Source organism: Conger conger, chromosome 9, assembly GCF_963514075.1.
Source record: "Conger conger chromosome 9, fConCon1.1, whole genome shotgun sequence".
Taxonomy (NCBI): domain Eukaryota; kingdom Metazoa; phylum Chordata; class Actinopteri; order Anguilliformes; family Congridae; genus Conger; species Conger conger.
This window is the reverse complement of record NC_083768.1, coordinates 47,023,084-47,095,172: the sequence shown is the minus strand read 5'-3', so window position 1 is coordinate 47,095,172 and position 72,089 is coordinate 47,023,084. Positions and strand designations below refer to the sequence as shown.

Sequence of the window (72,089 nt, the reverse complement as noted above, 5' to 3'; positions counted from 1 at the left end):
TTTAAGCCCAAGCCTGAGTTTGTGTACGAAAAGCTGACCACCTGTATTGGCTGTCGGACATAGTGCCGGAATTCTACATCCTGGCAGAGAACAATGTCTTCTGAGACTAGACAAAAAGATAAGGTTCAGTTTAACATCCTGATAAAGCTTTCTGGTGACACACAACTTGAAGTACAAAGTAAAGAGATAAATACTTAGCTAGAACGGTATCACCCAGAACATGAAGATTTTGGGGTTGCAATGTTATCACTGCTTTTGTTTTGGCATTCTTCCCAGCATATGTGGTTCTATAGGAAGTGAAGTGGTGGTCTGACCCCTGTCAGATGAACTCATGAACCCTGCCTCTACAAGGACATTCCTGTCAATTGCTTAATTGGGAGCTAAGTACATGATTAAAGGGCTGGGAGTGTAAGATGTGGATGGATCATGTTCAAGACATGGTGTAATGCCTTTGTTATTGAAAACCTTAATCAGGGATGACAGCGATAACTGGTTATCAGCTGTGCGCGAAGGGGGAGGTCTGACGGAGCCAGTGACCAGAGACCAGACATTTCATGGTGCAGGCGCGCAGTTAAATTCCTGCATGGAAAACATTGGACTGATTTCTACAACGCCCCAGTGAAGGTCACTGGGCGAAAATGACAAGCTAAACTACTGCTTAACTCTAACTTTGCCACAGGCATGGCTCTCTGTTTTGTTTTTGCACTAAATTAGTGCCTCATTTCCATCTCCTCCTAACTAAAATAAACATGTAAAAACTTTGGAACATGGCCCCAAGAGCATTATTTCCTCCTGCTCCCTGTAACAAAGTGTGAAACTCCTTAATACGGCAAGGCATTTCATCACTTGTGAAGAAATAAAGAAAGAAATAATGATACACTTTTGAACATGTTTGCAAATCACTTCATCTTACTTCCCTGTGAGAGTCTGGAAACCATTCCTGCCAGCTTTCAGATAACAATATCAGCAACTTCAATGGAAAGCCACAGGAGCACAGGTTCTTAACATACACAATGAGCCCAGTCACACAGATGCATGAGAATCCCATTCAACTGTGTACATACTATATTTTCAGTTGTAGGTACAGTCAGCTCCAGAATTATTTGCACCCTTTTAACCCTTGATGAAAATGAAGAAAAGGCCACATATAATAAACAACACATAACATAGACAGGAGATTATTATGCTTGAACATATGGGGAAAACGATATACTTTTATCCATATTTAATCATGATTTTCCATGTTCGTTTGGATTAGAGGAACATGCTGGTAACTGACCTGTGGAAAAGGTTCAATATGCATACACAGCTGTTAAGAGATTAAAATAGAGGGTGTGATATGGATCCTTGCCAAGAAGGGACAACACTATCTTTTCCAACACCTTTCAGCTGAAGTGAAGCACTCGCAATTAATAGATGCTTTCTTCCACAATAGAATTAATCTATGAAAGTGAGTGGGGTGTTTGTCTTATCTCCCCTTGAGACACTGTTGTACAAAGCATGCATTTAAACTGACCCAAGGGAGTCCGGCTGTTTTGTATGTATTTTAGCGGTACCCAATATTCAATGTGGAGGTCCACCCTCGTTTGATGTGCTGAGAACCATGCATGGTTTCAAGTCAATGCACCATCAGCAATGAATGTGTGATCACTTTGTGTAGTTTTTGGGCCAGTATCTGGATGAGGCTATTGGCAGTGTAGAAATCCTCACATGAGGCACTTCTACAGAGGAAAACTTTGCTCAGGACAGAGCAGAAGATGGTTTACTGAAATTAATTCACAAATTTCCTTAGGGAGGGGAAAAGAAGCAATGCTCCTAAACACATTATTTTCTAATAAACACAAGCTTTATCAATTTCACTATGATTTATTTATTCTTTCAGAAAAAAATGTGGATTGCTTAAAAATAAACATTGAAACATGAAAATAAATGCATTGAAGTAAAAGTATATAGTTGTCATATATGTTTGTACATACCATATAGATCTGTGTTCCAGGCTTTTTTTCTTCATTTTTACCAAATAACAATTCTGGAGCCCACTGTATAGCATAATAGTAATAATAATAATACAGAATTGTATTGTTACTATGGATAATCTTTTGAGTTTCAAAGGCTCTCATAATGTATTTGAGGCCAATGGAAAAAAAAAAAACAGCTATGTGACTAGGTACAGATGCTGCTCTTTCAGGACAGGGTGGTGCATGCATTCATGGTGTGACCGTTTATCTGGGGCCAGAGGGCAAAATGGAGCTGATATGACCGCGGGAGAGGGTGTTAGCTCCATCGGCACTTGGCCGCCACACTTACCCAGGCCTTATATAGCCTCCTAAACTGCCACCCTTGGCACTGCCGCTCTAATTAAAGGCAATACGTGCTATCCTTCTGGCCCACTGTTTCCCAGTGGACATACTTGAATGTGTTTCAGTGGCTGCGCTTCAATGTGACTTTGTCTCTTGTCTCTTTAGCCCTCGCTCATATGAAGTTAGCCACCCCAACCCGCCTCATCAGTGCTCTGAGCCTCCCCTCTCCCTGCATCACTTATCCTCATTCTTCTCTTTCCTGGAAGTGAAACAAGCCGGTGGCCTGATCCATGACTTTGAGCTCTTTACCCAAACTTGCAGCAGTGGGCTGGTAAGGAGGGAACCAGTTCAGAGTGCCAAATAGGTGAAAGAGCAGGGGGGTGCTGGGGATTAGTTGACAGAGTTTCAGAGCGCCCAGTGGCATAAATTACAGCCCCAGTTCTGCTGACCACCAACAGCAAGTGTGCACTGACTCCTAAGAAAATCTGTTTAATTCACATTGTCCAATTTGTACAGTAATTCAATAGGGATTAAACACATTCTCTCCGTTTAACACGCACATTGTATTTGTTTCTACTGGTGAATATGTAAACTGACCAACTGGGACAACACTGTCTGCGTTCAGCGGTCTGTGTCCCATGCTTCCAAGAATAATAAGTAGGTAGAAAATGACTGTTCAGTGCATACAGTGCAGTCTGTACTGTAAGGATTTGGAAAGTGGGAAATTTCAGTTCACTCCATACATTAGATTTGCATACGGAATAATAAAATAATATTCTGAGAATGTATTTAGATTTAGTTTATTTAGTTTATTTTGGTGAACATCACTTAAGATGCCTTCAATTGTGGAGTCATAGGTGATTTCACTGTCAAACTAGAGTCAGTCCTCATGAAACTAAGAAATTTTCCAGAGTAGGACCTGGCATATACCATGCGTAAATGTAACATTTCACAAAGTGGAAGTTGAGAAGATGTCGTTTTGGTGTCGTTATTTCAACAACCACATTACAACCTCATTCCGACATCCATCATTTCATGTTGAAATGTGGTTGAAATGTAGTTGTTGAGAACCAAAAAATAATAAATGGTATGAACATGAATAGCATGAACTGGGGGGAAAGATCTATCTAATGATTAAAATTTGTTGGATACGATTTGAGCAAATCTTTCATGTGTATCTTAAAATCCTGACCATCAGCTCATACACTAACTTAATTCACAGAACATACATAACACCTAGAATGTCGCATCATGAAGCTCCCACTTGCATATGTTTTGGGATTGCCCCACTGCAACTCAGTTTTCAAACCAAGTGGCTGCAACTTTATCCAACTTTGTTAACAGAGACATTCCATGTTGTCCAAGATTACTTTTTTTTTTTACCCTGTGCCAGGGGTGTGACCCCAAACTACTGTTTAATTTTAATTTCTGAACGATCATGTTTCTTCTCTTGCAGTATGAGAATATTATTTGCACTATTTCTGGATTTGAAGCGTGTTTTCCCTTATTGTTTATGCTTGAAGCGTGATCATCCTTGTGGGCCACCGTAGATGTAGTCACAAGCAAAGATCAAGACCATAATAGGCATTTTAATTTTGCCTGTCAAAGTTCTATCAATCAAACAGGAAAAAAAAAAATACTATGTACTTTTCTCCTATGACAATAGAGCCTGCTTTTATTATGGAATTTGAAGCGTGGAGGGCTTTTATAATGAAACTGGAAAATGAATTGATATGCAACAATAGCAAATGTTTAAATAGCATCAAAAAAGAGAAAAGTAAACGGTAAACAGATTTACCAATGAACACATGCCTCTGCCTCGCCATGTCATATCAGACAAATTTTCTAAAACCGATTTCCATACTGGTGGTTTTGGCAAGATCCTATAATTTTCTTTTTTAAAATGGCATTCTGGTTGCTTATTTTGACTTTTTCCAAAGGTGTTTCAAATTGCCACAGGCCTGTGTTTCCATTCTGTGAATAGTCTAAATGTTTTTATTTGTGTTCAACGAGTGTTTGTCCTTCTCCGCCATGGTCAATGACATTTTTATGGAATAAAAGTTTAGGCCTGCATTAAAATGCTTCCAGTAGTAGGCTAAGCTGTGGTGCTTCACGAGCTAGCATGGTGTATAGTCGATTTGATATAAGTTTGCTTAGTACATGCTGGATGTGCACACAGCTAAAACATCTCTTAAAAGCTTAAACATTGAAAGTAGATTAGAATTCAGGATTTAATTTTGTTACTTTTATATGGTCTATGATTAATTCCACAGCGAAAAAACATTCATTAGATGTAACTTTCAAAAGGGTATTTCACTTCGGTAGAACATGAATACATTTCATTTGTCCACCTATTGTAATCCCATCTACATGGGTATTACCTCCTGTTTCCTCATTCATTTTGAAGACCTCTCCAAACTGAATACATTTGAAGCTAAACCAGACTGGATGTTGAAATTATCCCGTAGCATTATTGGTTCAGGTCATTTCATTTGAGAAACACTTAGTCACCATTTTAATGGTCTGTATGTTAATAAAATAGCTAGCCTTTCAAATGATTGGCATGTTTTGGCAAGTGCCAGTACAAGTGCTAGTCATGGTACGGTCCATACGCAATCCAGCTACTTGAACAAGCATTCCAATGACAGGAGACTAGTGAACAGCAAGTCATCAAGGCTATTTTAGATCCTACTGTCAGTGTCAGGTTTACTGTGATAGTACTAGACCCTCCCCCCTGTTATTACAGTAATCACAGAAAAATCACTTGGTAGAAAGACACCCTCTCCAATTAAAAGGCCTTTTGAATTATGGCTTTCAGTTATTCTTGCTAAATTGGAATGGCAGATAAAATAACCTTGATGGCACTGTGTCTGCTATTGTAGGCAGCAACAGAGTCCTGAGACGACTGTCATTCATCCACTCAGGTGTTCTGCTTGGGCCATTCAGTTCTACATCAATCTAGAAGGATAAAGAAGAGACAAACAAAGTAGCAATGACAGACATACGAGGCAGCATCGTCTTTCTGGGCTCCACTCCATGTGTTGAGAGCTTTCTTGGCAACACTTTGACATACTGTATGAAGGTATTTAGAGCAGATGGTTAATTTAATACGACTGAGGAAAAACCTTAGTGTTCTGGCAAGTTTGCCCATGGATTTTGGTAAGGCTATGCTGTTTTACTACAACCTTTGTGCACTCTGTTTATTCTCAATCTAGAATAGTCTACTTGCATATATGTTTCATCTGTCACAGTAACATCATTAGGGAGATATTAATTTCGACTTTGAGGTTGCTTAAAGTATTTTATGTGACAACTGAGTCTGCCAAAAATGTCCTCTGGTCCGTTTCATGTGTCATTATGGTTTCCCGTTCAAATGGAGCCATACAAATACAGGCCTTGATCCCAGCTGCCTGCGACCAAGCCCAGAACGTTAATCAATATCCCATCCAAACCATTCGAAAGCGGACCGTTAAGCAAACTAGCTCCGGCCATTCTTCAACCGGTTGACAATTTTTGCTGAGGAAGAAAATACACACGGTCACATTTCTGAGATTCCAACGCAATCCACAAATGTTTCCTTTTCATGAAAGGCAACCTTGCCTTTTCTTATGTGGTGCGGACCATGTGTCTTTTTATTATTGTTTTATTTAGAAAGACTTCACCTGTGACCTCTGTGCCGCAAGTCATTTTGTTAAAAAAAAGAAAGAAAAGTTTCTCTTCTTCAACCAACAGTTTTCTTTTCCTTAAGAAAAGAAAGTGAGGAGCTAAGTTCCCAGACTTTACGACACAGTCTGCTATTAGTCATTTTTATCCCCCTTTGCCCTTCTGAGCAGAAGAGACTGCCTCAGTTCCTCACAATTCTAATCAGCTACATGTGCTGTACCACACCCATACGTTCGATAAGCAACACAATTGCAAAATTTGATGGGTATAGTTTTATCAGGGAAGGTATCATATCATTGGAAAATGCAGCAAGTTATTCATGTTGGTTTCAGAGAGGGCTAGCAGCATTAATTGTTATGCCAATGCAAATAGGATGTAATTGGATCTACGGTACAAGACAACAAATGTATTATTAAAATGCTATGCTAAGATCATTAAAATCCATGGCACACAGTGTTACAAAAGTAATGCACAAAAAACTTAACCCAAATTTAACTACATATTTTATTTTCCCTTGTGTTTTCTACTTGTTTTAACAGTTGTGGTGGATGTGGATATCACAGAACTTGTTCAGTGTTGGGTTTGAGGAAAAGCCAAATGCAAATGGAAAATAACAATGAAATACAGTCATGTACCAACATGAAAAGCTGATTTTTGAAGCCGAATGACGCACTCCCTTTAATCTCCGCAGAATCTTATTTCTAAACGTAGGATCATTTTCTGTTTTTGTTATGCAGAAGAGACTTGTGACTATCAAAGGTGTCAAAGTGATGAATAATAAAAGCGGTATTGTGTTTGAAAAATCACAGACATTTTGATCAAAAAAATCAAAGAACAGAAATTGTACCACTGTCCAAATACTTCTGGACCTCACTTTATGCTATATATTCACTGTTATAACTATTGGAATATAACCACTGTTTTGGAGGAAATGCAGTACCTACTTTTGCAGGCACACATCAGTAGCTTGTAGTCATTCAGTTCAGTTCTAGTACTAAAACTATTTATTCATACAGTGAATAAATACCAATTTTTGTTTCTATAATATAGCTAAGTATCACGTTGTGTTATTTTTATTTCCTAATGTATTATTGCTGTACATAGTCATTTATTGCTTGTTTAATAGGTTGCAGTGTCATCCAAAAAAGAAGAACCTTCCAGTTCTCTGAGCATATTTCCGGCAGGAACTATTTCTATTATATAGCAATGGCAAAATCCTATTGACATGGCTGTATGGTAAGGTGTGACTACAAAAAAAGTTGCGTGATAAATAAGTAGAACTATCTGAGTAGTTTGATAGAAACAGAAGGCTTTTTTTAAGTGCTGAAACTATATCCTGTGCTTTATAACCTTATAGCCTCCTAAGACCAGGCAATTCATTTTTTCCCCCATTGAGTCTGGTCTTAATCTCAAGAACCATATTATACTATGCTCCTCACACCTACATTCAATACATATAAAATAAATAATGTTTTACAAGTATTTTCACAACATGCTGTCTGAGACACTTGTCAAAACATTTAAATATTTAACCTTTTTTCTGATGGGTCTCAGGAGGCTAAGGCAACATCAGTGACTGCAGGGTGATATTGTATAACTCTGAAATCATTATTGACTTCTCAGGTGGTGACCTGTACTATGAGCCCTCAAATTCAAAACTAAAAACATCTGGTGATTCCCCTAAACAGTCCATTTATAATGTCTGTTCACATGCACTATACTCACCTTTGCTTACCATTCTTAGATTAGAGGTCCTGCGTGTACTATTTTCGTTCCAATCACAATTGCAATCCCAGAACATTTAACTAGCTATTAATTTTTCTTAATTATTATTATTATTGCATTATGGCAGGGCAATCCGAGGACCACGCCTACTGGTTAAGTAGACACACACCAGTCCAGGCTGTGAAATGTGTGCTCTTTCCCGCAGTAGGCGTCTGAGCCCAAGGAACCACGGACGAAAGAGCTGAGGGGCGAGAGAGATGAGGGTGAAGACAACTGAGGTGACAAATGACAGTTTGGTTTTGTTTACCTTTTGTAATTTTAGTTTGCTGTTGTGACCCTGCTCCTGTAAGGTTGACGGACGAAGACCTTTTTGTTTGTTTATAAGTTCACTCTCTCTCGCTCCCCCTTCCCTTGCCCTGAGTGATAAATAAAATGATGGTGAAAACCGACATTAGCTCTACCTCCCAATGGCATTTTGGACATATCTTACCTGGACAGGTCCAGGGTGTGTGCCCTGCGATGGACTGACACACCATTCACTCACACACTCATACTCATATGCACGGGCAATTTAGACTCTCCAATCAGCCTAACGTGCATGTCTTTGGACTGTGGGAGGAAACCGGAGTACCCTGAGGAAACCCACGCAAACACGGGGAGAACATGCAAACTCCACACAGAGAGGCCCCGGCCGACCGGGATTCAAACCCAGGACCTCCTTGCTGTGAGGCGACAGTGCTACCCACTGTCATGTCTGATGAGCTGAGACTGTAATTTACAAATTTAAAAAAAGAAACTTGTTTGGTCCCACTTGACAGCTATCTGACTACAGAACAGCAAGCAGAGGTGTCGCGATTACAAGATTTAGCTGACATTGGACATGGTAGTTAGAAGTTGCCCGTATCAATTACCTGTATAAATTGCCTGAGCACAAGAAAAAAGTAGTTCAGGAAGAATTGGGCAAGATGCTGGAGATCAGAGTAATAGAGGAGTCACACAGTGATTTAGTTAATAATACCATTAATATAATTTCTTACATGTGCACACTATGAGACTTGGCACAATAGAAACATAACCTTGCCAAAATATCTCTCAAAACACTCACATTCTGGTAGTCTCTCCAACGGATTTCTCTCCAAAAACAGACATAATTTAAATATGACATTTTGAATGCGTGTCCAAGCCATGAAACATGGAGACTGTAAATATTTGTTGTTCCCCAAGCAGTTGGGTGGTTGTTTTAATAATATATAATTCTTCAACTCTTTTCAAGTGCAAAACACTACTGAAAATGAATATGATGTCATTGATTTCCTCTGATCATTTAATGAAGACCTGCAGGTCCTTCTGTGTCCTCACTTTTGTGGGTTTGTGCGTGTGTGTGTCAATTATCCTGGGGACCCATGTGTATGTTCCAACTTCACTAGCTCTCCCACAATTTTAACATGTGAAATGGGCTCCTAATTGGTGAAATTGTGGACACCTGGGGCCTCATTTTTAAACGCACAGAAAGATGTCTACACTGTTTTCCCAGGCGGATTTAGGAGTTATGAAAACAAACTTGGCTTAAAAACATTTATGCAAACTATGACCTATGCATACGTACATTTTGGTCACACTGGGAATTGGACACTCCAATGAGTGGTGCAATACAGATAAATGTCATATTAAAGTACACAGCCTTCTAATAATCATATCCCTTGTCTGATTGTAGTTTCTTTTTGGTGTTAGTCCAAAAGTTCACATTTAAGCATCCACATTGTCCGAAAAAACAATATCACTGACGACACCACCCATATGTTACATTCTGTGTTTCATCTTACTCTATCAGGGAGTCTCATGCTGTTTTATCTCAGAATCCATTTCAATACTGAATGCACTGAATCCCACGGTTTGATGGTAAGGGGTTTAACTGGGGAAATATTTGCATGTTTGGTGTGTATCTGTCTTTCATCTTTGTATCTATGTGAAACTGTGCCGCATTAAGATGCAAGATGGATTTCTGTGTAATCAGACAAAGTATTATATCAGATCATATTTTGAATAACATCTCATCAAAAGCTGAAAAGTGCTGTGACTTAATTCATTGCAACAATTATTAATTCCTGGCTACGATGGTCGAACCTTATGAAATTTGCTCTGGGTACTTATGCTTTGCTGCGCACACAATGTGCTTCTTTGCATCTACTTTAAGGTCTGACCACAAATTTTATTTTATTGGTTATGCCACAACTATTTCCATCAAACCATATAGCCTATCTGGCCATCTCATTTTACTCTGACATTTCTCTCTAATTAAATAAGTTGCAAGTTGAAGAAAGTCATGCTGTTGCCATAATGGCAGGAATATGGATGGTAATGCATTGACCACTGTTGGCTCTTGATGGACAGTTATCAGTTATCAAATTGTAACGTTAATGACATGAGAGAGCTGTCCCACTGTTTGCCCATCTGTGAAATGCACAGCAGAACCAGACCTTGGCTCTGTAAACTGCTAAAAACCTAAGATCAATAAACACAACCAGCAAGATAGGCAAAACAGTTCAACTCATGGTCAAAAGGTTACAGGCCATGTGCTGGTGGCTCTCTGTTCGCTGTTCACCAAATCAGTTTGATTTATTTTTACAAGCGACATGCTTGTAGAATCTAATATGGAATATGCTCCAGCAAATTAGAAATGTTCCTGTGATCGACAGAATATAGAGCGGTGTTAATTTTAATTATTATTTTTCAAGTTTCCTGTTCTATATAATGATGCAACAATGTGAAAACAAGAATCCTATGACAAGAATCAGTTAGATTAACAGGAAGGGAAAAAAATAAACCAACTTGGCATTTTGTTGCTCAAAGGGATATACAGTACAGATATAAGGCACTTCTGGAAATCTGATGAGATGTGTTTTCTCAAGCTTCGACCAGTCTGGGCCTTCTCCTCTGACCTCTCATTAACAATGTGGTTTTGCCCACAGATCTGCTGCTCACTGAATGCGTTTTGTTTTTCCGCACCATTCTCTGCAAACTTGAGACTGTTGCGCGTGAAAATCCCAGGAGATCAGCATTTTCTGAGATACTGAAACCACCCTGTCTGGCACCAACAATCATTTCACGGTCAAAGTCACTTCAATCACATTTCTTCCCCATTCTGAAATTTGGTCTGAAAAATAGCTGAACCTCTTGCGTCTGCATGCTTTTATGCATTTAGTTGCTGCCACACGATTGGCTAAAATATTTGCATGAACAAGCTGGTGCACAGGTCGAGTTAATGAAGTGGTTACTGAGTGTATCTCCCAACCAGATCTAAGTGACAAGTCACCCCGAGATGTAACACGGCTGCTACTGTCGCAACCTCACAAGTATTTTTTTCCTGGTTGGTGGCATTCGCGCTGCAAGGCAAAACATCAAATGAAACATGAAACTACTATAAGTTCTTGCAGAGGTTTGCTCTGTTTATTAGTACTAAGACAATATCAGTTGACTTTTGTACATTAATTTTGTCCAAGCATTGAGTTTTATTTGTCTTCGACCGCAACCGCATGTTAAATTGAGAATTTATTGAATTTCTTGGTCAGTCAGTCAACGAAATTAACTAACCTGATTGATTCTTCAGCTTGTTGGACACAGCCACAGAATACAGTTATGAGGTGCCAGTTCTCCATCTATCACAGCATGAGTTTATACTTCACAAAACACTCCATTTGCATGTACCATTTCAGTTAGGACATGTCATATATTTAGATTACATATTTTAATGAATATATAGATAGACATTTTTTAGGTTTGGTGCTGAATGCGTCTGCTTCAGATAATACTACCCTATCAAACAGGGAGCACAATACAGGACATCTCCTGTGATAAACAGCAAGAATACCAGAAATCCTCCTAGTACCTAGAAACGGATTCAAACAACAGGAGGTTGCTAGAGTGGTAGAGGGTGAGCATCAATATTGCAGTAATAAGCAAAGGATACAGAAACAGTGCAAGCAATGACAAGCCCAGGGAATGTCTTACTGTTTATAAGAAGGCACTCCATTAATGATATGTGCCTGTGATTGGATGGATATGAAAAATGTTTTTCGTGATTCGTTGATTATGAAAACACTGTTTATGTGATTGCAAAGCCAACCGCTGGTCAGTACCATTGGTCAGCCGCAGTAGAGCTCCCTGACCAAACTTTTCCAGTATGTATTCACTTTTTTTTTTTTTTTTACTACTTAACTACTCTGAAATGGCTCACAGTATGGACAGAAAATGAATCCAACTGCCAGCCACAGCTTAAAATCTTATAATATATCTGTTATGCTCCTGTTGAGGAGGTCAAATATGCAAAGCACCTGACAAGGAAAATAAATCATTAAACATTCTTGGACTTCCTTAGAAATAATAGACCATTAAAAGCTTACCGTTATGATAGTCACTGAAACCCTGCCCCACTGCCGATAGCCACAAAGTCCTTTGTGATAAAAAAGGGAAAAAAGGATGACGAAATACAAGTAAAGAAAACAAGACCATCCTTGTTGCATACATCATCAGATAAATGGGCAGGAGGTGATGGTCAATTTATCTTGAATGAACCATTAGGGTGGGCTCCAAGTCAAGTTGCCTCTCAGTCTACCCAGGAGTAAATCACTGACAACAGTGTGGGTGCCCATTCGGTTTGCATATGAAACCTACTTTAGAGCAGAAAGGGGCAGTGATATGACATCTTGATTGAAAATGTGACAAATACCCAGGTGGTTTACTGCCAGACAACAACAGTGTGTCTGCCTTGCCTTTCGTGGGAACCACTCCATGAAGACGGGGGGTAGGAGGTTGCTCATCGGAGGTTCTGTAAACACTCCTCTCAGGGATAATTCCTCTCACTGTCTGGAGTGATAAGGGGTACCTAGCCCTGGTCACTTGTTTTAAGAACCACCCTGATAACGAAATGTACCAGGATAAAATGGGGAGAGGCCAAAGTAAGTGTCTGCTTTCAATAGGCCATTGTTCAGGGAAAGAAGCTTCCAGTTGCTGTTCGTGCTGAAGCCCTCCCTTCGCACACCTTGTCTTAGGAGAGAACCATTCCATAAAACCAGGCTCTATTTTAATATTACATGTAAAAATATAAAATAATTTCAGTTTCTGAACTATTGTTTGTTTTTCAATGCATTTGTTGAAGTAAAAGCGATTTCCCTTAATCTGTTAGAAATCTAGCAAACCGGAACTAAAACATACTCTTAGGTTAAAATACAACCATAGTGTCAGTCACCTCCAATCGTCAAAATGGGAGTCTCCTGGCATTTTGTGTTTTGGATTCTTTCCATGACATCACTGCATGCGGGAGCCAAGAAAGGCGGCGAAAGGAAAGTTTCAATCAACCGTTAATAAAAGAGGACACTTTTGACAGAGACCGATATTCTAACCTTTCAGTAAACTTGACCTGAACTTTGCCATTACACTTGAAAAGGAAATGTGATGCTTTGACAGGGCACAGATCCTCGCCCTGCAGCTGAAATCACCCACAGGAATTGTTAGGCTAACGAAGGATGACTAAAGCGGTTCTCAATTCATTACGGGGGTCAGTCTCAAAAACCATCACAGGTATGACGTCTCTCTAGACATGTCCCATGCCTTTCTGTTTTCATAATCAATCTATTTATTTCCCCTGCTGGAGGAATTATTCCAAGGTGTTATGGAGCAGACAACATTTCTTGGCACAACAGGCCTCCGCTCAGAACCTTTCCTTCTCTCTTTTATGTTCCAAGATAAATAGCCTAGTGCTATGCTTCATGCTAATTGCACCTAATGTATTGATCAAATTTCATTTGGAATCGATTGCCTTATTTCCCACAATAGAGGGGGTGGCTGAAGAAGCCAAAGTTCCTGATGCATTACAGATGTACAATATTAATCATGCCCTCTGCTTGAACAGCATAATAACTGCTGGGATCTCTTCTTTGGATGCATAAAGGGTTTCCCTCTTTTTTGGAGGCACAGTGGCAGTGCTCCTATTGTATTTATCGCAGTGTAGTTTGTAAATGGAAAGATTATGCTTCTCATGGAAGGTATGCCCCCCTCCACCACCCATCTGCCCCTTCACCTGTCCCACATTATAACAGTGACCTGGGTACCAATGTGAACAGAATGTACATGAATGACACGCAGTGGAGCTTACAAACTGGCCATGGTAGTTGCCAGAATTGTGTGTTCCCTGGCCTGGGCTTAGCATTTCCATGACAAACTAACTAGGATTGTTCACTGGAGAGAGCGCTGCTCTGCTTGCTCTCTCAGTTCTGCCCGCTTACTGACACACATCTCTCACCTCGAAACTCGCATCAGATAGTTTCTGAATAATGTGGAAGCGGAGGCAGTGTTAGTGTAGCCAACTCCGATGCAGAGAGATCATTTTCAAAACTATTCAAGCACTAAGCTAGCTGACCTTTGAAGCACCATGTCTCAAAACACACATCAAGGTTGTCAGTAGACTACAGCAGGCTATCAAAAACAGCAGCAACATATCTACTGGACGTGGCGAATCAGAAATAGTACAAGGAGCCAACTGCTGCAACCTACACATCCCTATACTGACACTGTTAAGATATTTATCTCTCCCCCCCAGCCACATACACACGCACCCAACCCACCCCCATTCTCCATTTCGTTTATCTGTTCATCCTGTGAGCTGGGAGACCAATGGAGCTTTCTGGTCAGTACAGAATAATTATAAATGACACAAGAAAATGTAAATAAAGAACATTATGAACCAACCGAATCACTGCTAATAAGCTTTAAACAAGAAATGTCAAAATATTTCAAAATAAAAACATTGAATTGCATCCAGAAAATAGGCAGGAATGTTGTCTGTGATACAGTGAGGAATGTTACAGTTTCCCCTCTGTTTAGATGAATAATTTTATCAAAACAAAGCACACTACTTTTAAACAGTAAAATATGAATGTCTTTCATATTTGGCCAATTAATTATTCATGCAACTAAAACATTTTTTTTTGTCCATTGGTCTGTTCAAGCAATGGAGACTTATGTTTTTTTATACATAAGCAAATTTGACTTTTTGGTGGGTGGCTTGAAAATAGCTTTTGCTTTTTAAAGTCCTCATTGGGCCTCAAAGGTTAAAAACAGCAGTGCCTTTGTAACTATAAAAAAAAGTTTGTTTTCTCAATAGTTAGACGTTTACATTCCTGTGAGAGAGCTGATCTAAGATTACACAAGTCAATTAAGATACTGTAAATAAAGACAGCTAGAGCAGTCCTCCTCTCTCAGAGCTTCTGGTGTGGTCATGCTGTAGTTTCCCATCTGCTCGAACACCAGAGCACTGCGTCAGCCAGTAATTCCCTTTTCCAAAATTGGCCAAACATGCTTTTGTCGTGTTTACTCTGGTTTCTCACTGCATTAATGCACTTTTCCTGCCATTGATGTGACAGATGGACGGTGCAGCGATGTGAAGAATCGGACTTAACCTGCTGGTCTTCTCCTTATATAGCCTGCCAACTGGGCCAATCAGGGACACCAAGGCAATAACTGACAGTGGTATTACTTTTACACCATGTCCTAAATTAAAACCCAATGTTAACAGAGTTAGAGCAAACTGTTGACGTGTTGACTTAAGTCTTCCATCCGGTTATTGAAGACTTTTGCAATTTAATTTATTTGTGGCTATATTTATCTGGTACAACTTTCAAGCTTAGTTGATAAACAAAATAGAAAATAACAACTGGTTAAAGATTTAACTCTCAGGTGCAGCACTGAACTTCACTGCATTTTTATTGGGCTGAATTGTTGCAGTACGTGTCCAGCTGTATGTAACATGTAAGCCATGCAATTTGCTTTTGAAAAATGACTTTTGCCAAACAGTAAAACATCATGACTAAAGAACAACTCATTTAGCAATTCATTAAGTTTTTTCTTTTATTAACTAATAGCTATGTAGTGCAGATACTGAAAATGTAATACTTGAATGGTCCCAGTGCAGAGAGGACTACCACACAGGCATGAGGTCAGGCAGCCTGTAAGATGATCCACAGCAGAGTCTGAGCCGACATCCTCAGAACTGGGGCCACGCTCTCTCTCGCTCTCCCTCTCTCTCTTGCCCCCCTCCCTCCTTCTCTCTCCCTCACACACAGGCACATACACATACCCTCAGTCACTCACATTCCTCTCTGGTCACTGTGTGGGGAAAGGACAGAGCCTGTTTGAAGCCTGGTGCTACACTGCAAAGCCTCTCGCAAAAAGCCAAAGAGGACCCAGAGGAAGAAGGAGCAAGTGCCTTTTGGAAACCCTGCAGGACAACATACCACATATATACTTTATACAACACATACACACACAGCTACCACAACCTCACATCTATATTTACATAATACACAGTCACAGTAGAACACGTGACCAACGTTTCTTGGAAACTTAGTGTTTCCCGAAAAGACAGGAGTCTGGACCTTATCTTGTACAAGACCAGAAAAGTACTGTGATGCCCACGTGGACTCGGTTCCTGTCAGACTTTTGCGTCAGTGTTGTCCATTTCAATGGACACTAGATGACCTCGATTGATATATCCTACAGTCTTTTGATTCAGCCAGTGGGAGGGGAACATATTTCAAAGACACGCATTGAAGAAGATGCGTTAAAGAAGACACCGCTTAAGAAGAGCTCCTTTGTTGCCTTTTCCATTTGCTACGACAATGTCATGGGACAAGTTTACCTGTCACCTGGTCTCCCTGGCAGCGCTCCTGGTGGCGGTATGCTGCGGTGCAGTGGAACAGCGTAAGGGGGCAGAGGGCGGCACTGGCAGCGTCAGTGGTAGCGCTAGCACCGGCGGCAGCAGTAGACGCTACAACCGAATCCAGCATGGGCAGTGCACCTACACCTTCATCCTGCCGGAGAACGATGGCAGCAACTCCGCCTGTCGGGAGCCCAAAGCTGGTGGACAGTACAATGCCAATGCCCTCCAGAGAGACGCACCGCAGGGAGAACAAGACTTCTCCAGCCAAAAGATCCAGCACCTGGAGCATGTGATGGAGAACTACACTCAGTGGCTTCAGAAGGTAAGAGGACACATGTGTGATGGGCAGAAGGAGCCAGAGTGCATTTGTATATGAGTTTTGTAGTTTTTCTTGTACATTGGGAAGGGGATATGTGTCGTAGCGAAAATGCTTTTTTGATTGTGCTTCTTAGTTATTTTCTGTGAAACCAGGAAACCTTGTCAATGTTTACCCAGAAGCGGGTTGAATATGTATTCTGGAGGGATTGAGGCTTATGCTACTGTTCTTTGTGTAAACTGACACAAGAAACTGATGGAGGGCTCTTCAAAGTTTATTCATTTTTATTGCCCCCACAAGTAGACAAAAACTAATATTAGACGTTGTGGGTATGCATTAGGCACTAAATGAATGAACTGACAATTAAAAATCGGCAATATCACCTGTGCTAAAATGCCACCTTTTGACTATTACTGTATACTTGCAGCTAGACTTTTTAATTGCCGGACATTCTGTCCAACAGTCCCTTGAATTATTGTATATTACTCAAGTACAGGTTGTAAAGTGATCAAAAATTACCACACTGACAATCAGAAGAAGGAAAACATGTGAGAAGGCTGTATATCATGGGGAACTATGGGAAATTAAGTGTAGAATAGATGACCGCCAGTCACCACCGAAACCAAGGAAAACTTTGATTGCCACATTAAGTGTTTCATTTCTATGGAAGAATAAACTGTATATGAAACAAGTGTATGATCAATCTTAGGTGGATATCTTCTGCCATGTTGATCTCACATTGGAAAGTTCTGCTAATCTAGGTTACCTTTAAAAAAAAAGGCAAGATGAAATATTGAAGTTGATATTTTTGCATAGCATTTCACATTTGGGGTACTCCTCAGGCTGATAGTGAACATTCCCAAAGTTCCAGTGCTTTTACATACACAACTGCTCAATTAAAACAAGTTATTTTATATAGATTTTTCTAAATTTACAACTAAACTTGTTGTTCATACCCAACAAAGCATTGCACTGTATATAGCGGGTGGTTTAAAAGTCAGGGCAATAAACCCTAAAAGCATATTATACTGTATAGCATCAATCTCATTATTTATACCAAAGCTGGTTTTCAGAGCTTAAGTCAAATAGCATGTTGAAATAGAAATGTACTGAGCAAGTTTAAAATCCATTCCTCTATTTGTTGCTTGAAAAACAAAGTTTTGCTTTCTCATCAGGAGATATACGCTTTTTGGTGACAGCATTGTGTCACACAATAGTTTATTTCCTTAAAGTCCTGGCATAACAGAAAGTGAGTAAATAAGTATAATGAATGACTGATCACTCATGGAGTCGGTGCTTAATTACCCTTGACCTTTCCTGTATTCATTAGCAAATACTCAACTCATTAGTAGTCAGAATACCCACCTTTATTGCCAGGGTTCCTCCTCTGGATGTTTCTGAATCTACAGGCCTTTTAAAGGGTGCATTCCTTATTCCTTTCCCCACTTTGCCGATGAATAATGCATAGCCCCTTACAAAGAATTAGCTTGCAGTTTGTTGAAACATTACAATATCTATAAATACAATTATATTGAAAGCAAGAACAATTTCTTCAATGTTCAACCTATAGTTCAAACTGTGAATGAGTACATTTAATTCTGTCTGGATTGATTCTGTCCTATGGAACATAAATGTCATGAATATGCAATTTCACTGTTCTGTGTATGTACTGGGGAGTGACATTTTATTATTCAAACTGCAATCAGAAATCTTTCAAGTCATGAAAAGGAATTCATGCAGAAAGTGCTTTCATTTCACTTAGTTAAATTGAAAGAAGTAGAGATTATTTTGACACAGTTTTTATACTATATAGTAGACCATATAGTCGAATAAGATGGCAAGAACTGTCATATCATTGAGGGAGCAAAAGTGTCACACCGATACATAAATAATGGGTGTTAAATAAAGGGACAGAAGATGGATGAACTAGAAACTACAGTAAAATTGCCCTGGATCTGTAGAGTAGTCTTGCTGTGTGGTGCTATTCTTTAGTCAGTGCAGGTTATGGAAACGTCAGCCTGATATTTAGCTGTATTTGGACAGTTGTATTATTATTGTGAAATTATTCAAACACAAAAATCAAAGTGCAAACCCGGATAGCAAGTTGTACCGGCTGACTTCAGGCCAGAATCGGGGAAGATCCGACCCAGAGTCGCTGGCTGTCTGAGAATGCATCTGCGATCACCACTAATGTTATAATGGCTCTTCTTTGCTACCCCAGAGAAGCCTTTAGACCTAACATTTTTCTTTTTGTAAATTACAGTAATCATGTGAAACTATTATAACAATGTAGGGAAGCTCTGAAACAAGTTGATGAATCTAGAATGTTGTGTTATCGCAAAAAAATACGACATTTGGCCTCACACAGACATCAAAGGAGAAGACTGATCATTGGACAAGAGAACCAAATATCATTCAGAGCAGAAGGATGCAGTTAACATATTTCATTCAACAAAAGATTGACTGTCTTTGAGAGTCTATCTGTCTTAGTCATGTAAGCTGTGGCCGCTTGTCAAATGGTGTGCTTAGTGCTGCTCTAAACAATCATTATAAGTTCATTTGTTCCCCTCATTTTTAGAAGTGTGGTTGCGTGGGGTGAATTAAGTAGGCGTCTCTTTGGAAGTATTCTCCATCATTCGCCTCTGGAATTCAACACTGTGAGCAAAAAGACAGTACTGATAACATTCCATTCCAGTCAAGAGTGACTTCTGTTTGTCGAAGGATTACTTCTCCACTAGGCATGTAAGAGGGGCAATTTAACAAGATTGCCTCTGATCTTTTATTACTGGTTCAGGAAACTGTGACCACTTGCATATCCCCCTCTCTCTCATCCTATTTGCTGAATCCTCTGTGTATTCAGATGCCTGAGAGGAACTTTTTAATGTGAACCTGGCAGGAAAAATGGAACATACAATTACAAAATTATGATGCAGTTTTCTAAAAGTATACTTTGATATATATTTTTTCGGTGTGTTTTTATTGCATAATTGAATTGGCAGATGCCGTTTTTGAGGCTGACTTGTATTTCGTAATGCTCAGAAAACCCAAATCCCTCTCAGGGTACATCAGATTTCTTTGTGATCCAAAACAATATCTCATCTAACGTTACTGGTTTAACTGAATAGCTAGCCTGACAAAGGAGCAATAAACATAGTTTTTAATGCATGCTGACAGTTCTAACTGTAAATTATGTTCCCACAATATTTTTTGTTTGTATTGCACATTGCCACGCATGACTTCGACGGCCAGTTACAGAACAATATACATTTGTCAAATCTCATCTGTTGCCTCTCAAATGATTACCATGCATACAAATACACTGTCTGAGTTACCATCATTGTTGACATCTGCCACACAATGTTTTCATAGCATACCACAGTAGCCAAGTCAGTATCACAAAACGTATGCACAGTGGCATTGCAATGAGCAACCAATGTCTTATCTACACTTTGAATGCCCAAAACAAACCGTATCAATATTTTGGTCTTATCTGTCCATAAACCTTTGTTCCAGAACTCATCTGACTTGTCAATAATGGAATAATCAAAAAGCCAAATTAGAGTGAATTGTAATCTGTCTTTTTGATTGTTGATGCTGATGACAGGTTTCAATCTTGTAGTGTAGCCTATATAAGTCTGCTGTATACAGTAGCTTGTGATATTCACTCCCACCTTCTGGTGACGTCGTTCTAGGATATTTTAGGGACCTTTGTTTTTGGGCTTTTTGTTACACCTCATAAGATTAATCTGTTGTGAACTTCAGTATTCATTAGCCAACCTGTACAGTGTTAATTTCTGAGTTCACCAACCGGTTATATCTTTTTACAATCTGCTGTACTTGATACTGTTTCTTTGCTATCCTTAATTAATTATTCTCTTCTCTCAGTTTACAGATTGGATGCTTTTCAGCCATAATTAGTCCCCTGGTTTCCATGATGGTCTTTAAATACCATCTCTTTGGAATACATTGTATTCCATAATTCTTCCCTAGAGATTGCACTTAATTGCACACATAATTAGACCACAAATCACTCACAGAAACTGATCTTTGAATTGCATTCCAAATAAATTACAGAGCAAAATTTGACATGTCTTTGCAATGATTGCTGGACCACAAATAAGTCAAAATCATTATGGCTTGGATGGAATTTAGTTTGAGAAGTTGCATCAAAACATTAACCAGTTTGATTCCACTTTTGTGTTCCAGGTTTTCAAAATTCAATGTGTTCATATGTCCTGTGTACTTCGACACTCAAGCAGTTGCTCAACAAAAATAACTACAAGCAAAAGTGTTATGAAAAGGGCCAACAGATAAAATATATGGCTACTAAAAACCATGTGGCTGTAGTTGTCAAGAGGACACTAAGATCACAAAAGCCAGGGCAGTTTTGCCTTTTTCTACCCTGAATAAATATGGATTGATTTTTCTCCAGAGAAGAGAAGCCAAACACTAGCAAAAGGCCACACAGCGTGGTTGAAGACTGAGGAAAAGAGAAGGCTATTTTAAGGGCAACTTCCTTTGTATCACAGTTTGTTTTTGCTGATTGTGCAGGCCAAAACCAACAATCGGTTGATACAACGCTGGTGGACGCTCAGCAGACTGAAAAGGTCTTCCTTCCTGTCTGCAATCTTTAGGCATAGGACAACGGTCACTAATAAAGTAGCAAAAATTCATCTACACCTCATTTACAACAGCAGAACATTTGAAATGAGAGCAGGCTTATTTTAGATTGTCTGAGGGAGCGCATGTGAAAATACATGATAAAACTGTCACACTTTACAAATGGTCATGAATTCAGGCCAAGCTAATGCATTTTTTTTAACAGACATTTATTAATTTTGTCATACTAGATAAGGCAGACCATTCTGTGCTGAGCCTTTTTGAGAAACAACATTTCTTCATGCTCATTAGACTCTGACACTGCAGGGAATGTTTGATATTGGACAGAAAAAGGGCTCTGTCAATGTATACCTCGACTATGAAACAGAAATGAATGGGAGAGTTAATTTCACAGTAATTTAGTGCAGGCTTGAGTTACCCCCCCTCACCAACTTTCCTTATGAAAGTACTATCCTGCCGAATGTGTTTAGTTAAATATCCTGCATCAGTTTCATTAATTATCCTCAAGAGTGCTTTGTAGGATTTATTTAATTTAATTTTTGTATTTTGTTAGGTGTGCAACACATTAATTTAATCTAAATTACAATTCAATTTTTAGCTTACAGTCCTGTGGCTCCCATAATGTGGTTGAATGAATTATGAATTTCCTGTAATTCTGATTTCCTCATACCTACAGACATAATTCTTGTAATTGTTATCATTTCTCTTTATGTTGTTATTACAGCTAAAATAAATTACAACTATTTAGTTCCACAGGCATTTCCCCCCTAGTTTAAATCAAAAAAACTTCCAATGATTATAGTTGAATGTACATTTAGCCAGATGTTTATAACATGTCAAAATACCGTTTTTTCCCACCCTAGGGGTGTTAGCTTCCCGGTTCATATAATTGACTGGATACTTTTCTAAAGAAAATAGATGGGATTTTGTTTGGGGCTACCTGCTTTGGTAATATTACTCTTCCTCCACAAACAGTTGATTTTCAGGTGGTTTCCATATTGAGCTCAGCGGCTGTAATCTCATCACTGTTTTGGGAAACACCAAAGCTCCTGTTTCCAGCAGGCTAACTGCTATTCTGCCATTCAACATTATAGGCTATTCCATCAACCAGGCAGTATTTCACAACGCAGGATTACAGAGTTAGCTGGAATAAAACCCAGAACCCTGCCAAATCTGAATCAAGTTTGGCTGAATTTGGTTCCACCTTTGGTTATGCTCAGCCAGTATTTTGAACCTGTGTGTAATTTTTAGTTCTGCTGCTGATTCAGTTCTCCAGGGTTCTGTCAGTGCCAGAAGCAGCTCATTTTTGACTAGCCCGCTCCTTCAAATATCACTGATCCATCCTTTCCACAACATTCCTTTTCACCCTTGCAAATCCTCCGATTTGATGATTGTTTTTATTGAAAATCTCTTCCATCTGACCATTTTTAATCGTACAGAAAACCTTTAACTGACCAAAATGAAATCATGGCTGCTCAGTGTAAAAACAATCTTTCTCTTCAGCGATGACCCTTTCAGAATCCGTCAAGAGTGCAGCTTCTTGTCTGTCTGCACCACAGAACGAGCCAAAGAAACAGAGAGTGCTGCTTTCTTACTGCTGGGGATGACGTCTTGCTCTATTCATAGCTGATTGCAAATGAAAACATCCCACTGCAGTATAAAAGCACAAGGAGTTTTTGCAAAAATACTGAAGAGGTCAATTTGTGGAATTCCAATAAATAACTGCCGAACATGATTTGAGAGAATTACAATGAAAGGCAGGTTAGTGAGTAATAGATAAGTTCTGCCTACCCACTTGAGATTCTCATTACATTACAGTCCATTTGTTGACGCTTTTATCCAAATCGACTTACAGTGATTAGACTAACGAACTCAATCCACCTGGAGCAAGGTTAAAGGCCTTGCTCAGGTCCCCAGCAGCTGCACTGTTCTTATTGTGGCTACACTGGGGCTTGAAACACCAACCTTTCCCGTCAAGCATCCTAGCCATTAGGCTATAGTCTGCCCCTTCTTCTTCTTCACTAAAGAGAGAGGCCTGTTAAAGTTTCCAATTTTTCTCAAAACAAGACCAGGCAAGCCTGGTTTAGTCGGAACCTGATGTAGCTAAGTGTGGCAGAAACTATTTGGGTCCACCCATGCCTGTCAACTGCACCCTCTCTCACTTGCTCATTAATAATGGAGGCGACATTGGCTCAGGAGGTAAGAGCAGTCGTCTGGCAGTCAGTGGGTTGCTGGTTAGATCACAGCCTGGGTGTTTAGAAGTGTCCCTCAACAAGAAACCTAACCCCCAATTGCTCCTGACAAGCTGGTTGGTGCCTTGCATGGCAGTGTGAGAATGAGAAGCATCAGTTGTACAGTGCTTTGGATAAAGGCACTATAAATGCAGAGATTTACATGGTAAAACGGCCCTGGTAAAATATAACCCCCATTTTTCCCACATAGGCTACATTTACTTCCTTCATTTGTGGCTTTAAGAGCATTGCGTTGTGATAGAGCAGTGTCTAATAGCTTTGACATTGCCTTGGCAGAGAGAACCGATTACCACTCCATATGGTTTTGAATGTATTGAATCCATTAGCTAAATTGGGAATACATTACATTACATTATTGCCATTTGGCAGAGGCTCTTATCCAGAGCGACATATAGTTGATTAGACTAAGCAGGAGACAATCCTCCCCTGGAGCAATGCAGGGTTAAGGGCCTTGCTCAAGGTCCCAACGGCTTTGCGGATCTTATTGTGGCTACACTGGGATTATAACCACCGACCTTGCGTGTCCCAGTCATTTACCTTAACCACTACGCTACAGGCCGGCCCACTGGGGAATACTGGGGAAACTAAAAATCTGGAATAAATAAACATCACCTACTTCACAGATTCAATGCCATTTGTCTCTTCACTCACTTAACACAGCAGAATGAATGGACATTTTAATACCTGAGCTACCTCAGAATTTTGGTAGGCATCACTGCCTTCTGAACCTTGTGTTTCTAAGTCTGACACTTTCCTGAAGCGGATTACGGTCAAGAAAGGTAATGACAAGATGTTGGGACAAGAGTTTGTAAATCTAAAAATTACACTGATTTAGAGATTATTACGTTTGTCGCGGGGATTTAATGAATGTAGGTGTTGGTGCTAGGTGTTGGATCGACAGAATACCGGCCTTTTCATAGATGTGTCCGTGGGTACAAACATTCACATTTTAGCTCTTGGTGTTCTTATATATTAGTTCTTAATTAAATTAAATCTATAGATAAAGAATCAATATGCCAGCAACAAGCCTATATATTTTCCACCAGAGTTCTCCGCATTCTGACAGAGACAGAAATTGCACCCCTTACAAAGAAATCCATGTTAAAAACCTTATCTGAGTTCTGTATAAAAAGGAACAAAACATACCCATGATTCAAATGTCTATTTCCCTCTGGTGAGTATTTTGGTACTTTATTTACTTCCTGAAACAGACATTTCAGCTCTATAATGATAATGCAAGCTCCTCATGATGAAAACGGGCACTGCCGCCTCCTACTGTCAAAACATAGAAATATTTCAGACCGTTATGAATTAGTGCTCATATTTGCCACCTAGTGGTGGTTGTGCAAACAAGTAGCTATTATGGAAAAAAATAAAATAAATGCAAATTGCCAACGCTAGAACATCTCTGAACACAGAAGCAGCAAATAACTACACAAAACCCCTGAATACCGCTAAGCAATAACTTAAAATTGGAGTACAGATTTTTGGCCAGCATTTCAAAAGAGTGGCACGGTTGAGGCTGAGGAACTCGATGGATCATAAAACCTCTTCTTGCATCATGAGAAAAGCTCTTCGAGTTGTTTAATAAACTCTATTGATTCAAAAGGGCTCATTATTTTCCATACTCTGTGCCCCCAGAGGGGCCATCACAGGGGCTAAAAGATTAATAGCAGTGGAAGGTTTGGTTATGATGTGGTCCGATGTGGTGATTTCAGCGCCAGTTCCCTGTACAGAGCTGCGATGAGTGTTACTTTCAGCCTGCCTGTCCCTAAGAAAACAGCGCCTGCCCCTTCTCTGTCTTCTCACCACTCTGCCGAGTGTTTGGGGGTGTCGGGGGTGGGGGGTTCTTCCGAACACTGTCCAGTGCTGTGTTTGCCATGTCTGGGACCCCAGCCTACCGTCTCACATTCCAAGGAATGCCAGAGATGCTGCTGTCATGGTGGAGTGGAGATAATTGTTTAAGATGCTGATACAACCCTCACTCTTCCCATTCAAAACACAGGCTAGTACCCAAGGTGCCTAGTATGTTAACATGAGAAAATATTATTATAAGCCAGAAAACCTAAACTGAAAATGTATGCGCTTTAAATATAACATGCTATTTGAATGAGGGATTTACTAACTTTAGTTAATAATGGATATGTACAATGAAGTCACATTGAGGATGCTTCTGGATTTCTGTAACTTTCATTGTTACACTTAGTGTTGTTGATGCCATTTACTTGCGAAATGTACATCTGTGATGTTTTTATACATTATGCCACATTGTACAAATTGTACAGGATAAAACAATGCTTAAACATCCATACTTTTGTAACCACATAATTATTTTGGTCTACAGTTATATTACAGTTTGCATTAAGGATTAGGCAGCATTAAGGATTTCTAATGAAGGTGCTTATCTAGAGCTTTTAGGATGATTTCTGGTCTTTGTTAAGATTTATTGCCCAGTCTAGTATCTATGCTAGTAGGTTTATTCTGGAAGCTTCTTAGTAATCATAATCTGTGAAAGAGAGATGCAAGATATAAGAACAAGGTACAACATAATACATATTTTTGAGCAGGCGTGAAGCTGTGAACTTGTTCCCAAACATGTTTTCATTGAGTGACAGTTTAAGGGCAGGAGCTAGAACTTTGGTATTTTTGTCCCTCCATTTTGGTTGTGGGAATAAATCATGGAGGTGAAACCTGTTTCTTGTTTTACTTGTACAATACTTTGCTCTGTAATGTTCTGCAGAAAGCAAACAAGTACTACAAAAGTCTGTTTCATATTTTTTGTTCTGGGACCCAGGAAAGGAATGCCTATAGTCACTGCTGAGCAATGTCTCCTGAGCAATTGAAGGGTGAAGGATTTATTTTTTCATATTTATTTGTTTTTGTACTTCGGTTGGTCAGGTTGAATCATCTGTTTTTAAGGTGCCCATTGAGGATGTTTGTAAATTTATCATGTTAATTTGTTTTCATATACATTTCTGGGATTCATTTAAAAAGTGTTGAGTTGATACAACATCAGCTAAAGTCTGAGAGATTGTTTTAATTGTACCACATGAAAAGGCCTAGATATGGACATTATTCATTTTGGAAGGTTGTAGTCAGAAATGAAATTACCTCAAGCATTCGTCTGATGCTTTTATACAGTTCGGGTTACACCTTTTTAGGCAAAGAAAGCCTTCTTTATCTGTGGACGGTTTATCTCAAAAACCACTACCAGCTGGCTTGGAAAATCACTCAGTTTCCAGACCAAGAATGACAACAGGGGATAAAAACTGAGTAAATTAATTTGTAAATTGTAGTTTTATTACATTTTAGTTTTTTGCTATTGTGATTTCTGTTTAAATTCCGTTGTGTTATTGTACTTTTCAATTTCTAGAAACCTCTGTAAATAAGTGCCATACAAAATCTAAGCAAACATTTTTTTTTCCTGAAGGGAAAGATTGATTCACTGGCTCAAGGTTCAATAAAGCAATTCAGCTGTGTTGTGCAGTTGAATTAAGTTTGTTTGTTCTTTTAAAAGATACAGCTTTGTTTGTTTTCATGCCAGAACTTTTTTTTAAGGAATGCCAGCAAGAGCTTATTTGCAAAAGTTGAACATAAAAAAAGTCTAATCCTGCTGCCAGGCCTTAAAGCTGTTTAATTCTTCATGTATTACAGCACTATACAGTTATATGATTATATCAGTATTTCTTTATTATAAAAGGCCACTTCAGGTTCTTCTAGGAAACACGCAATTCTGCAGGGGGATGCAAATATTTCACAGTTCAAAAATAAATATTGGAGAATCACATTCATCAGCATGTATTCACACATCCGGTCAAGTCTTGCAGCTGGTTTGAGATTTGTAAAGTTTAGTTTGATGCTTAGTATTACGCTATTAGGTATTGCTGAAATATCTTCAGCAATTCTGAAGGCTACAGTAATGATTATTGTTTTAAAACTTTACCCAAAATTTGACCCTGTTAGCTGCATCCCATTTCTGCTGACTCACAGTTTTGATGATACTCAATACTCATACCCTTTGGTATGCTGGCTAAGATCAGTTGATCTTTCCCCTGCATGTTTGTTTGCACTCTTTGTATGCGTACTTTTGGCACACTCAAGTTCGAGAAAGCGAAAATAAACACAAAGTGCTTTCTCTGTCAGCGTCTTGTCAGGACGAGTAAGAGCTCCGTGTTCCAGAACTGAAAACCTCTGACCGTGATCACAATGTACAATATGATGCTGTGTACTCTCTGTGCAATGTGTGCCTGCAACAACAGGGCTATCAGTGTCTGAAAGACAGGCACATGGACAAAGGAGCAAAGGACCTGTACACAGTTTGACCTGGACTACGTCAAGATTGATTAACTCCCCTTGTTGGGTGAGTTTTAGCCAGGCATTGCTGCTTTGGGTTATCTCTGCACAACTACCTCATGCCTTCTGACCAGGCATATACAGGTTATCACTGGTACTCTTCTGTAGTATTGTGTATTGTAGCTGGTAGTGTGGGAAGTAGCCATTGACTCACGTGTGTGTATTGGAGGTATGCATATGCTTCTGTTGCGACCTGAAATACACCCGCCTTACAATAACCTTGTGTACACTAGTGGCTGTGACATGAAAGCCATTTCAATGCTAACCACAAGGTGAAAGAGGAGCCAGTTGAGCCAAAAGTGATGGATGAAAAAGCAAGCAGGTGTTTATCTACAGTAAAGCAGGGAGTTTGTTCTATAACTTAACCTGAGGATGTTATAGGCTATAGTTAAGCTTATGTATAAGCTCAGTGCAGGTTGCGCTCCTTGACGGTCCCCAAATCAGAACAGACATCACTTGGCAACATGTGTCTCCAGGAAAGGGTCGTCATGTAGCTGCAGGCGTCTGCACTGTGTCCTTCCACCGGAATGGGACCATGACGCCATTATCAGACTGATACAGTAAAATGTCTCACAATACAAGCTGGTTGGTGCCTTGCATGGCAGCCAATCGCCGTGAGTTTGTGAGTGTGTGTAAGAATGGGTGAATGAGAAGCATCAATTGTACAGCGCTTTGGATAAAGGCGCTATATACATGCCAACCATTTACACAAGCAGGAAAAACACTGGGATGTAACTCTTCAGTAGTGATCCCTGTGCAGGTGGAAAGAGGTGACATCAGAGAATAATACAATTAAAAAAAACTGAAAAAACAATTTCATTAAGCTGAAATCATTGTTAGTATGGTATATCATTTGATAAATTCATCACTGCTGACGGAAACACCCAAAGTCACGTCGGAAAATGACTTCTTTGCTGCGTGAAGTTACAAGTGGAACACGAACAGCTCTGCTTTTATATGAACAGAAATGGACACCACTGATATATTTGATTCTGAATCAAAGGAAATTATCAATAACTCAGATGACTCTGACTGTGATAAGTCTGGTAAGTGTGTCAGTATATTTGGGGAAACACCCAGATCAGAAAACATATAATAAGCTGTGAATGATGTTGATTGAAATGGGGACTGTACTATAAGTTGAGGTGGGACAGGTTTTTTTAAATAATACCTTTTAATAATAACCACAGTGAGGGAATAGAGAACAAAAAAGTCATGACACCTACAATGGAACTGCCTGCCACCAATAGTGGAGATACAGTATGGTTGCACATTACAGACATCAAATAAATATGCAGTAAATTCACAAATGGTTGAAACTAGGACATGATGGAATACATAGGGACACATTGCCTGGCATTTTTTATGTTTTACTTCCTTCACCCATCCTTCCAGAAATGGGTTTTAGGCTTGGATTCTTTTATACTGTAGATAATTTGAAGAGCATTAAGAGCTTGGAGTAAATAAATGAAATGGTTCACAATGTCTGGATAAGATATACTGGGGTATTCAACCAAAGTTTGACACCTTCCACATTTGGAATTAAGCATGGATCCAAACAGTCATTAAGTTGGATGTTTTTATTATATATTAGATTGATTATATAAGGTTTGATATTGTTTAATTGATGCCATCTCATCCAGGCATAGACTGACCCATGTGTATGACCACAAAAATTAATGGGTTTGTACTAGTTGCTATGGCCACTTGTCCTCCAACATGGTAGAGAATCTCGTTGTCAAGGAAATTGTCACTATTAAGAAGAATCCATTTGTTTCAATCCAAGCCTGATCATATCCTACTCCGGACCAGGCCATTTTAAAGTGAGTCTGCCTCATGATATGGAAAACCCAAGGTTAAAGCTCAAGTTAGCTCACTAAAACAGAAACTGTAGTACACCCCTCTGGATGTATGCTTATGTGAAGGTTGTTATCTTGGTTCTATCTGGGGAAGCAGATGAACGCTTCCAGACTTGTGTGTGCATAACATTGTATATAAGGTATAATTCATTCTTCTCTATATAAAATTGGTTCTACCAATTTGAATCCTTACAGTCAGGTTTTAGAGCTGAACACAGTGCGCTCAAGCTAGTTGGTCAAAGTAATAAATCGCTTCTTCTGTGTACTACTGATGCTGGGAAAGCGTCCATTTTAATTTTATTAGACTTATCCATGGCATTTTAATACAGTCTGCCACAATACTCTGCTAGATTACTTGGAGAGGTGGCTTGGTATCATGGATACCCCTCTCTGCTGGTTCCAGTCCTATTTTTCAGAGCGGGAGAAATCCTCTGGGTTGGTGTACATCTGTCCGAGCACCGCTCAGGGTGTCCCACAGGGTTCCGTCCTTGGCCCCTTGCATTACATTACATGGCTGACGCTTTTATCCAAAAACAGCAGGATTTAATCCCCTCTGGAGCAATGTGGGGTTAAGGGCCCAACAGCTGTCCAGATTTTATTGTGGCTAGACGGGGGATCAAGCCACCGACCTTGCGGGTCCTAGTCATGCACCTTAACAACTACTCTACAGGCTGCCCTGCTTTTATAAGTTATAAGTTATAAGACACTCAAACTGATCCATGCATTTGCGTTCACCCGCTTAGACTACTGCAATTCAATCCTGTAAATCCTTCCATCCACCTCCCTTGACGGATTATAATACATTGAGAGTTCTGCGGCACGGCTACTTACCCATACTAGACGATGGGAACACATAACTCCAATAAACTCCTCAGTAAACTACACTGGCTTCCGGTCAAGTATTGCATCACTTTCAAAGTAATTATACTAACCTATAAAGCACTAAGCGGTTGAGCATCCTCCTACCTTACAGACCTCCTTGCTCACTCCAGCCCCCCTTCCACAATTTCCTTCCATGGAAGACTGAGAACTGTTTGTTTACATGGGCTTTCATCTGACTTTTTATTATTTTACTCATCTTTAATTACTTATTATTATTAGTATTAGTATTAGTATAATAATAGGGGCAGGTTTGCAACAGTGTTTCCTCAATAGCACACAGGAATTGACAAAAATTCCAACACACTTATCGTCATCCTATCTGCTCAAGGGAATGCCCCAAAACATGTTGGTTGGCGGTTTTGTTCTATAGCAAGACAACGATCCCAAACATACTACTAAAAACAAGAGTTTTTCAAAGCAAAAAAAAAAAGAGTCAATTCTTGAGTGGCCAATCCAATCACCCGATTTGAACCCAATTGAGCATGCCTTTCATATGCTGGAGAGAAAACGTACAGGGACTAGCCCCCGAAACAAGCATGAGACCTACTGGGAAAACTCATACCCCTCCCAAGGGCCAATACGACTAATGGCCAATACATTCCGACTCATAGCTTAGTGGCTGTCTGTTTTGTTCTCAGCTCTTCCCATTTCTGTTTGCAAATGTACTTAAATCTCTAGAAGCAGCACATACCAAATTATCTGTGAAATTAGCATTGCTTGACACAACAATTTAAATGAAATGCACTGAACAGCTGTTTTTGTCAATGGAGATTGGAAGCATACTCTGCATTTATAATAACTGTTCAGCTGTCTGGATTTGTGTGCATTTAGCAGATATACCCCCTGGGAGCAATGCAGGGTTAAGGGCCTTGCTCACGGGCCCAACGGCTGTGCTGATCTTATTGTGGCAACACCGGGATTAGAACCACCGACCTTGTGTGTCCCAGTCGTGTAACTATTAACCACTACGCTACTGGCCGCCCATATATTGGTATCTGTATTAACAGGATTCAGAAGAAAACACATATGCCTGTTCCTGCAAACCCCAAAGGGCCTGTCAAAGTGATTTGTCTTAAACTTTCTGTAAAACATTGACATTGATGTTTCTTTTTTTGTCATAACTGAGCTTTAGTTGTAATGACCTCTTTAGCAGACTTCACAGACAGTGGAGTTTACACAGCAGAGTGTTCAGTGGAAAATAGTGTGATATAGTAAGAATATGTTTTATTCCTATTGGACGGATGTAAGGTCAGAGTAGTCCACTATCGAGTAGATTTTAGTGGACATAGAGAATATTTGATTCCTATCGGACTCCTATAATCTCTGTTAGAGTTTAATTAACTGAACATTTTCCCTCAGAATAGCATCCCTGTTAAAAATGTATTGCATACAATATGCACATGTTTTGCTGTGTGCATACTGGAGAACGTACATTTCGCTTTTCAGCAAGCTCTATCTCAAGGAGGAGGGGCATGGGCCCGCAGCTTGTTTTAAATGTCTTTTATTTGGGCACTGAAACCAAAATAGAATTATTAGAACTGAGATAATTTCACTTGGTATTTATGTATGTTCCTTTGTTACCCCATTTTAAATTCTGAAGAGAACGTTTTTTAGAATGGAGAGGATGATGAAGACATACAGTGGGCTTTCGTAATTTCACATAGTGTCATTTTAGATATTTTGTTGCTGTATTTAACCCACATGGGTACCTATACCACTAAGGACTTTGTTTCTACCATGATTCTATTATCATTATGACGGTAATGAAGCATGAATAGTTCTCAAAATAATTTATTCTGAACATGGCCGCAGTGAATTGTCCATGATAAATTTACTGCCATATAAAAGTATTTTTCCCCCAATATTTGTCAATGAGGATAGAATTTAGACATAGCTGCATCGATTAATGTTTCATTTCCAGTCAAAATGACCTATGAGTAACAAAACGACATGGGCAAATGTTACCAAAGCCACAGTATCAGCTTCCACGGTTAGTAAAGTCACAGTGTCAGTCTCCATCATTAGCAAAATCACACACAACCTTTGTGCTCATAGGTTGCTCTGGAGCGAGCCCGTTAAACTTTTACAGCCTTTTGTCAAGTAGCGGTTTGGGAAGCATAAAACTGTGTTTATGTGAATCTCACTTCAGTAATGGCAATTAAGTAAAAGGGAAAGGATTTAATCTTTCTCCAAGCAGCATTTTGCAATAATAAGCCTTCTGGAATTTCTGAACATATAAATTCATATTACTGCCAATGTAAGCTCCAGCACAGAAAAGAAAAACATATCATAAAAGTTATGGACATTTTTTATTACCATGGTCCTAGCTGTTAAAGAAATTATAGGCATTTAAAATTTCTCTCACAATACACTATTATAGTGGTTCTGAAAGAAATTGTGAAATTAAAATATAATTATTAATTATAAACCTAATATTCTCAGCACACAATAAGATTTTTTATTTATTGAGCTGTTGTACTATTTTATTATATTTATACTTTATCATTTTCTTTTCACAAAAAAGAAAAATCACCTGTTAAAATGTCCAGTTCCAGATTTTGTACAGAAGAGAAATACTTGAAGAGTAATAATCATGGGTAATGTACATGACATTTGCAGTGCATCATGCAAATACAGTATATGCCCTCTTAGTTCTTTCCCTTCTCAATAACTTTTATCTGTGTACCTTGTCACCTCATTATAAACACACAATTCAATTTTCAGCTCAAAAACTTATACTGGCATATGTTAACTTGAAATACTTCTAAGCAGTGTGGGCTTTTAGCCATTTTTAGCTTGTTTCTGAGAAAAGGTTTGTGCTGTGATAAAAACAGCCAAATAGCTTGACACCCACGCAGGGTATTTTTTATTGCTTCCCGAGACATATTTTTACATTGGAGGGGCATGTTTGTCTGCTCTTGGTTCTCCTTGGTATTTTACTTTCATGACACCCACAAGATTCAAACTGAAGTCTAAATGACAAGGCACATGTAGGCTGCATTGTATATGGACAGGACAGAGAACTACTGTAATTTAAAGGTATTTACATCCATATTGCCTGATCCATGTAGGAATTGCATCCCTTTTTAATACATAGTCCCAAATATAATTGCACAGTTGGCTTGTATATTCAATATTTTCCTGCAGTTATAAGAGCTTTCAGTATCTAGTCTCGATTCTGGGCTTTTGATTGCCTTTTTAATCTGTTTGTCAACATGACCACAGTGGAAGCCATTATGAGTCTGATAAACAAGAAAGAAGAACAGACGAAGACATTAGGAAAACAATTAGCTTACCAAAATAAACTGTTTGGAATATTATTTAGAGAAAAAAGAACACTGGCGAGCTCAGTAAGTGCAAAGGGGCTGATAGGCCAAGGAAGACCTCTGCAGTTGATGACCTAAGAATTATCTTCATAATGGAGAAAAAAACCCAAAACCCTTAGCTGAATGTTGACTTCACAATACAATTTACATAGTCTACACTGCAAGACTAGTTAGCTGCAAAGACACAATGGCCATTTTGCAATTTGCTAAGTAGTGGAAAAATGTCTTGTGGACAAATGAGGCTTGTATCAGAGTGATGGCAAGAGCAAAGTGTGGAGGAGAAAAAGACCTGCCAAGGAACCAAAGCACTTTGCCTTTAACTGTGATGCATGGTGGTGGGGGTGTTTGAGTTTGGACATGTATGGCTGCCACAGGTGCTGGCTTACATGTCTTTGTCGATAATGTAATTGCTGATAGAGGAGCAGGAATTAACTCTGAAGTGTACAGAAGCATCAATCAAATGCCTCCAAACTCATTGGCCGGTGCTTCATCCCACAGCAAGGCAATGATCCCAAACACGCACCCGTGCCCTTTAACCGTGTGGTCCAGGGTTAAGGCATCAGGCTTTGATGCAGGCAACGGTTTGATGCAGTTGCACACAGAGGACCAGGGTTTGCGCCCCCGGTCCTGACAAATCTGAGTACGGCCGGAATATTTGGCCTGCAGCTCAGAGGCGTACCGTGTTAATGTTATGTAAATGAAAGTAGTTAGGTTTAGGACTGCCTGAAGTCTGTGATCCCAAGGCATCACCAGGTGCTGTGCATCAGAACCGGGAGTTGGGGTTCAGTTTTGACATTTAAAAGTTCTCTAAATGCAGTATAAACTTATATTAGAAATATATTAATTAACCGTTCCAAATCACAGTGAGTGTGATTGAAAGAGCTGAATCATTTGTTGAGTCAAACTTTAGCAAGTCTGCGGGCTCTCCTTTACTCATAAGCCATTTCACATCTGAATCCTCAGCCTCCCACCCCGCTGACCTGCTGAACAGCATATAATGGGGCCTTGATACAATGGTCATTAATCTTCATCAGCAAATGGGTCAGTGGGTCAAACCCCAAAGAACTTGGCACCGAATCATCAGATACATAGGCTCTGATGTTATTTCCATCCATTCCAAGCAAATGAGACTCATCCGTGGTGATGACAACAAGTCTTAGCTGGCAGTCTTCTAATCGTGGAAGTCATGTTTTCATTGGGGATCAGGCCCGCGATGCAAAAACAATGAAAACTACGCAAACATGAGTTGCCTTGCTTTACCTTTGTTTCATAGCTGACCGAGTCATTTCCATCTGAACTAAAATTCATCATTTGCCAATTCAGACATTGGTCTTGCAGTTGCATGTTCATTCTGTTTCAAGTACAAATGTGTCACTAAAAACGAAGTGTGTTCATTTGCTTTTGATGTGAGTCATGCCTTGGCGATATGATTCGGATTAATTTTAGCAAAATGTGAGATTTATTTGGATATATAATTATCTATCACCGGAGACTACTGTCTTAATCAGAACAATCTGTTCTTCTGCGAGGTGGAAAAATGAACTCGGCATCCACAGTTTCAACAATGCTTCTCTGAAACACCTCCCTTTATAGTTATCAAGCTGCTCCATCTCATTCCCTTCAAATCTCTCTGTTGATGTTATTCAGTTATTTGTTCCTTTCCTTTTCACACAAGGGCATATTTGCATTTGGGCCAGCATATTAAACACTTGGAACAATTTGATACATTTTTCCTTCAATACAAGCTTTACAATAAGGCTGTGTTCAGGAAATGTAACTCCTATGACAATTATATATTTATTTTATAGTTTTTGAATTGGTTGTTTTACTGTTCCAAACTGATGATGCCATATAAGTCAGCTGTATTTCACATGTAGAGAATGCCAATAAAGAGAATAACTCATTGTTAACTCATTTTGTCACTAAGATGAAATGGGTCTGATATCAATACACATTATGCTCCTAATTATCAAAGGGATATGCAAGACAAGTAACTGTTGAAAGTATCTATTCTTCTTTCAGTGTTTTCTGTAATTATTTAACTGCAGTATATTGTCACTGAACTCTGTGCTGAACTCTGTGCTGAAAGGCATCTATCAATTTATCTACAGTAAAATATGAAACATACTGTATACTGTTTCTCTGAATGGAACTACAAATTACACTTTAGTTTTCAAAAGTAATAATAATATCCCAAAAAGATAGATTCCAATATTATTACTACCCCTGTGTTTCACACCCTCCAGCAAGTATAAAAGTACAGAGTCAAATTCTATAGTGTTTTATGAGAATAGTGACCATATTTCAATTTTGCTAAGCATGCTATGATGTGTCAGCCCATCATGGAAACTATTGTGAATTCAGTAATAACCAAAAAATCTTGCTAAACTGTAAAGGAAAAAAAGGACTTGTATTGATTTGTATGTATATCAAACTTAAAAAAATAATTGTTAATTTCATCCAAGCTATACAGCCCCGGTTTCTATGTAAATAGTTGCATGTGTTTTTGTGACAGATTGAAAATTACATCAAAGAGAGCATGAAGATGGAGATGGCACAACTTCAGCAGAGTGCAGTGCATAATCACACAGCTGCCATGTTGGAGATGGGCACCAGTCTACTGTCCCAGACAGCCGAACAGACACGAAAGCTGACAGACGTGGAGACACAGGTACCATTTTGTGTGCCTTTTACTAACCTATTCCACTTCACCATGAAAAAATGCTAGGGAATGCAAGCCGAGGAAAACATCTCAATTTCTAAGTCAAGAAACAACCTAAAACTACTTTATACTTGATGTCAACTTGTGTACAAGAGCCTTGTTAGCCAGCACAATTACATGTTTACATCTATAGCAAGTCCAAATCCTGCAATTATGGACGTCTGTATATCCATTCTGATATGCGAATACAGCGATATTCTGAAATATGACACATTATACTACTGTTGGAAAGGGTAGGGAACCCCATTCAAGAAGCATGCCATGTTTTACATTACATTAGATTACATTAGTACTGAAATGACCTAGCAATGTATTTATGCAACAATAATCTTCAATTTCTTCTGCTGCTATAACCGATCCTCTTAAGATGTTTGACATGTTGTGTGTTCAGAGATTCTCTTCTACATACCACTGTTGTAATGTGTGGTTATTTGCGTTACTGACACCTTCCTGTCAGCTTCGACCAGTCTGGACCTTCTCCTCTGACGTCTCTCATTAACAATGCATTTCTGCTCGCAGAACTGCTGCTCACTGGATGTTTTTTGTTTTTTGCACCATTCTCTGCAAACTCTAGAGACTGTTGTGTGTGAAAATCCCAGGAGATCTAGTTGCTGCCACATAATTGGCTGATTACATATTTGCACTAATAAACTGGTGTCCAGGTCTACCTAATAAATTGCACAGATTATTTACACACAGTGTTAGCTTTTATTTTTTTCCATTATCTCTACACACATGTGCCCTGCAATATACTGTACATTTACTCTTCATAGCTTTCAGTCTTTCGATCTTATTTTTTTATTGGTTGTATGCTAGAGTCTACCACTCTGCAGTAAAAGACCGTATGTGTGCATTTTTAGTGATTTTAGAATGATTGTATGTCTGTATTGAAGGTATTTCAATAATAATTTTCTTTGGCATTTAGGTGCTCAAAATTGTAATGCTGTTTGTTTGCTGTGGGGGTTTGGAGCAGGTTCTGAATCAGACATCAAGACTTGAGATCCAGCTGCTTGAGAACTCTCTGTCAACCAATAAGGTGGAGAAACAGCTCCTGCTCCAGACCAATGAAATAAGAAAACTTCACGACAAGAATGGGTAAACGCACTATGCCCTCTTTCCTGCCCTATACTTTAATTAAGATAGCTATGTCCACAACACCAGACTGTCTATCTTTAGTTACTTTATCTCAGAGTAAAATGTCTGCACTCATTTAACACTAGGGATGTCATTTTTAGGAAGACAAAAAATAAAAAAAATAAAAACAGGACTCAGATGTGTGTAGCAAATGTCCTTCCATAATATTCTGGCTTTTACCCAATTCAGGAAATGATGCAATCTTTGCAAATTTATTAAAAATCAAGAGCTGAAATCCGTCATTTGCAGTGGGTTCTAGAATTATTGGCACCCTGAGAAAAAAGGCTGTATATGATAACATAATCAGATAATATAATATCTGATAATGATAAGGATAATGCTCTGTATCTTATGTCCAAACATATGGGAAGAAAATATACTTTTTATTTCATGTTTCAATGTTTTTTATTGAGTAATCTAAATCTGATCTAAATTGGCAATACAATTGTATTTTTATTTAGTTAATCTCAGTCTAAAGGAACTATAACTAAGACAGCCCTTACTGAGCACAATAAACAAAACCAAACCTCATTGGAATTATGACTGGAAGAGAGCGCTATGATCAGATGAGACCAAAATCGAATGTTTTGGCCATAGACACTAGTAACAAGAATTGAACAAAGTACTAGGATATCTTGGCAAAAAAATTGGTTGTCTGCTGCTGAGTCTTGGTCGTAAGTAGATTGTCCAGTAAGAAAATAACTCCAAACATACAACAAAATCCCATCTCAGTTTTCGGACTTAAATCCCAGGAACTGAACTGAAGAAGGGTATCACAAATTATCTGAAAATTATCATGGCTGTCATCTTTGCCAGGGGTGTTTGCACAAAGTAGTGAACCAGGAGTGCCCATAATTGTGAAACCTGTTTTTTTGTTCGAAAATAAAGCTTATGTCAAAAACTATTTTTATTTCTTTTAGTTTACAGCACTTTTTGTGCATATTTATCAAAAATTCTGGAGCCCACTGTATATAAATATTCAGACCCTTAATTCAGTACTTTGTAGAAGCTCCTTTGGCAGCAATTACAGAGTCTCGTCTTCTTGTTAAGCCTCTACAACGTTGCAGACCTGGGACTCGTTTCACAAAAGTTGCGATGTGCTAGCGGGGATCTGCGAAATGCGACAGACGTATCGCAATTGCAAGCCTCAAATACATGTCTATGTTATTCTACTGGCTACATTTGTTGTAGGGCAGAGCAGAATCAATAACAAGGAAGCAGCATAACCAAACAAATTAAAATAAATGGCAAAATGATACTTTTTCTTTGATTTGTAGTTTCCTGGAGCAGAAGATGCAGGAGATGGAGTCCCGGCACCAGGAGGAGCTTGCGGCCCTGCGGGAGGAGAAGGGTAGCCTGCAGGAGCTGGTAGGCAGGCAGAGCAGCGTGATCCAGGAGCTGGAGACCCAGCTGGGCCGTGCCACCGGCAACAACACCGCACTGCAGAGGCAGCAGCAGGATCTCATGGACACCATGCACAGCCTGCTCAACCTCTGTTCCAAGGGAGGAGGTACGGAAAAGGAAAAGACTTCACATGTTCCCTTTTCACCCGCCCACCATTACACCAGCCGTCATTCTGACTAGTCAAAAGATGCATGTTTATATTCATACATCACCGGCGTATAGTCTTTCCCCGTTCCTTTTCCGTGGTTGTTTCGGAGGATAACTAATCAAAAGAAACACGTAACCCTGTTTTTATTGTTTTAGCAATGCCAGCTGATCAAGCTCTCTTTCTAACAATGTTCTGTTAAAGGCAAAAAGCATGTATTTCCACGATGGACAAATGCGATTAAAATCAGCATGTCAATGCATCCGCCAACTCATATTTTGGACTATTGGCAATGATTTTACACCCATCCAACTTCGTTACTGTCACTATTGAGCACGTTATTTCAGTAATTTCCCACTGCTTCACATTCAATTCAATTATTCAATTATTTTCCAAATATTTTCTTTCACTCATCCTTATTGTTTGGCTACAATTATGAATTAATATTTCATATTAATAATCTGTTTGATGATTCCTTGAAGTTGAAAGTGTTATTTTTGTTGCAAATATTATTTCAGTGCAAAGTTATATCAAGAGTCGGAGCCTGTGTGTCATGCCTGCTCGTTAGAGGCGGATGAAATTAATACAGAAATCGACCGTCGTTAAGTGCGTAAATTCAATGGAATACATAATCAGCCATACTTATCTCTCTTTATTTATGCAATCAACCCTTAACCCTTAGGACAGAAGAACACCTTGCGATGACTCTCCTAAGATGGTTGGCATTTATATAGCACCTTTATCCAAAGCGCTGTACAATTGATGCTTCTCATTCACCCATTCATACACACACACACCAACAGCGATTGGCTGCCATGCAAGGCACCAACCAACTCATGAGGAGCATTTAGGGGTTAGATGTCTTGCTCAGGGACACTGTCACACCCAGGGCAGAATGAGTGCTCATACCACCAATGCCAATGTTGCCCCATACGCATACTGCGGTTCCAGCCCCATGCGCCAGTTTCATACATGAGATGCATGTTTCCTGGGCAGAATGCATCATATGTGCACTTGAAATTTGTCACAAAAGGTTTGTGAACATCTGGCCCAATGTGTTTATTTTCACAGGGTTCAAGTAGTAGATTCTACCCGTGTCAGAAAAATGAGCATGTGAACTGACCCACTTCAGTCAGCCATCTTGTGTCCATGGGTCTTAGGAATGTTTGTCATAATAAGGAACTGGTTTTTCATTTAAAGTGAACACAAAGTCAAATAAAAGATGACCGCTCTGTCTCTGCGGTTGGTCTTTGCCCCCAAAGCGGCAACGTTGATATCATTAAGTAGTAGGAGTCACAATCTTCATCGACACTCAAATTTGTCAGGCCAAAATGAGACTCCTGGGAAGAACTGCTCTCTCAGGGGAAAGGGAAAGGTAGATCTTAGTTGTTTCTTGTTGAAAATAAGCTTCTTATATACATTGAAACTGGATCAAGAAAAACTTTGATGACAACAAATGGTTTATGATATAATTTGATTGGGAATTAAATTGTCAAACAATATGCTTTTCAGACACGTCACATTCATAACGCAATAGCATCACATCCATAATGCTGGTATTTACTCAAATATATATATATAAATATAATATAGAAATATTTAGCAATTTTTATATTTAGCCTCCTACATTACATGGATATCAAACTTTCTGCATTAGACAAAACTATCATTTTTAGAAAGTGTATAGTCTCCCAAAAATATCTGTCTCTTTGTGTTGTGTCCATAACGCAAGTTACTTGTCAAATATTTTCTGATTTATCAGGATTTTTTCATAATTGTTTTGGCCCTTCCCCCTCAGCCAAGTGGGTGCTATGATAATATGCCTTCACATTTTTTATCATGTAAGAAGAGGGATTTTGTTTGTCATCTGTCCACATGTTACGTCCATAAGGTTAGAATAACCCAAAAAGCAATGGCAAGTCATATTGAAGTGGCTATATGATGTGGTTACCCCAAACAACACAGTCTTGTAATATAGGATGATATACCTGAACCGACAGATTTTTCTCTTACAATGGGGCTCACCAACTAAACCATATCATATCCAGACATGAGGGGTTAACAATTAAATAGTCTGTTTAATCAGTAAAAAACTGAAAGTAGTGAAAAAAACATCAAAATCACCCTAGGTCTCAAAGGATTAATCCCAATACTGAGATTAAATTATATGGTGGAAAATCTGCGTATGTTTGGTAGTATACACATGCGCCTTTGCAAAGATATGTTCTGTGAATCTTAATATGTGTTCTTCAATGGCAAATTTGAAGAGTATGGAATTTGTTTAGCTAAATATGTATCAGGAGTGTATCAGTGAGGGACGTACTGTTGAACAGGTCAGCCATGCATGCTGCTTCATCTGGCATTCTGAATCTATTTTCCAAAACGATATTGAGTTACATTACAGGCATTTAGCAGATGCTCTTATCCAGAGCGACGTACAATAAAGTTCAAATCAAACCCAGGGTTGAGGACCCTAGAGTTCCCCCTCACCTCATCATGGTGTGTGATCACCTTGTGCTTTAGAGTATCAGCACATTCCAGAGCTGCCTGCCCCAAGTTGGCATCATAACAGCTTGGCACATGTAGGTCAGTGCCACAGTGTTACACCATGGGCAAATATCTCTCAGGCCCGCTAATCATGCCTATCCCCTCGGGGCTCTATTTTAAAATGAGAGTAGCTGGCACGCTCATTTGAATGCAGTTGACCCCACTGTGCTCTTACCCCGCTGGATACAAGTCCTGGCTGCACCAATAAATAGAGACATGAAGATTATTCACAGGCAAAAGCTATTCAAGGTTGTTGGTCATCTATCAGCAATTTGCAGTTAGCTAGCCACTTGGATCGTAGCAGTGAACACTGCAAAATGTCATGGCGCTGAATTATAGCATGCCAAACTCTTTATTTAATATATTTCGGCCCTCATACACGAGGGTCCATTATTTCCCAGTTTCCAGTGAAATATGGCCTGCCAGAGCTACTTTTGTTCTATTAGTCTCCATGGCGCAAGGTCACACTCTGTCAAGTCATCACAGCAGAAACGTTTTGTCACTAACACTCAAAACTTTGTTAAAGAGTACTTCTAATGAACAACCCATCTTTCCAAGACCGCTTTGGTTAAGGACTGAGGGATCAAAGCACTGTTTAAGAAACGCTGACATATTTCACTTTTCAGTTACATCTCCTTTGCATAAACATGCCCAACAATAAAAACAATGACGTGAAAGATGAGATGCACCACTTGTTAAAAAGAGGAAGGAATTTCCAATGATACGGAGACTCAAAGGATAAATATAAACCACTTGTTATAACAGGAAATTGGAATTTATAGCACACAGTATTTTGTCCTAGGTCTCTTGCTTGGTTTTAAAATATTACTGACTTAATTGTCAGCAGATGGACACAAACGCACAGCTGACATGCTGAAAGGCCCCGACAAAGTCACTCCCTTCCCTCTCAGAGAGATAGATCTTCCAGATGATTAATGTTTCTTTAACACTCCTGTTTTACCAGAAGTATAATAATCTGTTATATGGTGCCAGACTTTAGACATACATCTTACTTATTTAACACAAGTACTTTCTTTCATGTTGAAACATTTCAATTATTAGGTATTTGGATATTGGGGCACACATACTAGCTGAAGCTCTGTGGAGCTGTGATTGTTTTCCAGATGGTTAGGAGGTCATACTGGGAAAGCTACTCTACTGGAGCAAGTAGTGTTAATAAGCTAATTGGGGGTCATCTTCGAGTAAATCCTAATAGCCTGGCACAGAGATTGGGGTACCTCATAAGCTGCTGTCTTTCAGATGATATGCTGAACCAAGATAATGGCTTGCTGTAATAAAGTGTGATAACTGCGGTGTCCTGGCAAAAGATAAATAAATAATATATATTTATCCAAGTCATGGTATAAATATATGTAATGCACTGTATCTGCATTGCATGTTTTGAACAGTGGTCCCAAACAGCACAAAACAGGCAGATGAGGAGAGGAAATATCGGGACTGTGCTGACCTCTTCCAGGCGGGGTTCAACAAGAACGGTGTCTACACGATCCACATTAACATGCTGGAGACAAAGAAGGTAGGCTAAGATTATAGCTCGTTTTTTTCATCTGGAATGAGCCGTCTAAAGCCCGTTTCCACTTATAAACGAGTACTGGATTTGTTGTTTTAATGGGAATTTGTATTAGGGGAATGCTTTTTTCATCTTCGAAAGCCAACCCAGTGGCCTCCTGGATGGTTGCTGTGATAGATATTGGTTGGTTCAGATACAATCTTGGCTGGAAACACATCTGGCAGTCCTGGCTGGGGGAACAGGTGTCTGCCAGGTTCCAGGCTGATAGATGAGGTGTGGTGGGACCAGAGGTAGGGGCAGAGTGGGGAGTCCAGTCTGGTCTGTCAGTTGGACCTCCCTAATTACACCCATCCAACTGGCTGTGTTCTCAGCAGTGAAAAGCCAGGGAGACAAATCTCGACTCCTGATAGTCTGTGCAAAGTAACTACATTACAAAATCACTTTCCACACACAATGTGAATCATGGGGGGAGGGCAATAATATGCATACGTGCCTGTGGTCATATTTACAGATTTTTCCATTTCAACATAGCTCCCTTTTTCATTCATGCTCCTGCATTTTGAGCATTGTACCCATTCTTAAACATTTAAAATTATGGTAATTAACCTGGAAATTTCAAGAGTGAAAAATTGGCTCAATTTAGCTGGACCATTTGATTGAGGCCAAGTGCTGCCCTGACCATTGGGGGTGAAAGCATAATGGTGCAGAAGGAAGAGGGTCTCTGCATTTTGCACTGAGATTTATTTTTGTGTGTGTGTGTTTGTTTGTTAATCGGGTGCAGTCTGATAAGAGCATACTTCTCGGGCAGGGGGAAGTTAGAAGTTGTCATAGAGAGGTCCACAGCCATTTGCCATTGGACCCTTACCAGACTCTCTCCCTCTGTAGGTGTACTGCAACATGGAGTCTGCTGGAGGGGGCTGGACGGTGATCCAACACAGAGAGGATGGAAGCTTGGATTTTCAGAGGACGTGGAAGGAGTACAAGATGGTGAGGAAGCTGGTCAGATTTACGTCGTAAATCACACTTGTTTAAAAGCTATCTATCAATCTGTCTGTCTGATGGCACAAAATTGACTCCTCTTGGTTGGTGTAATGGCTACACAGCTCAGCTGGTAGACTGCAGATACTACCTCCAGTCGTGTGATTACAATGATTTATTGCAACATATGTGGATTGGAATTTTAAACGGTGGAATTGTCATGGATTCCTCAGTCTGTGCTAGCATGTTTGAGTAGATTTGTCAGCTGTGGTGGTGGTACTGCAGCCTCTGTTTTTGAGGATGCTTCACATTCTACAGTCTGTGTGTTGATTGAGATGCCTGAGATGTTTAGACATATAGAGCGAACATGGCCTGAGAAATGTATTAATAACTAGGAAAATATGAAACTGATGTTTTTCAGTATTTTCTGAAAACCTTTTTCTGGGAAATTTGTCACTGCCATAAAGTCCGGCTGTTTTCTCTGGATTGAATTTAACATGGTCTAAAAAGTGTCCTCAGATGCCCTGACCCCAAAGATCAATGGCCTGTGTAATAAATCAACCAGATGTTTGTAATATAACTGATTAAGAGTAATGTGGTTTCAGAGGGATCGATTAACCGCATAATTAGCGATGGTGTATGGGGTCTCTATATGGCAGCGGGTTGCTGTTCCTTTCAAACAGGAAGATGAACTCATGTATAATTTAACAAAACAGCTGTAATTCTTACATTGTGACTTGTCATTGCAGAGACCAATGAAGTAAGAACAGTATGAATACGTGTAACTGTGTTGGAGCTTAGAGGACAAAGTAGTCCCAATATTTTACAAAATTCCGCATATTTGCAGAACGATGAGAATTTTTGCATTTAGGTGAATGGTCGATCTGATATTCAGGAATGCGATACTGGTATTAACAACATTTTTACCAGATAGTTATTTTTAAATGTTTTTCACCTCCCCTGTAAATGGCAGAGTGTGAGACATGCATCTGATAGCTGTTTATTAGCTTCATAATGGCTTCCTTGACTTATTGCCACAGCTCTGGCCCTCATGTTCAAAACACCAATAACAGGCTCCAAAGGCAATCAAAAGCCTAGAATCAAGACAAGACACTGAAAGCCTACTCTAGTTGCTAGCTTGGCTAGTTAGCCAGAGTTCTGGGTGGAAGTGTTAAGAGTGTTAGCTGTGAGAAGAGAGAGACTACTTGTGTAGAAAGTATACACACGTGAAAGACAGCGAATCTATTCATGTACACATATGGCTAACAGAATGCATTCAAACAATAAAACAGAGACAAATAGAGAAGCACAGATTCACAATTTCAGTTAAAACTAAGCTAAGTAGCAACTGCTTGGACAACTCTTTAATCAGTTTCCATTCGCAAAAGTCAAATTACAACTCCATTCCAAACACGTTTCCCTGAAATAATCTATTGTGATGGATGAATGATCATTTTGGAAAAGATACAACATCAGGTTTTTACACAAATTAATGAACGACTTGCCTATCCGATTGTATTTCATGAGTGTGCAAAAGGTGCTAATAAGAGAGAGACAAATCACTAGCAAGAATAAATGCCAAAGAGGTGTGGTACCAATTGTAACAATGAAAAATAACTGCATAAATTGTTAATATCTGAATTATTTTCCAAACAAAAACACTTGGTTCAATTCAGCATATTCTGCATGGATGACTAAATCATCAAACAATTCTCACAATGGGGTGAGAGGGGTCTCAAGTTCTTTTTGTAACCAGGCGTTGCAATTGACCCTTTACCCACTTGGAGTTGGGCTTTGGGACACTTGTTGTTGATGCTTGTTAAAATGGACTGTGAATGGAGAAGCAGAGGAATGCGTTCCTTGTGTGTTAAAAGTTTTATTTATTAAATATTGCACTTTGTGTTTCTTTAACTTCGTTCTCCATTTTGTTTTTCATTTTTTGCATATTATAGTGCTTCCCTCTTTAGTGCATGCCTGTAGCCTAACCTTTTCCTTTAACCCACATAACAAAACAAAACCACTATAATTTAGAAATAAAATTTTTGAAATTGATTCACTTTAGGCTAATTCAATAAAATAGTTTTGCAGCATTCATTTTCATATCCAAAAAAAGATTAAGTAAATGGCAGTTGGTGGAGAAGTGCATTTTCTGGCCTGTGTTGGAGTCGGGCAGTGCCAGCAGTGAGGAGCAGCCATGCAGATTTGTGGCCAAAAGAGTTGTCAACTCGAGACTGTCCCCATGCTTCTTAGCTGTGTTGAGAAATAGATTAAATCCATCCAGACAGAAAAGTCCAAGAGTTCACCTGGCACTGACACTGGCTCACAAAGGATGCTTTCTTTACTTTTCCTCCTGAGAAAAGATGAGTGACAGCTGTTCATACTCTATGCAAGTTCTCACCGTTGGGTTTCAAGACAGATTCAGAAGTCTCTGGTGGTTTGAGAAAGCCTGCTTGTAATAAAATGGCTAGCACTGGGAAAACAATTATCCGTGCCACTCTCTACCTTATGCTTGGTCCAAATTCAGCAGTGTAGAGACCATTTCTGAACCTCCAAACTTTAAAAGGATTGGTTGTAAAAGTGACAAGAACTTGTGCAAGAACTCAGTTAGCAAGTTGTGGTTTGGGAATTGTATTATGCTGATAGACTTGATCCTTTGGCATACAAGGGACACAGAATACAAACACCCACAACATGACATATTTTTTCCCCATGGTTTTTTCCCATTTGTTGTTTGGAATGGCAAGGCATGTTTCCATCAGACAGTTCTTTCCAAATCTAGTATGTGCTCATTTTGATGTAAATCATAATTCTGATATGCAACATGAGAAAAGGGACAAAGTAGCTTCCAAGAGTGAAATATAAGGACATTGGTGCATACAATTATCATTGAAAAAATCAGTAAAACAAAGTAAAAATTTAGGCCAAGTTCACCAATTTTTGGCGGACATGAGGGAACATGAATGCTCTATATTTACCTTATTTTGGGCACTTACTACAAACATATGGACGAATGGTGAGCTAGAGTTAAATAATTTTGGAGTGCTGAGTCATTGCTTGCAATACCCAAAATGCTCGCTGCTGCTGTCACTGTTGTTTGAGTGAATGATTTAGATCCAAAGTAATTGCTGTAATTGTTTAAAAGAGGGTGGTGGAAGCATGGTGTTGCACCAGATCACCGTAATTGTTCTGTCTTTGTTTAACTGAGGGAAACACATTGTTTAAATTAAAGAAATCCACCATAACATTAAAACGGTCAATGTGAGATTTTCATCTGTTTCTAATATGTATGCTCATAAATGTAAACATTTTTAGTTGCATGAGTATGTATATACTCATAGTAAGTATGAAATCATTGTAGAATACCAACTTTAATGATTACACATATTGCACTTGCAGGGTTTCATTCCATTCTAAAACTGTGAGAAAACAAAAAGTCGTAAAATGGACAAGGTAACCAATAAGGTGTAATTTTAGAACGTTACACCCTGCATTATTGTATTTCAAATACCATGCTGTTTTCAAATGAAAATTGTGTCTAAGAAACTTGTCTTTTCAAATCCCATGATTATAGTGTGCATGTTTTGTTGTGTTCTAGGGATTTGGAAGTGTGTCTGGGGAGCACTGGCTGGGAAATGAGTTTGTCTACCTCCTCACCAGCCAGAGGCAGTATTCCCTACGGGTGGAGCTAACGGACTGGGATGGACAGCAGGCTTTTTCCCAGTACGACAAGTTTCACATTGGGAATGAGAAGCACAACTACAGGTAACGTTAGAGGAAACCCATGATATCATTTTCTTAAATCTCAGCAGCATTGGAGTGATTAAATGGGCTTCTCATGAACAAGCATGCTGCTTCTGGATATCGGTTCATTTACTTATGTGCACTTCTTGTGTGCTGACACTTTCTTCCTGTTTGTGTTGTTGTGATTGTGATTTGTCCAGCACAAGCTATTTCATTCTTCTCTGGTTTCTTTCTACATTTTGTAGGGTCCTCGCTAGGGCCGCCAAATAAAGTAAAGATTTTACACTCTATGAAATAGTGAGGATGATTATTTGAAATGTATACCTCTCAGTCCTCACTCAGGACACACAAATTGTGTGGGATACGCCCCTACCTACACGCTATGTGTAGATTGCTAGGATTGATACATATGTTATAATAATCCTCATATATGGTGCCAATTAAGCAGTGTAACTGCAAAAAGTGATCACTCTCATAAAATTACTGTTATCTGAAATATCTAACCACAAATTTAGTATGTTAATTAATAATTAAAATAACCAATATCAATATCACTAATTTGACTCGGCTCTCATGTCTATGTGACACCAAATCAGACACGGGATTTAATTTAATATATTTATTAAACAGATGTACAAACACAGAACATAAATGGGGTGATGAGCTAACAGGAAGTTAGTATATGGTGTGTGTGTGTGCATGCGTGTGCACGTGCGTGCAAGCGCATGTAAGCACACGCGTCCCTTGAACAAAGGACTGGTAAAATTAGCTAGCTTGGGTAGTTAGCCAGAGTTCTGGGTGGGAGTGTTAAGAGTGTTAGCTGCAAGAAGAGAGACTACTTGCGTCGAAAGTATACATACGCAAAAGTCGGTGAATCTATTCACGTACACATATGGCTAACCAAATGATAACCAAATTAAAACGATAAAACAAAGACAAATAGTGAAGCACAGATTCACAATTTCAGTTAAAACTAAGCTAAACAGTAATTTAGTCTTATTGAGTCCATACGCATTGCTGGATCCAAAAGACGTGCTGTCCTTGTAGAAGCGGCGACGGTGCTGTGAATCAGTGTCCTGGAGAGAGCTGGGGTGTTCCCATGTGCTGTGCCTTGTTTGGTCCGTTCGGTCGCTGAAAAGATCCGTGTGGAAAGATCTGTATTTGTTTGCTGCAGTTTCTATTGGTGAGCTGATGTAGCGATTCGCGCACACCAGATTCCACTCACTATAGGCCACTTTAAGTTTCCACAAGTTAAGCTAGGTGTGTCCGTGAGGCCCAGTGGTGCGCTGTGGAGGCCTCTGTCCGAGTGTCCAGATCAGGGCGTGATGCAGTTGCCGGAGGCCAGAGGCTGCTGGTCGTGAAGAAAATGGCAAAGAGGTCCAAGAGAGGGCCAGACAATGCTTGTCCTAGCTCTTATACTGTGAAAGTTTATTGCTCCCGCTGTTACAGTACTGGCAAAACTGTAACTAGACGTCATGCCGGGGTGGACGTCGTGGAAGTGTCCTGTGGGATCATGGCAAGTGTAGTTTTGCAGTCCCTATGGCAATCATACAGTTATTATCATAACAACATACACTTTTCTTTGGTCATAATTTTTCATCGTAATCTAGAGATTGTTTCGCACGGTGTCAACTCTCAAGAAACAGATCAGCGACAGAGTGTGCAAGTTGTTAGTGTTTCGCTTTTCAAATACATTGTCCTCACATCCTCACACGGGTATTATTACATTTATTTAGCTGACGCTTTTATTCAAAGGGACTTACAGTTCATTAGACTATGCAGGTAGCAATCCTCTTGGAGCCCAACAGCCGGTCACCGGTTTGTGTTTTGTCCCTCCTCGCACCACTGTCGGTAGATACTCACCACTGCTGATCAGGACCACTCCAGAAGCCTTGCCGTTTTGGAGGACTCTAGCCATACCGATTTGGCCGTTGACAAGGTCATCACACCGCATCCAACACATCGACAATGAGAACCAAATGTACCATCGGATATATCCCAGACCTTGACATGCACAGTTGTTACAAGATAATCAACAACATTTGCCTCATCAGTGAGTGGTCATAATGTTTTGGCTCATTGGTGTATAGTTTCACGCTGAGCCTTGTGTAAAGAATACAACTGATGCAATTTCTGGAATAATAAAAAAATCTGACATTTTCTATTTTTTGGAATTCCTACCTGTTATTTGAAAGAGCTTCTTCAGTTTAATTGTGCGCTTCAGTTATGCCTCAGTTATTTCTGTCATAAGAAATCTGCTGCACCGTAAAGAATGTTTTTAAGGAATAGGGGCAGAGAACAGTACACCCAAACATTTGTCATCTTTGATTTATGAAAATGTACTAAATTGCGTGATGACAACTGTGGCCTTAAGTTCCTTTTCTGAAAGTTCTCAGAAATAGTTCAGGCTCACACAAATTAACAATCTCTCCCGGGAATATGAATGCATTTCATGTAGAAGGCCAATGTGAATTGTCAACAACTGTGAAATCAGCCGTGTTATTTAAATTGGAAAATATGGCAGGGGTTATTTACTGGGTTGTGGTCAATGTTACTGTTATCTCATCCTTTCATCAAAAAGCTTTTAAAACATATTTCCACATACTCTGGTGTACATGGTTACAAGTCTATCCAAGGTCACTGTACAACTAAGAATGGCAGAACCCTACATTTGAAATATCTTTTGTCACATAAACACAGCAGAAAATTAATAGTACACATTAATCAAGATGCTTTCAGATTTTTGTTTATAGGGGGAACTGTTATTTTATGTGTAACACTAATCTATTTTTTTTGTACAGAGAAAACTCTTGGAAATTCTGTGGGCTCTTGGAAAGCTCTGTTCAACTGTTTTGGAATCTAATCAGGGAGCATATCACCATAAATAGATTACTTTGTGGTATGAAAATCATGCAGTAATTTTTTACGGGAAATTGGCCAAAAGAAACTCTCAATGTAGGAACCAAACAAACCAGAAAAGGGACTACTATTTCTGTTTGTTGCATGCACAGTATAATTTAAAAAAAACTGAAATAATCTGGACAACACAATTGGCTGGTGTTTGTTGCAAAGGATGATTGAGAGAGCAGATTCGTTTCACCGTCCTAACACTGTTACCAAGAAGCACTGGCCATGACTACTTAAATGGAAAACTACAAACAAAGCATATATGTACTGTAAGCAAAACCACATAATGCATGAAAAGCCACAAAAGACCATTTAGAAGTATCAGTACCCTAGTCAGCACAGGTGGCTCCATTTATCACAACAGTGTGGATATTTGCCAGTAAGGAAATGCTTTCTCCATTGCCAGCCCACAAGTTTTCAGAAAATTACTTGGTATGCAATGGACAACAATTATTTTTCTGTGAAATATAAGAAACTAATCCCTTAAATTTGTGCAGGGCTGTCATATTTATTCAGTATTTTTCCCTTTTCTTAAAAGCAGACTATGCAGAATTTTTGGCCTTGTTGCAGCTCATTGTTTACAAGCAGTCACCTCCACCATTCTCAAGCCTGAACACAGCCGAGGACAAGAAACGTCCCTGACTGAGGTGATGAGGGATATATTGAAAATGCAACATGCATTTTTTCGTTATGGATGGTAACCGTAATTAGTTTCTTTACTGAGTTATTTTAATTGATCTTATTTCGAGATTTCTTCCTCTTGGTTTGCAGCAGAGCTTCCACTGGGTTGATTGGGATGGTTATTTGCTTCACCTGCAGCTCAGGGTGTGGGAACTGGCTCTTAATCGGTAATTAAGTGCAGCCTTATGCATTCTCCTCATGGCCAATCACGCACTTTATTGTGGTCTTAAAAGAGTTACGAACAGGCACACCCTATTTATTTTCTTATCCAATCTTCTAAAGTGCAGTGCTCATGGCAGATAGAATCTAGAAACTGGTCTCCTTTGCGAACTCGCTGCTGTTATTGCTGCCCAATTTGGAGCTTAGTTGTTCTGTCGGTTTTTCCTACGTCAGGGCTAAGGGCCTATCCTTGCTAGAACCTCTTGAATAGCCCTAATGATCTTTCCTGCAGGCTTTAATTGTTTGTAGAATTTGTTGTTTTGCGTGTGCTGACTGGCCAAACTTACCTACTAGTGGTGGTTATGGGTATGGGAGCTGAACACGTGGCAACCTTGATCCACCCTGGGTAGTGAGATTTTGTCTGCTCCATTTTTGTGTGTTTTTTTTGTTTGGTTTTTTCCCCACTTTATTATTTGGGGTTATATAAGCACCAGAACCTCTCAATTAAAATAAAATGTTACTTTGTACAGGCATTTATTCGTTATTAGCATTTATTAGTATTGAAGATGCATTTGTTAGTTATCCTTAAGTCTTTTCCTTTATTTTCTGTGGCTTGGAGTTGTTTCTCAGGCTTCTTCAAGCAAAAGCTGAAGTTTGAGAAATGGTACAGCTACAAGGTAGGGTTATAACTGTCTTTCCACTAAGTGCACCTCGTAGTGCATGGGAACATTGTTATTGTGTAGGGTTTTTACACTCTACGAAATAGTGAGGATGACCGTTTGAAATGTATATGTGTCAGTCCTCACTTGGCCGCCAAATATGTAGGAGAAGCAGTTTATAACTGCAATTGGTAATCAGTTTCATAAAATTATAATATGAAATATCCAACCATAAATGTAGTATTTTAATTATTGTATTAAGAAATATGAATGATTAAGCATAGATGACCTGAAGGTTGGAGTTCTTCGGAAGACTAATTTGGCTCTCCTGTCATGCAACATCAACACTGACACAGGGTTTAATAAAATAATTTATTAAACAAAACACAGTAGACCGGGACTAATCTAATCATGGAGAACAATGCTAACAAAGGGGAGGTAGGAATGTGTGTATGTGTACGTGTTTGTATGCACATACGCTTTGTCAATCGACAAAGAAGAGCGGTGTGTGCGTGCGTGCGCACACGTAGTTGCACCAGTAACCCTTTTTGTCTCTGGACAAAGAGAGAGGCGGACACACCAAGTTTCTGTAGTGAACATGTACATTAGTAGTTATTACTGGAGTTTGGAATAAAGTTAGCTGTGGTTAGGAGTGAAACGCATGTTTGATTTAACTCTACAGGCTGCATACGTGATAAAGGCGAACCAATTCCCATGAATAAGCTACACAGCTAACAGAGCGTATTCCAATAATAACATGAACTACAAACAGAAACGCATACATTCACAGCAGGCTAACCAGAATAAGACTAAACTAAACAATGGCTAATGCCTGGGATGTTTGGTCAGTTCAGACGTTGCTGTCTTCAGTCATGGGTGTCCTGGAGAGATGCGATGGTGGAATGAGGAATTTCAGTGGGGGGCTTTGTGCCAGTTTTAGCATAGGTAATGCGATGTCTGGTCTGGTTGTCTGAAAGAAGGCCACTGGTACCGTTGGTCGCAGGCCGCAAAAGTTTGTTTTGGTGTTGGTTGTGATACAAGTGGCGTGTACCAAGTTCCAGGTTGTTTGGAAGTTCTTCACTAGTTCACCGGGGTTGAAAGTGTCCTAGACTTAGTTACTGTGAAGTAAGCTCAGTTGTGTGGTAGGATCTCGGCCTCCGAGCGGGCAGGAGTTTGGGAGAGGGAGAGAACCTCTGCCTCTGTCCAAGCTGGCAGGAAGGTAAGCTAGTTATCCCAAGTTGTATATCGGCTTCTATATTTATTTTGCCCTCTGCATGTTTCATTTTACTTTTGTATCATTATTGCAGTGCTAAGTAGTATGTTTTTAATATCCATTACCAGACCTGTGACCCTCTGTCTGATGGATGAAAGGGATTCAGTGCTTGTTACTACTATAGTGGAACAGGATGTGATGGATTGGTTCCTAGACGTTCTGAAGCATCACAAAACTGCACACTAATCAGCTACACCACACAAAACAAACTTGTTTATATTCTGCACTCCAACTGTTTTCTTTTCCTCATCAAATCGTTCTCCAGCATTCTCATAGGGATGAAATTGATATGCATGTGATCAAGCATTCTAATGTTTTGCTTTTAGATTGTTGGGTGAGGTCTTTATGAGCTGTCCTTTAAACTCAGAATTATATCAGTCCGATGGTTTGGCCATGAGAAGTTTGTTTACGCATTACGTAATGTATTGGGGTGACTGAGCCACTGAGGATTCCTCCTGTCCAACCTGTAGGTCATATGGACTCCACACAGTTTTACTAGGTCAACAGAATATTCTGTGAGGTATAGTCATATCTGCAAGACCCCTGTGAGGGTTGTTGCCTGTTCCTGGTTGAGGGTTGTCACTGAAGGTATCTTATCGGGGTAACCATACACCATAAAGGTATGCTGGAATCCTAGGTCTGTTGCTATGTACTGTACAGCGGTTGTGACCACCATTCATTATGCCAGTATCAAACTGTGATGTTGAATGGACAATTGTGTGCTATAATGATTATGGGAAATATATTTTATCTTCCAGACATACTTTTATTCATTGCAATTAGGAAATGTGCACACTGTCTATCAAAGCTTTACAAAATGTGGCATGCCACAAAGGAATTGCTAATGTACAACAGACCTTTGCTATTATCAAAGTCTCTTCCATTAGATCAAAATGGGAAAATATCAAGAAATATGTGGTCCTATGCCCTTAAAAACAAAACAATGCTTTTTCTTTAAATACTGTATTTTTATATGTTTTTAGAGCTAGTATTTTGGAGATTATTTTCATACATTGGGGTATTTAGCTTTTTTCTATAAAAATAAACATTTTTGCTGTATCACGTTTTCCAATTCAGGGACTTAATTGACATGAAAGCAATGAAGCAAATCTTTCTGCCTTATAATGGCTACCTTGACACACATTGTCGACAGGCCAATAATGGACAAAGGCGATAAAAAGCCTCTGTCAAGATTTTAGCCTGGACTAAAGAAGTAATTGAACACCGACTAATCCAAAACACACAATCTAAAATTAAGGTATCCACCCAGGTTTTCTCTGGATTTACCAGGAATGTGCTCAGCCAATGGAGCGCTGTCACAGTGTCTCCAGAATAAAACCGAACGCTTCCTGAGGTCAGGCAGCTGTGAGAAACAGCCACATCCTTGTTATTGCACGCTGGTGGGGTCAGTTTGGGAGCCGTCTGGCAGGGGTCATGGCTGCTAACACATACAAGAAAATGATGAGTGGTATTGGACCTCGTCTTCACCAGGGGAGTTGGCCTGTTTGGACAGGGTCGGTCTGTGTATTTTGTCGTGTTACTGCGCGCCCCTGACTTACATAGGCACGTGCACTTTCACTGAAGACCCTGAAGCTAGCAAGTTAGTGTGAAAGGTTTGTGTCTCATATTTAAATGTGTGGGCTTGTTTGTGTCTGCGTCTGTATCAGCTGATACCCAGCAATTCTCCTGCTTGTATCAAGATCTGTTTTTATGCACAGTAAAATGTTTGTGTTGGCTAATTATTTTTTTTAATTCCTGAACTGTGATTGCCCATCCCTGCTCTATGTGTAGTCATTATGTGTGTATGCAGGATTTTACTTCCACTGGTTATCCTGACTCAATCAGCTAATTATACATATGCACCACAACTGATTCACTCATGAATAAAACTACAATAAAATGCTCGAAGACAAGAACATTTATGAGCTGCTGCTGATAACACGGAATGTGGCTAAAAATGTCAAATCATGTAAATGATTGGGCTCATTCAATTATTAGTTAGTATGAAATCAACATACGGATATGCCCCTCCTTGCCCATCACTGCCATACAGCCTAGATAAGCAAGAAAATGCCTTAAAACCACTTTTAAAGATGATGCTTGCTAAACTTTTGGATAGACTGTGACAATTTTTTGGAACTGCATTAAGAAAGGGGGGAGCACTGGTGAGCTCAGTAATTGCAATGGGGCAGGTAGGCCGAGGAAGGCCTCTACAGGTGATGACCAAATAATTCTCACCGTAACGGAGTAGTAATACTATTTGTAAATTTAATGAGGTCCAAGCTTTGCTATGATAATTATAGAATGCAGTAAGCTCTCTCCAAAAAGAAACACATATTTGGTTTGGTTTAATTGTAAATAGCAAAACTTAATTGTAAATTGTAAAGTCAGCATTTTTAGTGATTGACAGCCCTAGATACAGTATTATTGTACAGAATACAGGTTCTTTCTTACACTCATCATGGAAGTTCATGAAACTATAGTATTCTATTTTGACTCTTAGGGTGATCTATGTTGTGATGTGTGTGTGTGTGTGCATATGAATTGGTGAAGCATGACTAAACATTGAAGTTCGTCACTTTCCTCTCAGAATATTTCTGAAGGCACACAGTGGGACAGCTGGCAGACAGAGCAGTTTGGTGATCCATGGGGCGGACTTCAGCACCAAGGACATGGACAACGACAACTGCATGTGCAAATGTGCTCTCATGCTAACGGGCGGTAAGTTGAGCCCTCCTAAAATGTCCACTAATTGTTCAGTATGGTCCAGCTGTGCAGATAGCTGTAGTATTTTATGGGACACAGACCTGCCGGGCAGACTACAGAAAGCTGAAGATGGTCAAAACAAGGTCCCACTGACCAGAGGCCAAATGTGAGCAAGGCCAATCTAACAAACTACAGTAAAAGCAATCCAAAGAAAACAAGATCATTAACACACCATTTCTCATTCGATGGCAGACGGGGTTGACTGCAAAGCCTTCCGCCAATGTTGTGCAACTAGTCTCTGACAGGGGACAGACAAGAAAATACTGTGCTGTGCTCAGAACACAAAATACTGCACAGGCCTGTTTTTCTTGGCAAGGGACAGGAACTCAAGATTCAGGGAAGGAGTAAATACTATTCCTTGCAGACTTGGATTCTGCACCTAGCTGAATGCTTTCAGGTTAAAAACATATTGTGGACTTTACATTCGGCAATTTCGCCTGATTAATATGAGAAATATAATTCAAACAACATTCTGAGACCAGCAGGGAATTAAACACCAGTGAGATATATCATGAAGCAGGACTACCGATTTAGTATAACTAAGCTATTTCTACTTAAATCCATATTCAAGTTTTGGAAGGGTTCTGGGTTTAACTCTGTGAATTTATCCAGCTAGGTCAGTAATCCTGCTTTGTGATATAACCTGCAAGTTTATTCATGTTATGGTAACCAATATAAGTAGAAATTGTCAATAGTTCTCAACCAAACATCACTGGTTTGGGTCTTATCACTTTTTACAAAGCATATGAAATCCACTTCACTGGGGCTGTTTCAGCTGGTATGGTTACTTGCTTATGTATTCATTTCTAAAGCCTAATAATAAAGTGAAAAAGGTATGACCTGCTGATTAAGATTATGCTTGTGTCTGGCGTTTATGCTAGATGAGTAAGACTGACACAGTATTTAAAACAGTTCCCCAACCCAACAATTGCTCTGAATCATGAAATAAGTTCAAAAGTGATGCAGTTATTATATGGGTTTAAACCTGTTACATTTCCATTGGTAATGTTTTGGCTAGCTTGCAGTCTGCTATTTTTCAGCCGTAGGTTACACAATAAGAGTGAGACAGTCAACTTTGAAACATGTCACAAGCAGATGAAAGTGAAAATCAAAAGCAGTAGGGAACAGGGGTGGGCTTCAGAGGGGGACCTCATTGTTTGGTCCACCGTGAAATTCTAGGGAGTGCCACGTAAACTAGAGAAATGTAATCATCATACACTTCCGTCAGAACCTGGTTTCAGAAAAGCTCTCCAAGCATGACCAGTTTCTCTGTTTTCTTTCCTCTGTTCATCTTCACTTTCCTTGTCCTCTTTTACCTGTCTCCCTCTATTCTCCCCTCCTCTTCTTTCCCTCTGTTATGAATTCAGGTTGGTGGTTTGATGCCTGCGGTCCTTCCAACCTTAACGGAATGTATTATACCAAGGGGCAGCACGTTGGGAAACTAAATGGCATCAAGTGGCATTACTTCAAAGGCCCGAGCTACTCCCTTCACACAACAACCATGATGATCCATCCATTGGAAGTCTGAGAGGGCATTGTCAAGGCTTGTGGATTCAAAGGGAAATATCAACAACAATTCTCAGCAATGCTTTTCCATGTAAAGGACCAGGACATTATGGAAAACGGCTGCCATGAAGTCAACCTCTCATTTGTTATTATTTTTTTCGCGGGTGGAGGGGGTTTGTGTTGGGAAAGACAAATGTTTCCCCAACTTTACAGTATTATCTTGTTATGTTTTCATTGCTAAGCAAGTCATTCGGGTTTTACTCTTGAACTTTAGGCTTCTGTAGAATACTGAACTGAACGGTCATAACTGTAGGAGGCCTGGCTGGAGCCAAGAGTATTTGTTCTTTCAGTTTCATTTGTTTGGACTGCCCAATGTTAACAGTGCCAAATCTGGGATGTGCACATAAACAAGAAAATAAACCATGGTTTTCTAAGGCTTTTGGGGTTGATGCAAAATGACATTCTGAATCAGAACATTATGATTAATGCTCTTTATTTTTATACAGTTGTAAAATGTTTGACATAGTTTGACATTTTTGTACACAGTCTTCTGCAAACAGAAGGGAAATAAGGAACTGCACCAAGGATTACAAGATCATTTTCTGCAGTTCATAGAAGGACAATTCAATTCCAGTGACTTTGTGCAACATGTGAACTTTGAACAAGAGGCACAGCTGAATCAATGCGGACTCATAATTCCTAAGCCATAGCTACCGTATTGTTATTGAATTGCTAATGAGGAAGTATGTACTCCACTGGTTGGCAAACTGCTTGTGAGCTTTTTTTGAGACCCACAATATTATATAATTATACATTGTTCATTCCTCTCAGTCTTCTAATTTGAGCAAATGTGAAAATTAATACATACTTGTACACATATGTGGACCAGTATTCTCACTCTCTCTTGTTTCTAGCTGTTAACCAATTCAAGAGGAATTGAAAATCTTCTGTCCCACACTATATATTGTGTTGATGTTAATTTATAGGAAATGCCTGTCTTTGTTTTGATTTTGTTTTTAAACTTGACTTTTTAATGAGTATTTCATGAAGAACATTTGAATGATATAAAATCCAATATTTCAGCTGAAATGCGTGTGGGTATATTGCACTGTGAATGTGAATGGAGGATGATGAGGGTAAGGATTAATAATGAGATGCGTACCTACCCTCTGCCACATACTCAGATGTAAATAATGTTAAATAAACATTATTTAATAAAAGTATTTATCCATACAGTCATTGAAAACCAAACAAAGTTTTGATGTACTGTCAATAAAAAAATGGATTGGTAGGGTAGGGATTAGGATTCTCCTGCAGAGGAGAACTTGGGGAGCCACCATTAGGGAGCTAGCGTTGAGAAGCTCTGCAGTCAGGACAAGCGGGAGCCATTCATGCCGCTGGAAGGGTGTGCAAGTCACCCTGTGGCAGCAGAGCGAAGTGGTCCAGATGGTGTGTTGGGTTCAATTATGTCCTGTAGGGTGGGGCGGGTCTGTCTGATCCTGGCAGCAACTGCCAGCCAGTGGAGTGACTTCAGCAGGGGTATGACGTGAGAAGACGGCCCGTCACATTCTGGATAAGCTGTAGTGGCTGGATGGTGCAGGCTGGCAGAGTTGTAAGGAGGGAGTTGCAGTAGTCAAGCTGGGAGATTTACATAGCCTGGACAAGTAGCTGGGTGGAGTATGTGGTCAGGTTTGAAGCTTCCTGATGTTGTACAGAATGAAGCTACTGGACTGATGTTGCTGCAATTTGGTCTTTGAAGTCCAGCTGGTCATCCAGGACCACCCCCTGGGTCTTCCCCAGGCAGCCATCAATGGTGACCGTGAGTTCTTGTAGTAGGGAGGTTCTGTGAGCTATGAAGAGCAGCTCAGTCTTGTTGAGGTTGAGCTTCAGGTGATGCCTGGCCATCCTCAGGAAAATGGCGACCAGGAAGCCAGATATTCTCACATTAACCTGTGTGGCAGAGGGAGGGAAAGACAGGAAAAGTAAGTCTGCATAACAGTGATATGAGAGGCAATTACTGAACCAAGAAACTAAGTGTTCAGGGAGAAATGGCAGAGGCTCTGGCATAGTCCAGCAGAACTCCTGTGAGAAGGGAATGAGGTGCAGAGACAGGTCCTACGAGGTCATCTGGAGGGGGGCTATCTGCTAGATGGGAAGAAAACCAATAGAGGGCAGTTCCAGAAATGCCCATCTCATCCAGATTGGAAATGAGGAGTGGGATGAGGCACTAGCAGTGGCGAGTATGTCTGTTACAGCCAAGAGAGCAGTGTCTGTCGAGTGCCCCGGATGAGATGTTCCACAAGATCCTGCCTCCGTTATAGTCAACTGCCCTGGTGTAAAATCCACCTATGACCAGCTTGAAATACCAGCTACCAGCTGTTTTAAAACATAGCTTGAGCTGGACAACCCTGTTGAATGTGGAGATCTAACTGGTCAACCAACTACCAGCTGTTTCAAAACCTAGCTTGAGCTGTTTTTTTCAGCAGGGTACTGCACTGGCAAAGGCTTGCTATGGACAGTAACTAGCTGCCCAATACACCGTGATGCTGATTTTTTCAATGGTTTTGGCCACATAATTTCTACCAATATTGGTTTCACTTTCAAGTACAAGTCATTGTTTTTTTAACAATCTTAATCTCAGGTGAGATGGGGGAATACATTGAAACTAAAACCGTATGCCAATCGCTTGATACATTTTTTCAACAACAGGTTTTCACTGAACCTCTTGTGCATTGATTAAACAAGGGTCTGATACATTCTTGTCATAATATTTAGACACAAAAAAATGATCAAAGACCACTCTGGTCTGTTGCAGAATGTCACCTTTTATTTGAGGGTAGGTACATCCATATCAATTAATCTGTGTGGGAATTGCATCCATTTATATATTTAACCCCCCCTTTCTATGGGACCAAAAGTAATTGGTAATTGCTTTCCTGGCTGTTTCTGATTGGACAGGTGCAGGTATAAGAAAGCTTTTAGCTTTCAGTCTTTTGATTGCCTCTGGAATCTGTAACCAACATTGGTTAACATGAAGACCAAAGTTGTGCCAATAACAGACAAGGTAGCCAATATGTGGCTGAGAAATAAGAAAAATACAGTCAGAGACATAGGCCAAACAATAGGATTACCAAAATAAAATATTTAGAACATCTTCAAGAAGAGAGCAGTAGTTTGTATTGTCATTGTAATTGTAGTTTACAAAAGGCATCTGAAATGATCACATCAGTTTGACACTGCAACTCCCATCAGTGCTGGGTGCACAATGTGTTACTTTGTCTTTTCACTCTAGCATCCTCAGTGGTAGGCTTCAAAATGTTAAACTAATTTTTTTTAATTTAATTTTGTGACATTCCATGCTAGTGGAGAGCACAAATTGCAATGATTGGACCACCAAACACAAAGAACAACAATGGTTTGCTAAAAGAGCATTTTGGCAACAGATGTCCATGATTTAAAGTTGCTTCAGTTTATGTGAAGCTTGTTAATGTCAAGCCCTGATCAGTTGTGTTCAACCGCTTACTTGTGCGTGTATAAGAAAGCTTTAAGTATCTAGTCTTGATTCTAGGCTTTTGATTGCTTTTGGAATCTGTAATTGTTTTTTGTCAAGATGGGGACTATAGTTGTGGCAATGAAAGTCAAGGAATTTGCTATGAAATAAGAAAAAACAGTCAGAGACCTAGCCCAAACCTTTGGCCAAATCAACCTGTTGGAACTTCATTTGAAAGAGCGCATTGGTGAGCTCAGTAATCACAAAGTTGATGACGAAGAATTCTCACCATGATGATGGAACCCCCTCATACCCCTGTGCCACAGGCATGGATGTGTTAGTGACTACTGTCCACAGAAGACTTCACGTACAGAACAGAGGCCACACTGCAAGATGCAAACCACAAAATCAGGATGGCCAGGTTACGGTTTTGTACAGTTGCTAAGAAGCATTATATAAAAATTCTGTACAAATGGAAATGTGTGGAGAACTTTAACTTTAACCACATTTTAATTGTTTGATTACAAATCTTAAAATGTGGAGTACATAGGCAAATAAAATTATGTCTGCCTGAAAGATTATGGAACTCACTATGTTATATAAAGCATCTCTAACTTTTAAAATGTTAACTTCCGTGAGGAAAGTACCCAACTCTTTTTTCCTGAAGAGCAAGTCCTTTTAAGTTATACATAAATAATACTAGTCATAATATTGCGCAGGGAGAAATCTCTGCTTACACTTCATAAAGTTGTTGGTCCTGCCATTTTATTTGTAGAATTAAAGGATATTTTGTAACAAATGATCAACATTTCCTTAACATAGATTAAATGGCGGCATGAGACACAGAAAGAGCTTTCACTATTCTGGCATTTTTAAGTATAACGTTTAATCTTTTCCTTCTTGATATGGCTGTGCATAGTACTCTGTGGGAAACTAACAGAGAGTGTCTTTGACCAAGTTAATATTATTCAGGAATAATTTGTATAAATTAAAAAAGGATAAAAACAGGAAAGCTTCAGCTTTCATATTAGTCTGACATGATTCATTTTTTGGTACATCTTCCAATCAACAGTGCTTCTGATAATTGCTTTCTGTTTGAGTATGTGTTGTAAATAGGTGAGCACATTACTTGAACCCCTCACTATAAGGCCGACATGACACTGTCATACACATGACATAACAGCTGTCAGAGAAGGTAAGATGGATGGGTAGCAGACTGACAATCATAATGATCGCTGAGGAATTGGGATTCATTAAAGAGTCTGTGAGGTGGAAGGTGTGTGCAAAGATGGTGGACTTAGCTAGGCATTTGGACAAAGTCACCATGGTCCAATCAAAATAGTGACTTTTTTGATACCAGAAACTCTGGACTGAGCACAAAGTCTGCTTTGTGATATAGGCCTCTGGTGTTATCAGGATGATTCCTTTGTAAGTTCCATAGTCCATGAGAAATACCCCATGTAGCCTTTGCCTTTTTGGTCTGCTGATGGGCAAATGCTGAAAGCCATCTTGTGTTCCACATCTGGTCAAGTTTCTCCATAAAGACATTATTTTGATTCATTAAGGGGTTGCAAAACCCTGTAAATCTGCAAGGAGGTGAGTGAAGATGGAAGTGAAATAAGTAAGTGATGTAAGCTCTGGCTGTTTTATTAATTTGCCTTCTACAATGAGGTGAGGTTGAGGTGTCAAGCAACACGTTTAGGACTTCCACTCTTTACTGTAGCTGAGTTAACCTACAATTATTGATGGAAGCAAACTGTGGTATGCCTCTTACCCACCGCCTGAGGCAACCTGATGCCCTGCAGGAATGTGCTCGTGTGGGTGATCAGAGCCAGAAAAACTTGGAGAAACCGGGCCCCCTAAAGATAAAGAATGGAATGGCTTATTTTTTAATGAATAAAGCTCGGGATTTAGAAAAGGGTAATAGCAATACCAAACCATTCTCATGGGGAATCAAGGTATATGAACAAAGCATCACAAGAAAGTGAACCAAACAGTCTTAAAATCCAAGATGTTGACACATTGATGTTCCACAAAGTGCTGATCCAAGTAGTACAGATCCTGCATGTTCCTGAGGACCGGTGAAGTCCGCCTCCAAGCGACCCCAGCCTTCATGGGCTGTTGGTTCTTTCAAAGACTGATCATTTCCTGTTTCTAAAGCCAGACAGTGGAAGAGAGCTCTTGAGGGACAGTTGAGGCCCTGCCTGCAGACAGTCCTTCTCCTTGCCAAATCAGATAAGAGAGAAGGCAGTACCTGCAGTGTTAACAGGGAACCAGATCTCAATGTCCTGTGATATCATCATAACAAAAAAGAGAAAGGAGGAAAGTCTGGCTGAAAATATAAAGTACCTTTTCATAGACAGTGCACCATGAAGCACTGCACTGTGATACCGACTTCAAAGTTTGCACCTGGGCTTCCTGCCTAGCAAAGAAAAATACAGTCCAATCATAACCTCATACATTGGAAAATGAGCAGTGTTGTGACTAGTGCTTGTGAAGACTGACTTGTCAACCAAAGGCTGCATGTTAGAGGTCTGCATGGGCCTGATTTTATTTTATTTTTTTAGCTCACACTCACCCGCACCTGTGACTTCTCTGGTCATACCCACCTGCACCTGTGGCTTTTCTTGCTCCTACTGCCTGTGCCTGCCAAAACTGTGTCCCAACTATGTATTCAATCCCATCCGTAATAGAAAGCTTTCAGTATCTAGAGTGTTCCAAACAGTTTGTTTGGTATGGGCTTTGTTAGACCTATGTCTCTGACTGTTTTTTCTTATTTCTCAGCCTCATAATGGCTTCCTATTTATTGGTACAACTTTGGTCCCCAAGTTGATAAATGGCAATAACAGACTTCAAAGGCAACCAAAAGGACTAGATACTCAAAGCTTTCTTATACCTGCACTAAGCAAGAAAAAAATGAGCACAAAACAGCCGAGAAGCCAACTATCCAACTACTTATTTTTTCAAGTAGCTAGTGACCAGTGCAGGCATTGCAAATGTACCTTTGAGGAAATGCAAGTTTTCCTAAAAGGATAATGAACAGTGCATTGAAATAGAAAGGGCAAGCACAGACTTCTTCCTCCTTCCTGCTCTCAAAACCACCTATAGAATAAACAGAAAAAGCAAGCTTGGTTGATTTTCCAGCCTTTGACCTAATTCAGCAAACAAATACCACAGGACATAATGCATTCTTGATGTTGCTCCAATATGAATGAAGTATGTGTTAAAATAACTTATTCTGTCAGGACAGACAGTTGGACATGTTCAATTCATGTGAAGCTTTTCTTATTCATCTATTGATGTACGAGACAAAACCTGTCTTGTCAGTGTTGGGAATTCCTGGAGATCAACAGTTTCTGTGAAACTGAAACCACTCTGTCTGGCACCAACAATCATTCCATGGCGAATGTCACTTGGATAAAATGTCTTCCCCATTCTGCCATTTGGTCTGAAAAACAGCTGAACCTTTTGTTGTCACAATTTGAACCCCCAAGGAGATGTCTGTGTATAGGACAGTGGGTGGTGGGACATTCACATTCTTGTTTACAGTAACTGTTTCTGGGCACAAGGAACCAATTTATGCACACACCCAGCTATGATGATTCAAGAGGCGTGAAAGTGCAGAATGGAATGTCTATCTTGTTGGCTAACTTTGTGTTTTATGTTCGGTCCCCCTTGCAAAAGAGATTTTGATCAAAATATGATATCACTGGTTAAAGGTTAAATAAATAATGTCATGATCTAATGACTGCTTCATAATTGTAGGCTGAGCGTAATCCCTAATAACTGAGACACATGAATGTCAACTCATTTTGGCTGCTCAAATCAGTGGTCATACTGTATTCTTCCATTAGATGCCATACATCTGAAGACTGACGGTCACTCCCAATATTGCAATGCAGTTGCTCCATCCATGTTAGAGTCCATGCATATGTCCTGTTACTGTATGTATGTTTGAGGTTTGCATAGCTACAGTTAGATTGATCTCTCCACTATCATTAAAATGGCTGTTGACCTTAACATTACACCATAATCAGGGGGACACATGTCAGTATTGGTAACTACAATAAAGCATTAATATTGGCATGGCAGTACGGCAGCTTGTAGCAGTCACCCATCCTCTGGTGCGGATTCATTTCTTTACGGAATTATTTTCATTTCACTTCTTTTTTCCTCTTTTAGTTTGCACAAACTGCCACTGTGTTAATTGGAAGATTTACCTGCAGCTCAGGGTGTGGGCACTGGTTATTAATTGGTAATTAAGTGCGGCCTTGTGCATTCCCCTCATGGCCAATCAGGGTGTGACGACACATTTTCTTGTGGTCTTAAAAGTGGTAGGAACAGGCACACCCAGGGTTTTCAGTCTTTCTTTTCTTTCCTTTCCTGATCAAGCCTATTCCAGTGCACGTGTTAGGAAGACCTAGAAGCTAGAAACGCTGAACCTGTTTGGTCTCCTTTGAGAATTATCTGCTCTAAGTGCTGCCCAATTTGGGACCTAGTTGTGCTGTCGGTTATTTTCCTGCGTCAGGGCTGAGGGCCTATCCTTGCTAGAACCTCTTGAATAGCTCAAATGGTGATCTTTCCTACAGGCTTTAATTGTTTGTAGAATTTGTTGTTGTTTTGCGTGTGCTGACTGGCCAAACTTACCTCCTAGTGGTGGTTATGGGTATGGGAGCTGAACACGCAGCAACCTTGATCCACTCTGGATAACGAGGTTTAGTCAGCAACCATTTTGTGTGTGGGTTTTTTTCATGGTTTTTATTTGTGGCTCTATAATCACCAGAAACCCTCAAAATGATTTATTTTGTACAGCCATTTGTTTGTTAGTATTGAAGAGGCATTTGCTAGTTATCCTTAAGTCTTCCCTACTTTTCCTTTTATTTTATGTAGCTTTGAGCCGTTTCAGGCTCCTTCCAGCAGAAGCTGAAGTTTGAATGGTACCGCTACAAGCTGGCTAAGTGTTGAAATCGTTTTGATGTTCATGACGTGGTTGTGCCATCATAAGACTTCATGCAGATTATTCCTAATATAACAGTCCACCTACTATAAAACCAGTTCAAGCAAAGAAATTGTGTATTGGCAATGCAACTGCACTGTGAATCAGTTGAAGAAGTAAAGTTATCAAAATCAGTGAATGTCATGGTGTTATGAATTTACCAAGTCGGCACACACAAAAAAAAAACACAAGGGGGTGAAATAAGGAAATCATTATTTATTCACCCAAAAATTTCAAAATTAATATAATAAAATGTAATATAACTAAATATAATTAAATGAAGCAACAAACATGGTGAATTGGGATTCTAGAACTAGTCCTACACTAAATTGTTGCTACGATTTAATACTATGAAATGTTTGCTTAGCTCTAATGTTGCCGTTTAGAGATTTATTTGTGTCTCCATTAGCTGTCAGGTAGCCTTGTGCCTGTGATAGAGCTATTTCAACAGCACAGGATGTCGACGTTCATGACCGCAAGGCCGATAAGCTTATCCCAATTTTCTTCACTTCGCCTCTTTTGCTTCTTTGCTCCATTCGTTAACTGCACTCCTTCACTACATTCTTCCGCTGGAGTGGCGGAGGGGGTTGGAGTGGAGTAAGGTGGAGTGAAAAATGGGACGCAGCCATAGTATGAGGGCGTGAGCACGATGAAGTCACCCAGAAATGTGAGAAACGTCTGTTGAACCCTGCATCGCTGTACATTTTTCCAGGGGAATGTCGGAGGGCATAGTTGAAGCCGTTTCACTTGTCTACTCCCTACTATTGGGGCAGTGTAGGGAGGGTCTCCGCAAAGATCGGTTTCTGGGGCGTGGAGTGTAGGAGGGTGGTAGTGGAGTGTGGAGTATGCATTTTCTGAGTAATGGGACGCATCCAGAGGATGACTAAGAGCAATCTTCGGTTATTTCTATTTCAAAGCCACAATAGCATATTGGCTCTTGATTTGTTTGAATCAAAAATGTTGTGAAGGGACTCTTAAGCAGTGCCAAGCTTTCAAAGAAGGATGTAACACAGAAAAGTGGCACTTTAATCATTTTAAAATGGCATGCTGTTCAAATTAACACAAGCCTTTTGTGACAACAAAAAACTGCAGGCACCAATTTTGGAGGTTCAGAGTGTTTCTCAAAGAGGCCACAATGTTAAGTTATGTAGCATTAGTCACAAAGTTCACTCAAAACAACAAACAAAGCAGATGTGTGCTCTGTGGGACAAAATTAAATAAAAAATGGAAAAACACATGAGCAGAATATGGATAAAGGACATTTAGGTAATCTTCAGTATTTTCCAGTGTCTCTCTGGAATTGGTTTATCAAGTATATTTACTTCACCGCAGTGGAAATTTCTGCCCATGCACCTGGAATGGGTCAGAGTTCCATTCTTGAAAAGAAACCACAAGCAAAATTTGTAATTTGTAGGTACAGCAGATGATGACAAAATGGGCCTGTGTATGTACTGTACAGTGACTACGCTAGCACTTTTTTGGGAGTGACTGTGTTCTGTGTTCATTTTTGAGTGGATATGCTGTAGTTGTGTATTGTACACATTACAGCAGAGCAAAGTGAAATGAGCTCATTGTGTATGCACGGTAACAGGAGTTTCTCCTATCAGATCTCATGACAGCTGTAAATATCATCTAACATTTACTGCAGTGCAACATGGCGACTGCCATGGCATGCTAATGCGTATATCATTCATTTGGGAAAAAGGCCTGATTTTTATCCCTTGTCTGATGACAGACGGCTGCCGGCAGACATTGGACATAGTTTGTCTTTGTCTTTTGTGAATTTGTCTATTTTAATGGACCGAGCCAATTCCTGAATTTTGTCAGGTTGTGACTGGTCGAATGCGGTCATCACTTTCTTTCATAATTTAACTGTGTAATCTGGATTAAGCATTCTCGAAAAAATTTGTTTAGCTGCAATGTCAATGTAGAGTAGTTTGGGATAACATGGATCATCAGGTTTTGTTCATATTTGCTGCCATTAAAGCAAAAGGGTTACATACCAAATACTAAGAAATTCTGAAATTCATGTACATTTTTTCAAAGATTCAACTTTTCACTCATTGTTATGATGATCATATCATTTGTAATGAAAAGGTTTAAATAAAATAATGCAAAATAGAAGCACTGGGGGTCTCAGACTTTTGGACCCATTGCAATACTGTGATCATGAGGAATTTTGGGTGGAATGAAGCAAGGAAGAATTAAATATCATAGGTAAAGCTATAAAACTCTAAAAAAGCAGTTACTTATTGGCCACCCCGGGGGAAGAAACTGCAGCTTGAGGTCAAATACTATACTCAGAATAAAGCTAAAGGGAAATGCGTGAAATGGTTTTTGTTCGGTACCTGCTCATGCAAACCAGGAAAGCTGTGCGCTCTCTATAGATTTTGAGTACAAGGAGAGTGATGGTGTGAAAAGCCTATAATATGTCTTAATACATTTTCCCTTAATACATTTGCCTCTGACAACTTTCCTTTTTTCTCTTTATAATTGATTCAGCTGTCCTTCATTTCAAGAAAATAGTTTTGCAGCATACAATTTCATCATCTTTATTATAGGTCGCCATGGGTGCAGAAATCAATGCTGTAATGTTGGGCATGACTGACTTCCCTAATAGGAGGTTTAATAAATGCTGCCTTTATAGTATTAACTCTCCTAAAGGCCCTTCAGGATGTCACAATTCCTGCCTCTGACCACCAGTGTTCCCTGTCCCTAGTGTTTTCCTGTAATTGGTGTTTGATTTGATTATTGATTTGATTATTGTCACCACTTGTGTCTTGTTAGTTAGCCTCGCTTGTGGTTACTGTCAATACTGTATTAATGGGTCAGTCATTTTGTGCACTTCCTTCTCATTAGCTATTCATTCACCAATATTTCTGTTCAGCAGTCCTTCGTCTCTGTGACCCTTTTCAGTTTTTACCAGACACATTTTTAGCCCTTTAGTTCCTCGGTATGCTTCTTCTGCTCAATCTTGTTTTATTTCCCTAGTTCCTCAGAGTGTTTCTTTTGTTTTTTGCCTGCTATTGTTTTTGCTCTGGTTTGATCAAAGGTACTTTTATCTGGCAGTCAGATGGTTGCCAGTCAGGAACCATGCTGCTCACAATCTTCTACCTTTACCACAGTTTGTCCTTTTTGTGTTAAAAGGGGCAAACTGGGGGGAAATCTGAAAGAAAAGCGAGGGAAAGAAGGCGTTTCTGGGAAATATACGTTGAAATGGAAAGTGAGGGGTGTCGTGGCCTCTTTTTGACCTCCTCTTTTACCCCAGAGAGTGGGGTGGGTTCGTCGACATCCATATCCAGCTTTGGCTTGGTGTCCTCCCTTTCCTCCATCTCCAGCTTTCTGTATCTCAGGTTTCTAATGGCCTATACTGGCCCCCCCACCCCTCCATCCCTGCAAAGACCCACCATCAACCAAGTTTTTACTTCTGCCTTGACTGAAATATCTTCAGCTTGTGGGCCTAGGAAACACATGCATGTGTCATGTAACAAGTAAACGTCTGGGACTGCAGTAAACGTTACATAGAAATCTTTCTTTATTCTTTTCTCAGCAATAGCTCGACAATTTGCTTTACTTAAACACCAACATTATTATGCCATAAAGCTGAAATCACACACATTCCGTGTTCATGGTTTAAACCTGCAGGCACCACATTACCCCTCCAATCTACAGCAAATCATCCCATGTTAAGATGTAGCCATGTCTGAAATTATAAGCAATAATGTGAGGCAATGATGTCATTATTAATACAGTGTGGATTTACAGGAGGGGGCTGTTGGTTCTCATCTAGCAAATACTTGCTTATTTGTGATATGTCAAGGGTCCAAGTTTAAATGGTTATATTCAGTTAGTTTTACTGTACTTCTGAGGACATCTACTGGGGAGAAACAGAATTGCCCATCTCTGTCTCAATCTGGATACACTGGGAGAACAAGCCCTGCCCATGGACTAGATATCTGCCTCGGGCATGTATTTCTTTAAAATAATGTCCTTGTGCTGTTAAGAGATGGAGCATTTTTTTTAATTTCACATTTTCTCTCAATTTGGTGGCCAATTATACTACAAAGGAAACCTTGCCCCCCCCCCCCCCCCCCCCTCAGCCTTGGACTGTTCTGGCAAACATTTCTAGAACATATTTTAGATGTTGATTGCAGCCTAAAACATGTTTTTTTTGTCCAAGGTCGTTGCACGTTAACAAAGATGTAACATTCTGACCAACATTTTTACAATGTTTTTGGGATTTTGACAGCAAGTTCTTACTGATGTTGCAAACTGTTTATTTTGGTCAGCCTATTGTTTGGCCTATGTCTCTGCCTGTTTTTATTTTTCTCAACCTCGTAATTGCTCCCTTGACTGTCATTGGCAGGTCCTCCATAAGACTCCAAAGGTAATCACATGCCTAGAATCAAGATTAGATAATGAAAGTTTTGATGCCTGCACTAAGGATGCAATTTAAACACCTGACTAATCGGAAACAGCTGAGAATCCAACTGTCCAATTACTTTTGGTCCCCTAAAATGGAGGGACCATGTATATAGATGGATGCAATTCCTACACAAATCACTGATGGATATGCCCTCAAATTAATGGTGACAGTCTGCACTTTAACATCATATTCTTTGTTTCATTTCAAATCCAATATGCTGGACTTCAGAGTGAAATAGAACAGAAATTGTACCAACTGTCCAAATACATACGGATTGCGCTGTGTATTTTAAAATGGCTTCCTTCCTTCAAGCATTTGGTTGGCCTGGTGGTGGTGTCTGTGACTTGAGACAGGGATGTGACGTGCTGAATGAAAGCCCTTATAACACAAAAGTCTGAGCACTTTTTCTTCATCTACAGATGTTCAGATGCCCAATTATTAGTTTTGGATAGGTGGTGCAAGGCTCACTAACTGCAAAATATAGGTCTACCATATCTTTAACATCAAAGAAGAAGCTACTGCATACAATTTAATATGCTCTAGTTTTATTGATTATATACAGATATTGTTTTTTCAATCATTATCGTAACACACATTTTAGAGTAATTCCACATGTGCTGGTACTTGGTTTACTAATAAAAACATTCATCAAATGGAAATATCACTATCTATGGATGACTGATGGCAATTTGGATTTTGGCCAATAGCTTGGGTTATAACTGAGTTATTCGATTGTATTTATATATAATCTCAGGAGTCTCTCTCCCTCATCACTCAGGGGATTGGAGGTGCTATAGTACATACGACAATCCTAGCTTTCACAATTAATCCTCTGTGCTTTTCAATACTGCTATATTTGCGGAGGGAAGAACAGTGCAATGGCATGTTTCAGCACTCAACCATAAGATGGCACACTTCCCCATGAAGCAGCACTGCAGGCTTTGCATAGAATTGTTTCTCCTTGAATCCATGCCATAAAATGTTTTTCTTGCATAATAAATTAGTTACCAAACAT

General features: G+C 39.6%; 1 protein-coding gene across 1 annotated transcript; it reads left to right on the top strand.

Annotated features, from left to right (window-relative positions):
- The first annotated feature begins 15,852 nt into the window (after positions 1-15,852).
- Positions 15,853-59,382, top strand: angpt1 (angiopoietin 1). The gene is made up of 9 exons (XM_061254861.1): positions 15,853-16,723; positions 36,525-36,680; positions 37,705-37,826; positions 39,143-39,375; positions 43,371-43,498; positions 44,378-44,479; positions 48,066-48,232; positions 56,481-56,611; positions 58,024-59,382. Exons 1-9 carry the CDS (start codon positions 16,361-16,363, stop codon positions 58,182-58,184), a joined length of 1,563 nt encoding a protein of 520 aa, XP_061110845.1. The 5' UTR covers positions 15,853-16,360; the 3' UTR covers positions 58,185-59,382.
- The last annotated feature ends 12,707 nt before the right edge of the window (positions 59,383-72,089 follow it).

Excerpts from the sequence above, each read along its gene's own strand:
- angpt1 (XM_061254861.1), top strand. The coding sequence starts at position 16,361 with ATGTCATGGGACAAGTTTACCTGTCACCTGGTCTCCCTGGCAGCGCTC. Across the intron at positions 43,499-44,377 it reads ACATGCTGGAGACAAAGAAG|GTGTACTGCAACATGGAGTC; the intron begins GTAGGCTAAGAT and ends CTCCCTCTGTAG. Across the intron at positions 48,233-56,480 it reads AATGAGAAGCACAACTACAG|AATATTTCTGAAGGCACACA; the intron begins GTAACGTTAGAG and ends CTTTCCTCTCAG.